This window comes from Chanodichthys erythropterus, chromosome 10 (assembly GCF_024489055.1).
Source record: "Chanodichthys erythropterus isolate Z2021 chromosome 10, ASM2448905v1, whole genome shotgun sequence".
In the NCBI taxonomy this organism is placed as follows: domain Eukaryota; kingdom Metazoa; phylum Chordata; class Actinopteri; order Cypriniformes; family Xenocyprididae; genus Chanodichthys; species Chanodichthys erythropterus.
In genome coordinates this window covers 12,080,668-12,152,756 of record NC_090230.1, presented here as the reverse complement: position 1 = coordinate 12,152,756, position 72,089 = coordinate 12,080,668, and the positions used below count along the sequence as shown (strand labels likewise).

The window sequence follows — 72,089 nt, the reverse complement described above, 5'->3', positions numbered from 1 at the left end:
AGATGTGATGAGATGACATTATTTTCCAGCCTGCTCCCATCATGCCAAATGACACAGACATGCCACTGTCGATGTGTGCGCTGGGACGCGGATCACGCATCTCCCTCGCCACCGTCTACTCCTTCCTGTGCGTTCTGGGTACCGTCCTCAACCTCCTAGTTATCTATTTGGTGGTGACGTTCAAGAAGCTCCGCACAGCCAGCAATGCGTTTATCGTGAACGGCTGCGTGGCAGATCTGCTGGTTTGTGCTTTCTGGATGCCCCACGAAGCGGTTGCCACCTCCACTGGGACTTTTCTGGTGGTGGGTTACCAGGCATTCAAAGAAGCGCTGCTGTTTCTTGGAATCACCGTGTCACTGCTCTCACATTCGCTTATTGCTGTGAACAGGTACGTTTTGATCACCAAAACGCCTGCTGTGTATCAAAGTCTGTATCAGAAGAGAAACACAGAATGGATGATCGCAGGATCGTGGCTCATCTCGTTGGGCTCTTTGTTCCCGTGGCTCACGTCCTTTCGATACCCGCCTGAGAGATGCCGAGACACAGAGGACAGATCCTTCACCACGGTGTCTGTTTTGTCCAGTCGGTTTGCCGCAAGCACTTTGGCGTTCACTATCATTGGACAAACCGTTGTCGTCATGTACTGCTACTTTAAAATTTTCCGCCGGGTGCAAATAAGTGTGAAGAGGGTCAGTATTTTGAATTTCCAAATCGTGAACAACCTCCCTTATTCATTCCCGAGAAAGGACAAGCGACTCGGCTTCTACGTTCTCGCAGTGTGCTTAATTTTTATTCTTACAACCGAACCCATTTTTTGGGTTCTCATCACCGGACTGTTCATCCCGGTGTCGGTGGCGCTTTGGACATCAACTTGGATTGTGTTCTGCACTATATTTGTATCCAATCCCTTTCTGTACACCTGGAAAAATGAGGAGTTTAGGAAGTCGTTCAGGTCTGTGATGAGAGGAGACTTCTTGCGGGGATCCACGGTCGGGGTCGAGCCCATCACCATCAACACCATTTCTCACATCTTCCCGAGACAAAACAGCCGCAGGGCATTTCTGGGCGAGATGAACTGAGATAAACCTGCGAAAACTATACGACTAGTACTGTGGCCAAATTTCGCTTGTGCCGGTGGTTTTTCAGTCACGATGAGCTGCATGTGTTTTACAGTGTTTTGTAAAGCAAAGTTTTTGTAACATTTTTGTGAATGTTGAAGTGTGAATTGTTTTTGCACAACTGTGAAGACTACACAACTTTTTTAAAATAAGAAATGTTTATGAATGTTCAAATAAATCACAAATATCTCAACTTGTGTCATTTCTCATCTTAATTTTTGTATATAAAATAAATATTAATATGATTTAATATTATTTTTATGTAAAATTGTTTATTTAATAATGTGTTGTTTTAAAATGTTTAAAAATTAATATTTTTTATTTTGAGGTAATATAATGATTTAGTGCTGTCAAATGGATTAATTGCATCTAAGTTAGTAAATATACAGTGTGTGTGATTATAATATATATTTATGTGTGTGTGTGTGTGTGTGTGTGTGTGTATACACACACACACACGTATACAAATGTTAATGCGATTAATTGAAATTAATCCATTTGACAGCACTATATAAAATGCTTAATTTAACAGTGCATTTTATTTTAATTAAGATGTCAGTTATATGAATATAATTTATTTGGAATTATTCATATGTATTAATATTATATAAAATGCTAAACTGCTTAATTTAAGAGTGCATTTTATTTAAAATGTGAATTATATTATTTTATATTGAATAAATAAGTGCATAAAATGCTTAATATTTCAAGAAGCTTTTTATTTTAACAGCTCATTTAAAAGTTCAGTTGTTAATATGTTATATATTTATACACGGTTAATATTAATATAATTTCATTAATATTAAGTTAAATGATTAATATTTTTCTATTAATAGCATATTCTGTTTGTGTTTAGTGTCAGATTTTCATCTAAATAGCTTAAACCTCGTATGTTTTGTTCATTTCTTTTCATTAAATCACATTTTTTTACATTATGATTAATGCAAGAACATCTGTTATGTAGTGAATCTCTGTGGAGAAGAATGTCTGAAGGAAACTTTGACACTATCTTAAAAAGTTCCATCCTGTCATATCTGGTCTTGAACACCCGCTTACATAATTCTCAGCAAAAACCTGAGCAAGCATCTGTGCAACGATGACACTGATTTGTTGACTTCAAACTGTAAAAAATTATTTCTTTTTCTTTTGTCATCTCAGCTTAGATAATTATTGTAGTTCAGATAACGTAGTATTTTGAGTTTCTGTTGATTAAACCAATTGCCTTTATTGTATTAACTCAAATTTTTAATTTCAATGAATTTTTTGAAGCAACCAGGTAACTTACGTTTTTAAGTTAAACCAACAATTCTTTTTTACAGTGCAGTTTGAGCTGGCACAAAAAAAAACACACGCGAGGGGAAAATGCAACCGATGCACAATGAGCAAAATATCCTTATAAAATCCTTATAAAAACGATTCATGATTTTAGTTAAGTACAAATTTTAACTGCAATTGAATAGCATTTGCAAATGAATAACTTGAAAACCTCAAAATAAATAAATTACCACAGCTTCCAAAGGGCTTCTTGTAGATTCAGCATTTCTGGGAAAAAAAATTATCTGCCATGCTTATAAAAAGCTTTGGCAATTATTTGAATCTGCCTTCCTTCAATAGTAGTTCATAATGGAATTTTTATCTTCAAGGCGTACACAAGTAATTTCCTGTATTTGAGGAGATCTCCGTTAGAACAGCAGAGGGAGCCTGTGGTGGGGCGGAAAACTTCTGATCATGTCCCCTGTGATTTCAAACAAAAAGCATCAGAGCCCTATTGGGGAATTCCTTCATGGCATATTCAGAGTCGCGAGGCAGTGGGTTAAAATCCCACCCCCTTGACTATAAATAAGAGTGCTAAATGAAAGCATCTGCACTAACTCAGGAGCACCTGAAAAGTTCTTCTTTAAGCATGGATTCAGCTTTACTTTTGACTTTGCTTCTACCAGTTGCAGGTAAGTTTATAACTTTTATCAAATGTAAGTAATTTAACTAAATATGCTAATAAGCAACCTGCAAACTGCTTTTCTTTTATGCATTGCAAAATTCATATATACCTTCCTTTTATTTTTTTAATTAATTTTTATTATAAAAGAATTATTTTTATTTAAAGAGCATGTTTAAAATGTAAATTATTTTATACTTTATTTTGAATTCAATATGAAACTTTCATGACTTTATTACATGCATATATTTTATTTATGCACTTTAACTGCATAATTTCATAAAATATGCAAATGAGTTAGTGATGCTATTAAAATGTTAACTCTTAATGTTGGAACTAAAGGAAAATGTTGTCTTAAATAGTTGTTTCCCATGTACTGGACCTGCCATCCAAAGCTCTGTTCAAAATGGGCGACAGGAGTGAGTTGGCATGCAGAATGCCATCTTGCCCAGAGAAGGTGAAGTTTGTTTGGACCTCATTAGAAGACAAACCGTTATTTGCCACTGTTAACACAAAGGACACAGAATCTGTGCTGATCTTTGAAAATGTGAGGACGATTCACGAAAACCAAATAGTGTGCAAAGCATCCTGTGGGAAGGACAAAGCAAAACAGGCGACCACGAAGATTACAGTTTATTGTGAGTTCACTGTATGTTTTCAATTTCATTAGGCTTTACAATCTCTTCCACAGAGATGTTTTTAAAATGTATATTATGTCTAAATTATAGAATATTTAAACAATTACATTTGAAACAATTATGACACAATTCATGAAAGGATAATTCATATGTAAAAAGTAACCATTTTGTCCACTGGTGCATTTGTGTAATTGGACTTTTGGTTCAAAACCTTATAGTTCACATACTCTGTGACAACTAGCCCTTATCTCTTTTATTCATAATGCTACATCTAAACTTCTTTTCTAGATTGTTTTTGCTTGTTGACCCATATTTGAAACTTTAAATCTGTTTCAGCTTTTCCAGATAACCCAGTAATATCCATGTATGATCGCTTGATGCTGGGAAAGGAAAACGTTTTGGCCTGTAAAGTGTCTTCTGTATACCCTTCGGAGTACCTTGAAGTGCAGTGGTTATTTGGAGACAAAGTTATGAAGACTAATGAGGGAGAACCTGGCAAAGATGTACTGAGTATTCCTTACATATTCACACCTTCAAGTGAGGATGATGGAAAGGCAATAACGTGCAAAGCAACACTGCATGTGGAAGGTATACCCCGGGATGAGATGACCAAGGAGACATCTGAACTCATGAAAGTTCTTTGTAAGCGCCACTTACATATATTAACGTAAACCTATTTTGAGTTAAACCCAAAACGGATATGGGAATAGTAGCTCCTCTCTGAAGAATATGACCCCCATGATCATTCGTTTTCCCATTGCTTTCACAGCTGCACCGCATAACGTTAATGTATCTGGAGCGACTGCCGTCTCACTGGGATCCAGTTTAACTTTGACCTGTGGGGCCGAGGGCAACCCAAAGCCTGTATTTACATGGACGGCTCTTAAACCAGATGGCCAGTCTGTGGAAATGGGAAAAAGTCAAGATCTCTTCATGCATAATGTGTCCTTATCAGATGCTGGTATTTATCAGTGTGATGTTAGCAATGACTTGGGAAGACAAAGCACCGCAGTTTCAGTAGTTGTTCAAGGTAAGCTGTTCATATAATTCCCTAAGTTTCTAATTTCTGAATATGCATGATCACTTTGATCCTAATTAATCGTATTTTTGAATTTCTTGGCAGCACCTCCCATGGATACCCTCATTGTAGCAAGTCCACAGTCAAGTTTGAAGGAAGGAGACACTGTGAGCATTTCTTGCAAGTCCAGCAGTGTTCCAGTAACAAAAGTAGTGCTTAGCAGGGAGGAAAACGGAGCAGACAACGAGCTCACAACCAGGGAAGGGGCTGAAACAACACTTATCATCCCCTCCGTCACGCTGGCCCAATCTGGCGTGTTTGTTTGTGAGGCTTTCAATGAGTACGGCAGTCAGAGGACCACTCTCAATCTAACCGTTGAGGGTAAGTTCATGAATGTCTGGATATTGTTGGTACAAAGTTTGGTCTGTTGAACACAGTTACAGTGTGGGGCTGATGGGTAAAAAAAGAGGAACCAATTGTAGGCCTAAATTAAATCTTGAAGATACTCTGAGAGAGATGATATTACGGTTCATCGTCTTAAATTTGAGCTTGAAGTTTAACATGATTCAAGTACAATTCACATTTCTGCAAATTTGGTTTGCAGTACCTAGTCAAAACTTCTCTTTCTGTCTCACAGCTCATTTTCTAGAAGTGGAGCTACAGCCGGATAGTGTGATCGTGTCGAACAGAGGCTCCAGTTTGGTTCTCGCCTGTCAGGCTTCAGGATGCCCTCACCCGGAGTTCTCCTGGAAGAATCCTTCAGATATGCCGATTCTTAGGCAAATTAATACTGATGGCTTCCAGTCCCAGCTGTTCCTTGATCCATTGGAGGTGGAAGATGAGGGAACTTACCTTTGTGAGGTCACATGTGGCTCAGTCAAGAAGTCCAAACAGACGGAAGTGAAGGTGTTTTGTAAGTATCTCAAAAGGTTTACAATTTAGTCTCGAGTTTACATCAAAACATTAATGTTATGAAGTTCACTGGTTTTTGACATCTCAAGGTGAAATGTGTAATTTCTATGTCACTAGCATCACCAAATTGAATTGCAAGAATAATTCGCTACATTTCCTGAACATTCTCCACATCTACCATTGGTTGACAAAACAAATAATCCCGTCCTAAACCCATTGAGCCTGTGTCTGGCTAGTCTCAAAGAGTTAATCTTGCTATGAAGGAAAAAGTTCCCTTCATTTTAACATAGTTTGTTTTTGGTTTGCAATTAATCAACTGTTAATCGTTAGTCAACAGTAATTCAGTCAAGTCTCTTTGTGGAAAGTTTTAAAAATAGCTCGCTTTGACATTGATTTGATGCAGCAATTTAAATAAAGCATTTATTATTATAAATGTTCCAGAATGAGAATGACCAAAGACTTCAGACTTAAAGTTGTCAAGATTTAAAACTCCTCTGATAGAAAACATTATTGCTTGTGAGGACTTCCCTAAAATGTTCTGTTGCTTTCAGCGGACACTAACTTTTAGAATGTGCGAGGGAGTGTCTTGCTTTGTTTACATTAGGTGTTGTACTACATATTGACTGTGTCCTCATTCAAGGTTATCCTGAATCTCGTTGCATTTATCAGTGTCTGTGTGTTTTTATACTTGAAAGTGTTTAGACATTCCATTTTCTTCTTTTATCAGCATTTCCAACAAATCCTATCATAACAAGTTCTGGACCTTTTCTGGTGGGAGAGATGATGAAATTGACCTGCACTGTTCAGGATGTTTTCCCGGCTAACCATTTCCAAATCCTGTGGCTGGATGGAGAGAGAGTAAAGCATTCGGAATCTGGGTCATTTTCAAGTGGAGCAACAAATCTGACTTCAGTGTATTCTTACCGCTTAGACAGGAAAGACCAGGGCAAACTCATTACCTGCAAAGTCTTGCTGGACATGCATGGTGTGCCAGCACAGCAAGTAGTAAAGACGGCATCTACTACGTTGTCCGTTCACTGTAAGTCAAGGTTGTTTCTTTGTTCCTTTTTTCCTTTTTTCTTGTTTGGTTTTTTGACATTATGCTTCTTTTACAGATCCCCCCACAGTGACAAGGATCACTGTCACCCCAATGACAGAGTTAAAGGAAGGAGAATCTGTGAGCATTTCTTGCATTTCTGACAGCTTTCCAGTGGGGCGTACGGTGCTGAGCAAGGTGGCAGATGGCATTCAAACGGAGCTAATGACCAGTGATGGAGTTGAAACATTGCTTACCCTCCCTTCGGTTGAGCTGGATGACTCTGGCTTATATGTTTGTCAAGCTTCTAATATGTATGGAAATCACAGTGATAGTGTGGAGATTACTGTGAATGGTACGTTTCTAATTTTGGAATTAGAATGTATTAAAATCAATCAATTTACCCTGGGCACAGTATTAATGTGTTGTAGTGTTTGAAATATCAACAGTTATTTGAAATGTATTATAATTTCTAGAGTGCCTTGCTCTCCATTTTGCCTTGTTCTCCTTTTCATCAAAATGGATACATTTTTGCTCTTATTGAGTGGTTCCTGTCTAAGCAACTGACAATTATTATTCCTCTCTTAACCCAGCACCACCTAGGAATATGACAGTGGAGATCGTCCCATCCACAGATGTTCAGGAGGGGCAGAATATCACCATCTGTTGTCGCTCTGTGAGCTTCCCTCCACCTGCGGTGATCCTCAGCAAGATGGATAGCGAGACAAACATCTACTCTTATGATGGCGTCTTCCTACTGATCAACCTCACTCCCAATGACACAGGCCTATATCAGATCAACGTCACCAACGACCTGGGCTTTGAGACGGAAATTTTCAATATCAATGTGATGGGTGAGTGAAACTTGTCAGATATTATATATATACACGACAGGACAAGTTTCGCTCAATAAGTAACTCTCACAATGCGACAAAATCCCAGGTGATCAGAACATATTTGATGCTTAATGCGTAATGTAATTCATTTTGTAAGGACTTTGGACCAATAAAATTTCACTGTGGGAACATACTTCTTGAGTAGGTACTACTTTTGACGATGAGCGATGTTCGCGAAAAAGTACATTCTATACAGTATGAATGTGTGTATATGTCATGCTGTCATTGTCATGTGACTTACATTGCATCGCTTTACTGTCATTCATAACTTATTGTACTTGTGGGATAGTAAAGCTTCAATCAAATGTGCATTTTAGAATTTCAGAGGAAGAAGTAGGTCATCTGGGTACTTTTTGTTTGCTGTTTTATGAATACTATGAATTTGGACATACTAGTAGTAGTCTTTTCACTTACTTTTCACCTGTTGTATAGTAGGAAAGCAGATATATTCAGACACAAAGATAGACTGACAAAATCGTTTTTAGCAATTGCGGCTGGTTAGGACAAGCAAATATTTCATATTTCAAGTGTTCTGATCTCTTTTGATTTTTCATTACAGAGAAAAGATTTGACCCTCCATTGGGTTGGAATGACTTCATAATCCCTGCGATTTTCCTGGGAGTCACAGCTGCGCTGTTTGGTGCTGTGGTGAACGTGTGGAGAGCCAGAAAGAAGGGATCATACGACCTTACAAAGTGCAATCCGGGCACCGTGTAGACTGTGTATAGACTCTATGAACTTTTGGAAACAGCTAAGCTTGGCTGAACTGTCTTGCCAAGACCCAGAGCCTCCCTAAAGTGCGAACTGCAGGTGACTGGATTCATCATCCGGATCGTCAGGTGACAAAACCCCAGCCGGATGGGAACCTGCATTCTCCACAGCCAGAGTCAATCAATGTTCCCGTGATTCGTCACGCATCTCCAGAGGAGGGAAATCGAACCGGTGTGGTTTCTCCATGGTCTGTTGGGAAGTGTTTTGAAACTTAAAAGCAGTTTCAAATGTGTGATTTTTATTTATTTTTTGAAAGTCAAAGCTATTTTGAAATGCAAATGATAAAACTGTGAAATATAGTTTTAAACATTTTAGCCTTAAGAGAATGTAACATAGCCACTAGTGTTTAATTGGTATATTTTAGATGAAAAACATGTTTGATGTACTAAAGTAGATGTACCCTCAGTTTCACAGACAAAGCTTAAGCTAAGTCCCAGACTAAAATGCATGTTTGAGCTGTTTGCTTGAAACTTGCACTGACATCTTAAAATATGTAAGTGCCTTTGTTTTGTCTCAAGATGCACACCAGTAATGTTTTTTTCTAAGGCACTTTATATAAAAGCTACTTTAATGCCCTAATTGAACTAATCCTGGTTAATCTAAGCCCTGTCTGTGAATCCAGACTATTGTGTCCTAAAAATTCTGTGCTTAATGTGGTTTGAAATTGCTTTCGTTTTTATATATTTATTAAACAAGCATTTGATCTTGCATTTGATCTCTGAGAATGTTTCGGGAAAATCCAGGGAAATTTGAGAGTTACAGGAATCCACTGTGTCTGTTATAGCTTCACTTTCCCTTTGACATTTCACTTTTACTTTTTGGTTTTCTTCTTGGCATAAAACAATGTTGGTAACACTTTACAATAAGGTTCATTAGTTAACATGAACTAATAATGAACTGCACTTCTACAGCATTTATTAATCTTTGTTAATGTTAATTTCAACATTTACTAATACATTATTAAAATCTTGTTAACATTAGTTAAATCACTGTGAACTAATATGAACAAACAATGAACTACTGTATTTTCATTAATTAGCGTTAACGAAGATTAGTAAATACGGTAACAAATGTATTGCTCGTGGTTAGTTCATGTTAGTTAATACATTACAATAAGGTTTATTAATTAAACATTAGTTAAAGTGTTACCACAATGTTATACTATCCATTCGGCCCAATAAAGGTGGAATGATTTGGGGGCATGTCTTGACTGCATATTTAGTTATCAGTACAAGCAATATTCTAAATTCCAACAAGACAGGAACAAGTTGATCAAAATAAGAACTAGCACACCTTCCAAAAATAAACCTCTCCACATATCTGCCTTCGTCCTTTCAAGACCAATCAGAACATACCCTCTGAAAAACCTATTTATTTTAGCCTGCAAATTAAGACCAAACAATTCAAAATCGAGATCCCTTACTCCTCTTTTAGAGTCTTATATTGATTTTTTTTGTCAGTGTTTCTATAAAAGGCTGTTGCCATGGTGACCATCCAGATGCAATGGGAAAGGGGGGTGGGTCGTGCTTTCATGTTCCACAGGGAAAAGGAGAAGAAAAGGTGTGAATGGAACTATGTTCTCTTAGAAAGATGGAAGGGAAGGCCACTGAAGGTTCACCCATTTCTTTCTTTAACCTCTTCATATTAAATATATGACAATCTTTAAGATGAACCAGCAATAAGTAATGTGGTTTTGCATAAGAAAAATGGCAGTATTTAATCTAATTTGTGCTAACATTTGTCTTTATTTGATCATTATAAAGTAATGTTTCCAAAGAGGCTGGTGTTTGCCTAAGTATGAGTAATAATAGTAATGAATGACTAGCTTAAATCCTGATTTATAAGTGTGTTTTCCAGTTAAACCCTTGCCATGTCCTTATGCGCATTGTACTTGAAGTGCTTCTGAACAATGGTGATTATGTGAGAATTGTGTGATAGTGGTAAGAGTTGTTGTGAATCTACTATCAGCATAACTGGATGATGGTCAAGAACATCTTATTCTTGTTCTCACAGTCTCTTTGCTGACATCTGATTATTTGAAATGACTCATGTTTGAAGGAACGCTTCAACAGTGACTCAAGTTTCAGTCTTGTATAAGCAGGGTTCCCGCACAAAACAAATGCCAGTGAATATTATAATAAAACACACACATATAGTAGCCATATGACTTTTTCAGTTGATAAATTACAAAATTGCATGATACAGTGGTGGTCAGAATTATTGGCACCCTTGGTAAATATGATCAAAGATGACTGTAAAAATAAATCTGCATTGTTTATCCTTTTGATCTTTAATTCATAACATTAGCAAAAATCTAACCTTTCACTGAAAGAAAAGAATTGAAAGTGGGGGGAAAAATCACATTATGAAATGTTTTTCTCCAAAACACGTTGGCCACAATTATTGGCACCCTTTTATTCAATACTATTTGCAACCTCCTTTTGCCAAGATAACAGCTCTGAGTCTTCTTCTGTAATGCCTGATGAGTTTGGAGAACACCTGACAAGAGATCAGAGACCATTCCTCCATGCAGAATCTCTCCAGATCCTTCAGATTCCCAGCTCCATGTTGGTGCTTCTTCTCTTCAGTTCACTCCACTCATTTTCTTTAGGATTCAGGTCAGGGAACTGGGACGGCCAGGGCAGAAGCTTCATTTTGTGCTCAGTGACACATTTTTGTGTTGGTTTTGGATCATTGTCCTGATGGAAGATCCAATCACGGCCCATTATTGGATTTCTAGCAGCAGTCAGGTTTTGATTTTTTAACTGTTGGTATTTGATAGAATCCATGATACCATGTATCTGAACAAGATGTCCAGGACCTACAGCAGTAAAATAGGCCCACAACATTAAAGATCCAGCAGTATATTTAACCATAGGCATTAAGGGTGCGACGGTTCAAACTGCTCACGGTTCGGTTCGTATCACGGTTTTAGGGTCACAGTTTAGTTATGGTTCAGTATGTGCTATGTTCAGGGAAAATAGGACTACTGTCAAATGAAAATAAAAAAAATAAGAACAAATAATCAAACTACAAGCAATATCACAAATAAATACAAAAGAGCAAATATTCAAATAAAATAAACGGTGCTTTTCAGTTTTTTCATGTATCAACAGTAGTTTTCAGGTACAGGAAATGGATAAAGTAATCAAATATAAAATAACACTGCATATCTTCACTGTATAAATTAAATGAAGATTAATCCTTATTGAAGTTACAAAAGCTATTCATTCAAGAGCAGTGAGTGATTTCTTTGTCATTCGTTGTTTGATTTAACATTAAAAACACAGGCAGCAGGAATAGTTTTTTTCCCCTTTCAGATGATCCAGTACATATACTGTTACAGCGTTTTCTTTCTCCACTAATATAGGCTACGTTCACTTAAGACTTAACCGACTATGTCTGCTAGGATACTCACAAAGACGGGCATGTTGACATCATTTTTGTACGAATTTGTCCACTGAAGCGCAAGACTTGAAAGAAAACTCCGTGGAGAACGGTACGGTTCGATTTTTTTTTTACCGAGAACCATTGCACCCCATGGGGTATGGGGTGGTGTAGGCATGGGGTACTTTTTATCCATGTGTGCACCAAATCCATCTGGTGGGTTTGCTGCCAAAAAGCTTTTTTGTTGTTGTTTTGTTTCATCTGACCATAGAAGCCGGTTCCTTCTGAAGTTCCAGTCTTGTCTGACAACTGAATATTCTAGAGATTGTTTCTGGATGAGCGAGGAGAATTTTACTTGAAACCCTCTTGAACATCTTGTGGTGATGTAGGTGCTGTTTGATCATTTTTTTAGGCTTTCTGAGACTCAAGACTCAACTAATCTCTGCAATTCTCCAGCTGTGATCCTTGGAGAGTCTTTGGCCACTCAAACTTTCCTTCTCACCGCGCATTAGGACGATTTAGACACACGTCCTCTTCCAGGCAGATTTGTAACATCTTAAGTTGATTGGAACTTCTTAATTATTGCCCTGATGGTGGAAATGGGGATTTTCAATGCTTTAGCTATTTTCTTACAGCCACTTTCTATTTTGTGAAGCTCAACAATCTTTTGCTGCACATCAGAACTATATTCTTTGGTTTTACTCATTGTGATGAATGATTAAGGGAATTTGGCCTTTGTGTTTCCTCATGTTCATACTCCTGTGGAACAAGAAGTCATGGCTGGACAATTTCATGTTCATGATCACCCTGGTGTGCTAAAAGAATGGGAATATACTTCAGAGATATTTTACTGGTAAAATGGTTGTTCAGACCAGCCCAAAAATTGAGTACCAAATTCAGCCCAAAAAGTATACAGAAAGTAACAATTCCCCGTTCATTTAGAATCAATTGCAGAATCCATCAAAAGTATTCAATGACTAGGTGAGTCTGATATAAAAAAACTGCTAACCCTGCTGGAGGTAGCCATCAGAAGATGGTACACTGTGGTCATAAATGGATGGACATGGTCAGCAACAATAGCCTGTGGCATTTAAATGATGCTCAACTGGCACTAAGTGTGCCAAGAAAATACCATTACACCACTACCAGTGGCCTGAACCATTCATAAAGGATGGATTTCATGGTTACGCCAAATTCTGACCCTACCATCTGAATGTTGCTGCAGAAATCGACTCATCAGTCCAAGCAACAATTTTTCCAATCCTCTAATGTCCAATTTTGGTGATCCTGTGTGAATTGTAGGCTCAGTTTCCTGTTCTTAGCTGAGAGAAGTGTCACCGATGTGATCTTCTGCTGCTGTAGCCCGTCTGCTTCAAGGTTTGATGTGTTGTGTGTTCAGAAATGCTCTTCTGGTTATTTGAGTTACTCTGGCCATTCTCCTCTGACCTCTGGCATCAACAAGGCATTTTCGCTCCCAGATCTGCCGCTCACTGGATGTTTTCTCTTATTCTGACCATTCTCTGAAGATGGTTGTGTGTGAAAATCCCAGTAGATCAGCAGTTTCTGAAATACTCAGACAAGCCCATCTGGCAACAACAACCATGCCATGTTCAAAGTCAGTTAAATCACCTTTCTTCCCCATTCTGATGCTCAGTTTGAACTTCAGCAGATCGTCTTGACCATGTCTACATGCCTAAATGCATTGAGTTGCTGCCATGTGATTGGATGTTTGCGTTAATTTGCAGTTGAACAGGTGTACCTGTTCACACACCAAGCCGACACCGATGAACTAGTGGTGACAAAAGCAGACTGCGGGGTTGGCTCACGTCAGCAGCGCCTGGGTCCAAAGTTGGCCTGACACAGCAAACCAAAGCTCAACACCCAACAGCCAAGTATCACGTCCGTTCTGCGCCTGCGTAAAAAGAAATGCCTTTCTGTACCAGCAGGTGGCAGTAGCTGAACAGCCAATCAGAATGATCAGATGGCCCGACAGACTGACGAGCTCTGACGGCGATTCAACATGTCGAATCACCGAAAAAAAGCTGACGAGGACCAACTTCAGCCAGCGGTGTGGAACACACTGAGAACTTCCCGACAAAAACTGCCTGACGGCCGACCGTCGGCTTGGTGTAGTCCTGTCTTAATGAAACCACATGCGTACTGACTAGGGAGTGTTTATACCATTTTCAACTAAAAACAGAAAACTTTGTATGAGTTTTGGTCATTCATTTACACAACAACGGCGTTTTGGGGGCCTGAAAATGCAAACATTTGAAAAGGGGTTTCAAAGTGCAAGTTTTTGAAAATGATACTGATATCATCTCTTTGTAAACTACAAAAAAGTGACGTCATGCATATTACGTGTTCAGTCTGGCGTGTAATGTTTCTTTACAAAGTGACATCGCCATCTACTAATACAGCATTTTTAATCGTCAATGCGGATTTGTGTGAACAGGGATTATTTCGACAATATTGTACATGAAAAACTTTTCCATTATACAAACCCGATTCCAAAAAAGTTGGGACACTGTACAAATTGTGAATAAAAAGGAATGCAATAATTTACAAATCTCATAAACTTATATTTTATTCACAATTGAATATAGATAACATATCAAATGTTGAAAGTGAGACATTTTGAAATGTCATGCCAAATATTGGCTCATTTTGGATTTCATGAGAGCTACACATTCCAAAAAAGTTGGGACAGGTAGCAATAAGAGGCCGGAAAAGTTAAATGTACATATAAGGAACAGCTGGAGGACCAATTTGCAACTTATTAGGTCAATTGGCAACATGATTGGGTATAAAAAGAGCCTCTCAGAGTGGCAATGTCTCTCAGTATTCAAGATGGGCAGAGGATCACCAACTCCCCCAATGCTGAGGCGAAAAATAGTGGAGCAATATCAGAAAGGAGTTCCTCAGATAAAAAATTGCAAAGAGCTATCATCATCTACAGTGCATGATATCATCCAAAGATTCAGAGAATCTGGAACAATCTCTGTGCATAAGGGTCAAGGCTGGAAAACCATACTGGATGCCCGTGATCTTCGGGCCCTTAGATGGCACTGCATCACATACAGGAATGCTACTGTAATGGAAATCACAACCTGGGCTCAGGAATACTTCCAGAAAACATTGTCGGTGAACACAATCCACCGTGCCATTCGCCGTTGCTGGCTAAAACTCTACAGGTCAAAAAAGAAGCCATATCTAAACATGATCCAGAAGCGCAGGCGTTTTCTCTGGGCCAAGGCTCATTTAAAATGGACTGTGGCAAAGTGGAAAACTGTTCTGTGGTCAGACGAATCAAAATTTGAAGTTCTTTTTGGAAAACTGGGACGCCATGTCATTCAGACTAAAGAGGACAAGGACAACCCAAGTTGTTATCAGCGCTCAGTTCAGAAGCCTGCATCTCTGATGGTATGGGGTTGCATGAGTGCATGTGGCATGAGCACCTTACACATCTGGAAAGGCCCCATCAATGCTGAAAGGTATATCCAAGTTCTAGAACAACATATGCTCCCATCCTGATGTCGTCTCTTTCAGGGAAGGCCTTGCATTTTCCAACATGACAATGCCAGACCACATTCTGCATCAATTACAACATCATGGCTGCGTAGAAGAAGGATCCTGGTACTGAAATGGCCAGCCTGCAGTCCAGATCTTTCACCCATAGAAAACATTTGGCGCATCATAAAGAGGAAGATGCGACAAAGAAGACCTAAGGCAGTTGAGCAACTAGAAGCCTGTATTAGACAAGAATGTGACAACATTCCTATTCCTAAACTTGAGCAACTTGTCTCCTCAGTCCCCAGACGTTTTCAAACTGTTATACAAAGAAGAGGGGATGCCACACAGTGGTAAACATGGCCTTGTCCCAACTTTTTTGAGATGTGTCGATGCCATGAAATTTAAAATCAACTTCTTTTTCCCTGAAATGATACATTTTCTCAGTTTAAATATTTGATATGTCATCTATGTTGTATTCTGAATAAAATATTGAAATTTGAAACTTCCACATCATTGCATTCTGTTTTTATTCCCAATTTGTACAGTGTCCCCACTTTTTTGGAATCGGGTTTTTACATCGTTGTCATATAAACGTACCCTAAATTTTAAATTAAATTTTTTCCCCTAGTTAGTCATAACCTTACCTAATGCTTATTGTTAGAGTTAGTGAACAAATCCTAACTTTGGCACACACTTTGAAATGTGTAGTTTGTTGAAAATGGGTGCTAAAAATAGAACCTCCCCAAATCCAATAGAATTTTGACAGAAAGTGGACACTTTCGTTTCAGACTAGAATCCACCCAAAAAAACCTTAGCAACTGCAAAGTAGCATGCTAAAACTATTTAAAACACCTTAGCAACTGCATAGCAATGCCATAGCAAACACTTATAGGTTTTTTTCCAGTCTAGTTTTCCTTGGAACTCTGAATCACCATTAAAGTCAATCACAAGGTCATTTATTTTGCTTGTTTTTCGGTGGCCACTGTTGTGGTCCCTGACAGTTACAGTATGTTTTCTGTTTGCTTAGTTGAGGGGAATGAACCATTGCAGTGACATTTAGCACAAAACCCCTCCAAAGATGAAAAAGATCAATAGTTTATAGTACAGCTTGCAAAACAGACATTATTTTAAAAGCTTTCTTATGAATGGTTTGTGCAAAACTGTGACACATTCTAACCTCTGGGCCCCTAAAAGCACTTTCTTATGCAACTCTCCAGTGAAAAAGAACAGCAACAATGATTTGTGCAGAGTCCTGTCTTTTTTTAATCGCTTAAAGACACTGGTATTTCCTGGTTCTCAGTGGTTGTGTGGACACAGAACATCTCTAGAGTGTATAGCCGCTCTAAACGCCTCCACTCGAGCTTGTTTGTTTGATTGCTGTTTAAAGAAAAACAGAATATTTATGGAGATGAACCCCTGGTCAGCAGATGGCGTTTGACCCAGGGTCTCGGCGTTCTTGCGGTGCATCCTTTGCCGATTTGGTGTATCAGCAGCTTTTTTACAACGTCCCCTGCACTCTTTGTCTTTTCCAAGAGACCTGTTGTTTTCATTGTTTTTACATGTTTTTTGTACATTGCAGATGCACACACAGTTGCAAATAAGCACTAAAATGCCCACTGGCATGTTTGCATGTTAAATGGATAATGATCTTTTCCAGGAAAAGTAGCCAGTAACATAAGGAATGTTTCATTTGGCTGGCATGTTTATCAGTGCAGGTCAGATGAGTGTCCTTTTCATTACTAACAGACCGTTTCATGCTGACTCCCCAAATATTGCTTTTGAACTTCAAATGGCAGTGAGTGCCATGCACCGAAACTTCCCATGTACTGTGTCTGTATTTGGCAACATCTGTTTCGATGAAACAATTTCCACTGGCCTATGACCTCGGTCACACTTTATATTAAGTGTCCTTATCTTCAATCTGTTTTGTACTCTCTGTTTGTTCATTTTCTCACATATCCTCCTTTGTTTTTCCCGCCAGTGTTTATCCACCATGTCTCATAAGAGAAGAACAGACCCAAAAGAGATGATCCTGGCTGAGTACTGCCTGTGGGACCTGAGGCAGAGTGGTCATCCTTTGGAAAGGTATGTGGAGGAGTTTCTTAAGCTTTCCCATCAGGGGAGCTGGCCTGACGCCTCTCTCAATGTGTGTTTTCAGATGGGACTGGATGAGGATACCATTCATTATAGCGAACCCGCTTGTTATTTCTATCTAGTCGAGTCAATTAATCTCATTCTTAAATGGTTCAAATTTTGAAGTAAAGTATCGTCCTCATCCAGCTCCATTGGAAACACATGTAGGCCACCAGCTCACCCCACACCACCCAGGTGAAAAAAAAGTACAATTCCATAATGTACTTAAAGTGCTCTATTTTTGTGCACTAATTTTGTACTTTAATATACTAAAAATTCTTCTTTAGTACATCTAAGTGTACTCAACTGTGCTATTTTGAGACACCATGAACTATGAACTAAAATGTGCTTTTAATATACTATCTCTGTATTTAAATATATTTAGTTACCACTTGTAGTACACTATGGGCTCAAATGTACTATAAGTAGTATCTAAATACATTTTCTAAATACAGAGATAGTATATTAAAAGCACATTTTAGTTTATATTTCATGGTGTCTCAAAATAGCACAGTTGAGATGTTCTTAAGATTATCTTTAGGGTGATAGAGAGGATTTTTTCGTTGACTGAGAATCCAAAGACTGTTACTGAGTTTTTGAAATGAGCGCATGCGTAAGAACAACCCCCCTCCTTCACAGCTCATTTCAAAGAAACGCCTCCCAAAACTCGTGCACGAGTATTGGAACACGAGTGTTTACCACCGGCATTCGCTTGCTGTGTCGTGTTCGTGGATTCATTATGTCGGACTCACCGCAGGTAACTCATAATCTGCAGTTGTTACTCCTGTCTCCTGACAAAAACATTGCATGCGGCGCCTGTGGAGTGTGGAAAGTTACTGGAGCGCGCAGCCGCGCTCGTCTCTCACAAGGAACGTCACGGCAGTGATTGACAAGCCAGAGGGCCAATCGTTTACGCGATGATCACGTAAACGATTGGCTGATGTTTTTAAGGCTCTACCTCGTGCACAGATGATGTATATTAATATTATTACTTTCAGTGCAAATAATAAATAGTCTTTTATCCGTTAGTAAAGACAGTTTCAAGTAATATTGCAAAAATGTATAAAACAAAACATCCTCTTTAGCACCTTTAAGAAGTACTAAAGAAGAATTTTTAGTATATTAAGTACAAAATTAGTGCACGAAAATAGAGCACTTTAAGTACATTATAGAAGTGTACTTTTTTTTCACCTAGGATTCCCTCCACATACAACTCCAATGGATATGTTCATTTCTGCCCTCCGGCACTTCCCTGAGTCCGAAGATGGAGTACCAACAGCGCTGACCTGGGGACCAAAGTGGCAGACCTAGCATTTACATCTGTCAGATCAGTGCTGAAGTCAGCCTGCTTCCCTCCATCTGCAGGTCATAAGACCATCCAAGTCCTCAGTTCAGTGATAAAGATGGCTGCCGTTCCTGAGCCTCAACCCAAGATGGCTGCTCCGTCTGAGCCTCAACCCAAGATGGCCGCCACGCCTAAGCCCTCAACCATAATGGCCGCCACACTTGTGCCTCAGGTAATTCAAGTGCAGTATGAAGGGACGTCGTGGGGCCCAGATATGAGTCTGTTCCAGTGTCTGCTCCAGAGCCCGCTCCAGTCCCGGAGTCTGCTCAAGAGTCCGCTCCAGCCCAGAAACCCATAGCTCTGCCCATGAAGTCCCCACTTCAAGGGCTCTGCCCTTCAAAGGGAGTAGGGCATATAGGGATACTCCCTTCCGTTTGGAAATTTCCCTTTATTAAAATGACACACGAAATGATGTTTGGCCAAACAAATTTGAGAACCTAAGAGCTATGGTTTTTGCTGTTATTATTTGAGGTATTATTCATGTCTATAACAAACAACTTTCACTCCGAATTAAAATTTCAGAGTTGGGCTTTTCTTTTTTTCAAATCCATAACCTGTAATAAAATAACAATTTTACATAGTTTTAACAATTTTTGCCTTGCTTCAATAATACAAACCCGACCATAGTGCGTGCAATGTAATACTCATGAAGACATCAGTCTAACCTATATAGATAAGCATGCATGCCTACATGCAGTGGTCTATTTTTAATTCAAAATGACCTTGAATATCCACTGCCTTCTCTGGGCTCTTCTCTGGTGCTGTTCTAAAGAAAGTTGTGTATGTTTACCACCTTAACACAATGAAAATGTCAAGTGTAAATTTTTCTGTTGGCATTGGCTTCATTTCAAATCCATGAGGATATGATGCATGATGCATTCATGACATAACATATATTATAGCATGAACCTCATGTTATTCCACAGGAAGCAGAGGTTTGCATACTCTGACAACATGTACTCCGGAATACAGTTTGACCCACAATACGGCTGTGTGACCTTCCTCTTTATACAGTGTACATCTTGAAGACAGTGATTATCTAGACATATTTGGCATGAAGCTCGAGTTGCTAATCTCAGCACAATCTCTGCCAACCACAGTACAAACTGTACTTATCCAGCCACCGTGATGCTATGACCTCAGGAGCTGCTTATCAGGAAAATGGTTTTAAGACTCTTAAAAGATTAAGATTAATTATAGTGATGTTTGAGATTATTTGTACTCATACTTTAGTCTAGTGACATGAACACCTCAAATCATATTCTTGTTGAGGAGATGCATGCAATTCCTTTTCAAAGCGATTGGACTTAAGTTTGGCAGATGATAAACCAGGTAAAAAAATCCAATAGACTTACATTGAAAGATCCATACATAGGGACCATATCATAGACATATAAAATGACAGAAATTGATGGAAAGTAATGATTTGTGAGTTTTATGATTAAATATAAGGTTTAAATACTTTTATATTAAGAAAGCTGCCTTACAGAGCCTGTTCACGTGAACTGTCCCTTTAGGATGGGAATGCTATTCAAAAACATTCCCCACTAAATTTTAGCAACCCACTGACAGACACAGAACAAACATTTGTACTTCCTCTTGTTTCATTTACAGTTAATGTAGCCAAATAGAGCCCTCTCATGTTTAATATCACATCCTGTATCATTACAAAGAGACACTTCAATCCAAACTATGAATGCTGCAAAAAATGTCTCCAATCCTTCTATACATTCACAGCATACCCATTTCGTCTGAAGCACATCTGGCATACTATATTTTTGTTTATGTTCTTAGCTTGCATTCATTCTCTAATAGAAATAAGCAGTCGTAAGATGAGATCATGATCCCTGGACTAACTCGATTTTGGTGAAACTTGGTCTGACTACAAGTTGATTACATGTTATGGTCCTTTCACACCAAGAATTTAATAATCAGAGCCACTAAAGGGACATGGTGATGGAAAAAAAAAGATTGCAAGGAATTTTTTTTTTTTTAATGCTTTTGCATTCTCTTCCAAAAGTTTTGTGTTCCCCATGTGAAACTTAGCGTTCACTTGGAAAAGCTCTGTTTTCCCAAGAAGTTTTGCAATCACTCGAAAACCTTTTTCTGAGAAACTTTGCGTTTGCTCATAAAACTCTCATGTTCCCTGAAAAACGTGCAAAGAGCTGAAACATTTTTAAGCAAATAGAACGTTTCTTGGGGGAACACAAAACATTTACAAGAGCAAAAACACAAAAGCAAATTTTTCACACCATCTGTTTTTTTCCTTTAGGGGATCTGTAGAGAATAGTGCAGTTCACACCACAACTATGGCTGCGTTTGACTCCACTTTTAAACATACACTCGCAAACTTCCCTAAGCACTTCCCCACTCGGGGGAATCCCCGCCGCCATTTTGAAGTGTGTTCAACTTCATCAAGTGGGAAAGGAAGTTTATTTGTACAGACCCTCGTCCCCTCGAGTTTGTGGGAGCGCGTATATATGTACACTTTAGGCAGGTTCATAGACCACAATGCAACATGATTGTGATATCACAGCAAGTCGTGCTTAATTTACCCCCACCCCACACAACTCTAGTGTATGATATTGGAGATATTTAACCACATAATTCTTGTAGCTACCTTAAGCTGTTATAGTTTATTGTATTATCATTTTCGTTTATGTAATTTTTTATATTTTCTCCAACAGACCAAGCATACGTATACAGGCCTAAAGAAAGATGAATAAAACAAATTCATAAGGAAAAAAACTAAATAAAAATACATAAGCTCCATTTCAGCTCAACTGAAACTGAATACTTCCCTACTATATAGTATGGGAAAAACAGTAAGCCAAAAGAATAGTACGTCCAAATACATAGTAGACTATTTGAAAAAAACAGTATGTAAAAAAAGTTCCCGGATGACCTACTACTTCCGCCGAGTTTCTAAAGTGCGCATACGATGGACCTTTTACTATCCCATGAAGCAATGGGAGGGTTTTTATGAATGACAGTGAAGCGACGCAACTGACGCTGGTAGGTTACATGACAGTAGGCTTGTTCGAGATGCATCGGCACTGCGCAGACCGATCGGTGTATGACATCAAAGTCCCGTGAGAGAAATGCAACTCTTTATGCTTTTGGTGTCATACGCCGATCGGTCTGCGTAGCGCCGATGAATCTCGAACAAGCCTAGTAATGCTGCTTTCCAGGCAAGGTTGGACGCTGGAATATCGCAAATTAAATGTCTTCAGACATTACATGAACTAAATGACTAATTTTAAAATTTGTTATGTTCATATTCATTAGAAGCAGGCGTACCGACGCGTCTCGCTGAGTTCGGGGTTGATCAGTATACCCCGAGTTCACAAGCCGAATGTCCGACTTTGAGTGGCATTCCAGACGTTATTTCCAAGAAGGAGGTGGGAAAAATCCAGACACATCTGTCTGGAACTTTACAGTCTATGGTCTGGAATGCAGCATTACAACATGGCGGATGTAGTACATCCAAATTTTCTTACTACCAACATCCATACTATATAGAGTATACTTTTTAGCCATCGAGAAGTAAATACAAATTCAAATATAAAAGGCATTCCATTTAACCACTGCAAGGGCATTTAAAAATAAAGCGAAGTGTTAACTTATATTGAATCAATATTGCCCTCGAAGAAACAAAAAGCTATTTGAATTTTACAAGCATGTTATCTCTTTAAAGTATTTTTATAATATTTGCATTTGCCTCCCCCTAATATTTGAAATGTTGTATTGTGTTTATACTGATTGTTTTTGATATTTTCTTCAAAAATAAAAATAAAAAATTCACCATTGCAAGGGTTGCGCCAGTAGTGGGCACTCTTGCAACGTAAGCAATGACGTACATAGGCTACGAGTGAACGAGATGGGGGAAGGTAGCGAGGGAAGGGCATACAAAATTGGACTTAAACGCACCCTATAATGATAATGAAACAGAGGAATGATATGGTTGGAATGGCTTTCAGAACCAGACGATGAACAATAAAAACATTGACAGCCAATCAGAACCCACCTAACATAAGCAGCGAGCAGATGAGCAGCATGTGCTTATATAATACAGGGCTGCGTTTCCATAGACTGTAACAAAACATGGACGTAGTGTCCGTGACATCACCTGTAGGTTTCTGAAGAGCATTTTTGAAACCTAAAGCCGGCTGTTGCCATCTTGGCAGCACATCATCGCGCATCATTCCTGGATAACAGAAAATGGGCAAAGAGGTGGGATGTGGGTGGAGCTGAGGCATGTGTGGCACGTGATGGCAGCAGACAAACAGTTAGTGGTGACAGCAGCGACAATCCCCCTGCCACTCAAGTGGCCGCGCCCTTAATCATGCAGAATTTTAAGGATTAACATAAATTAAATGGATGAGTTATAACACCCCCCTCACAGATATCATGAATGGAATTATTAGCTATATAGACCAAAACCAGAATTTGTACCAGGCTGTAAACACGTTTTTTTCTGCTGTAAAGTTGGGCATTTTAACATGGGGCTCAATGAGATTCTGCTCTCTTTTCCCTAGTGGCCATTCGATGAATTGCTTTCCTGGGTGGAGTAACTTTCTGTTGACGTTCGAAGTGTTGTCAAACAAAACAGAGGCTAGCTAGACCCTCCCTCCCCCTTCCCCTTCCCCTCCCCCTTCCCCTCCCCCTCCCCTCCCCCTCCCCTCCGTGCTTCCTGAAACAGTCATGAACGCGCATTTAAAATCATTCTTGTCGGTTATTGGCTGGAACGTCTTTATTATGATTCGTGGTCCAGGCTGCACCAGTTTGTTTTTATTGCCGTTTTTGGAGCTTGTGGCGACTACAGAGACCGCGTTTTTTACAGTGTGTTCAGGGGACAGGCAGCTAGCGGATAGTGAGGAGATGTTTGCTGTATGTGAAAAAAAAATGTTTTGGCCTAAAAACGCGTGACATCACTTAGAGCACCTTTAAGTCACTTATGTAATGGCTTCAAGAGAAACGGGGGGAGGTTGCCGCTTGTGCGTTTCCCAAAAGCATTGTGCGCCCAAGTTGGTCGTGAAAACCATTGCCAGTGCCACCAATGTTCTCTACGATCAGCTTAGCTCACGATAGTTTTGGGAAATGCAGTCCAGAACGTTATCATTGGTGTGCACGTTATGAACAGTCTTTTAACATCCCACAAACAATTCCCTTAACTGAGAACGACAACTTCTTGAATTCAAAACCAGAAAACGCCCACCATGTCTCACAGGGGTAATGTTTAGTTGTTTTTGGACACTGATGTCCATTTTAGGAAATGTTGTGCAAGTGTTCCTCATATTAACCAGCGAATCGTGATGTTCTGCAGTGTGACCGAAGAGGTTATTATTAGAACACACCACAAGTTTGCTGATATTTCTGGACCAACAAAAGACTAGGCGATCGGTCTTCTCATACATATTAATGAGATGTCTTTGAGAGTACAATCGCTTGGAGCCTCTCCCATGCCCTTTAAGACACTCATGCATGTCGATTCAATATAAGGATCCGATTGTTCAATCAAAACTGCTTTGGACTGTCTGAAAAATGAACTTTCATTTCAGCTGCACTGGAATCAATAGATCCGTGAGGAACTATTGAGCGGCTACCCCAAAAAGTAAATTATTCAGATTAGCTTATGATCAGCATTATATAATACAAGTGTCATTTCACATTTCTGTAAATCAGGGAAAGCACGTTGTGCACGTCTGGCTCACAGGCAACAGGCTGTGCTTGAGTTCCCATTCCTGTCTGCTGAAGCAGTTACCATGGGAACACCCTTTTTTCCCCTAGTATTGAGGGAGCATTGAAGTGTTGTTTTGGAGTGTTTGAAATGCAGGTCTTGCACAGTTTAGCATTTAGTTTCTGTTCATCTTTGGGCGTTAAAACTTGGGCTTTACTAGCTATTTATTGCCTTTAAGTCCTTTATTGTAGCCTACATATACTTGAATACTTTATTACTGGAAACTTTTTATTTTTATTAACTTATTTACAATTTTTTAACTTTTTTTTTTTTGTAATTACTCATTTAATTTTTAGGTCATTATAGGTTTATTTCTTAAATGATCAGAGTTTACAGTTTAAGAGACCATCAAAACAGATTGAAATTTTTCATTTGATATTGAGACTATAAAACTCACTTTTTTTAGTACTGTTTTAATCATGTTTTTTTTTTGTTTTTTTTGACAGTGTTTCCTGCAACAATAATCATAGATCTTTATTTTTCTTTATCTGAATTTATTTTAGATAGGCTTATAATACATTAAGATTATTTGGAAGACGCGTGTTATAATGATCTAGACAAATTCATTTGTTATAAATTAAGTTTACGATGAACAAAGTTTACTAAAATCGTGTGCCCAACTCTAGGCATAGGCTACCTATGATAAAAGAGTGACACCTGGCGGTGTTGTGCTGTAAAAATGTATTATCAACACTCTGCCTTGAACAGAAATACTAGAGCTGATGTACTAACAAACGTAATCAAAAAAATAAAATAAAATTTGATTAGTGTTACAGACTGTCTTTTTGAATATTATCTCCAATCAATACATTCACACAAAGTGTGAGCTGAAAAGCAGTAGCCTATAGGCTATTTGTTGGAAAACATTTGATAATTTTCCAATCAAATAGACATGATCTTCAGCCTTTTGTGTAGACAGGTTTCAAATGACAATATTAACAATCACAATATTAAAGGGACCAAACAGTTTCTGGTCCCCACTGACTTCCATAGTATGTTAATAATAATAATAATAATAATAATAATAATAATAATAATTAATATTATAATATAATAATAATAATACTTACAGAATACAGACTCAAAAAGATAGAAATAAATTACAGTGTTTATTGGATGTGGCAGGTAAGTAAACAGGCAGGTGAGTATAACAGACAAAGCAGCAGTGCAATGAAGAATGGTAATACTGACAGTTCGTTGTATTGCAGATGGAAGCTGTGAGCAGCCGAGCACACACTTAGGTGGAGATGGTGGAGTGTGGAAGGAGTCTGGGGAATGAAGACACTGGAGACACAAAGGATCTGGGAGACGCTGGACAAGGTAAGTGCTGACAGGTAAGTGACTGCTGTGCTGATGAGGTGATGGAGATCTGAGTGTGAGCAGGTGAGCAATGATGGAAATGGAGTCCGGGGCATGTGAGAGAGCTGGTGACAGACACACACACACACACACACACACACACACACACACACACACACACACACACATATATATATATATGTGTGTGTGTGTATATATATATATATATATATATATATATATATATATATATGTATGTATATATCCATACCAGTGGTTCAATATTAATATTATAAAGCAACAAGAATATTTTTGGTGTGCCAAAAAAAACAACAACTAAATAGTGACTTATTTAGCCGATTTCAAAACACTGCTTCAGGAAGCATCGGAGCGTTATGAATCAGCGTGAATCATGATTCAATACACTGATTCATTTGTGCTCTGATGCTTCCTGAAGCAGTGTTTTGAAATTGGCCATCACTAAATAAGTCGTTATTTTGTTTTTATTTTTTTGCGCACCAAAAATATTCTCATCACTTTATAATATTAATATTGAACCACTGTACTCACATGAACTGATTTAAATATGTTTTTAGTACCTTTATGGATCTTGAGAGAGGAAATGTCATTGCTCCCTATGAAGGCCTCACGGAGCCATCAGATTTCAACAAAAATATCTTAATTTGTGTTCCCAAGATTAATGAAGGTCTTACAGGTCTGAAACGGCATGAGGGTGAGTAATAAATGACAGAATTTTCACTTTTGGGTGAACTAACCCTTTAAATTGGTTTCAAGGTTAGTTTACTCATTTGTTTGCTTATGACAAATAGCAACACAGCGACAAGTATTTCAGTTTTATTGAGAGTAGTCCATATTTACCTGTTGAGACGTGCCTTCACAAGCACCTTAGAGCTTTTGTGATGTTTGAGTCGACGGAGGCGGGACATGCGAAAGGTGCGTTTGCAAAATATGCTGTATTCTTCTTGTAATCCGCTAGGTGCCGCTAGTATCACACAAACAACATACTGCACCTCTAAACGTATCAGTTTAGGACACAGATCTAAATCAGACACGACAAATAAGAAACACCACGTCGTCAATTTTTAATTTTATATTAATTTTAAATTTTAAATTAATAATTAAAAATAATTATAACATAAATAGTATTAGCAGCCTATTATAAATAAAAAATAAAATGTAATTATAATAAATATAAGTAGCCTATAGGCTATAATAAATAATAATATCAGTATTCTTTAAAAAATAAGTTGATATTATGCAAACTGATGACTTTAACAAACGCACAGACTATCGATTAACATCCTCTGATAGGTCTATAAGTAGGACTGTCTTAAACAATTTAGTTTTCATTAAAAAAAAACCTATGGAGAAAATTAAATACTATGAAAATAGTTTTAGTTATATAGTTCTAAATATTAATACAAAACATACACAACAATAAATTCTTCATGTGTATATGAAATAGTTAAAAATGGATGAAAATAAAAATATACTATTTAAATAAATAAATAGTTATTTATACAAATAAAAATGGCATTAAATTACTCAACTTTTCATGAAATGAAAAAATAATTTATTATATTGTTAAAAGTATAATATTTAATATATTGTTAGAATGAAAGATATTTTTTACATTAATAAATAAATAAAAAATGATCTTATTAGATATGCTCAACGTCTGTGTATGAAAATAATAATTTATAAATGTCTATAACTATATAATAATTCTTATAAAATATTCAAATGTTAATTTATTTCATCTATTTATATAGTATTAATGCAAAAATACAAAATAATTATATTCTAAAATATTTTAAATTATATTCTAAAATAATTAGGCTATATTGAATTTTATTTCTAATAATTTTATTCCTAAATTTTAAAAAAATGGCTAGATAGATTAAAAAAGTTATGCAAACAAATTAAGAAGGATATTAAATAAATTTTTGCATCTGTGTAATGACAAAATGATTTATTTTAGAAGGGCAATATTCATTATATTATTAGAATATTAGAAGGATATTTAAAAAAAAAAACAACAACTTAACTTTAGTACTTTGAGTAATGACATTTTTAAAAAATAAAATAATTTATGAATATTTCTATGGATGGATAAACTGATTGATTATTTAAATAATCAAAGATGAATGAATGAACTTAAACGACACAAACATTAAAATCAATGCACATCTATTTAAAAAAATCTGTGGGGTTTGTTCAATACTACACAGGGTCAGTGACATGACGCACGCGACGTCGACGCTAGGACTTTCCGCTCTCTTGCGTCCGTGCGCTCGTGAAGCCGCAGTGCTGCTCAAAGGCTACCGGAGACGCTTCGCTGAAAAATGCTCCCGTTATCCATCAAAGATGACGAGTACAAGCCTGCCAAATTCAACCTGTTCGTCAAGCTATCGGGCTGGTTCAGGTAACGACGCTTAAATTGATAATAATTCATTGAGTTTCACTCACAGATGTCGGTTTTGTGTGGCTAAGGTAGTTAGCATGCTAATTGGCTCAAGGGACTTTATAAAAAATTGAAAGTGTGTCTTCAAAACAATATTTAGATGAAGTCCTTCAAAAAGAGAGAATAATTATATTCTGAAAAGTTAATTTAACTGTTATGACAAAGAAGCAGACAGCTTCAGGTTATCGTTCAGCCAGACAGATGTTAGCAAGGCGAAGTAAACATTTGACAAAATGTATAATGTCTTTCACTTTATTAAATTTCTTAAAATATATTCCACAACAGAATACGTCTTTAGAGAGTGTATTTGGACCCCATGTCATTTAACGTTACCCAGAACATTTCATTTAAATAAACAAGTAACGTAACGTTATAAGTATTTGCTTAGCTGTGGGCTTCTACAGCCAGTCTGTCTGGTCAGGCCACTTTTTAAATGAATCTGTCTGAAACATTTCTCTATTTTTGTCTTTGTGTTCTTCTCCAGATCAATTCTTGCCGATAAAACCTCTCGCAATCTGTTTTTCTTCCTGTGTTTGAACCTGTCATTCGCGTTCGTGGAGCTGATGTACGGCATATGGAGTAACAGGTAACAGTAGGGGGCCAAACACAAGAATATGCCACGTAGATCTAATGTGGGATGTGCTCGTGTGCTTTTGTTTTGGGCGCTTACTTCCGTTAGGACTGTTTTGATTGAATGATCTGTTAACATAGTCATCTCTGAAGTGAGATTGATAGCTGAACAAAGTTCATAAAATACAGGATGTGGCTCAAAACCTATTGAGGTGCCTATTTAGTCAGCATATGTGAGCAAATAGGCATGTTTGAATGTTTAACAATACCTGTAATGTCCAAAAATGCTTTTTTGAGAAAAAAATTGAGAAACCGCTTTATTATTCCAAATATAGCAAATATGGGGAAAGTGGAATTAACCTTTTGTATGCCATTTGTATATTAATAACAGTTTTTTTCCCCCCATGTCCACTTTCATTGAGTTTGTAACATTGCTGGTTTAGACTTAAAGAGTTTTATATTGTTTTTATTAATTTTTCTGATGTTTATTATTAGGTTGTGCACATTGACAGCAATTTGCAATGACAAAGTTAGCAGAAGTTTTTTATTTTCGGTTGACGTGAGTAATTGTTTTATGTTTTATTGTTATAATTTATGTAATATTTTATTTTATACACTGATAATATTATGCTAAGTACACAATCCCACTAATGGGAGTGTAGACATTGAGGCTTTATTTATTATTATTATTATGATTACTTGATGAATACTAACAGCTAAAATGATAATAACCATAATATAATAATACATAAATATTGTAATAATAATAACAACAATAATAATTATTATCATTACGGTATGGATAACAATAACAACAATACTATAATAATAATTTATTTTTTATACACTGATATTATGCAAATGACATAATCCCACAAATGGGAATGCAGACAGCAAAGCTTAAATAATATTTTTTTTTTATCAATAACAATAATGAATGACACATTCCTACAAATGGAAGTGCAGATACTGAAGACATATTATTTTTTATTATATCAATAATAACAGTGATATATTTTTTAAATTCATTTTATGTAATATTATTTATTATAATAATTGATTTAATACACTACCTGTCTTTTGATAATATGCATTTTATACAATCTCACGAATGGGAGTGCTGACAGTGAAGCTTGAATTTTTATAATAATTATATTAATAATGATGATAATTATTTTTATTTTATATTGCTTATAATTTTTTATTCTCCTAATTACATTAATATTGATAACTTTTATTTAACTTTTATTGTTTATTATAATAATATTGAATTATGAGAACCTGAATTATTATTATTATTATTATTAGCTATTTAATTGTTTGTGTACATTTAAAAACAAATATAAACATTAATAAATGAGTATAAATGAGTTATATTCTTTTTTCCCCCCTTTTTTTTATTCATTGAAATTATTGGTAACACTTTACAATAAGGTTTATTTGTTAACATTGTGTTAACTAACATGAACTAACCACGAGCAATACATTTGTTTCTGTATTTATTAATCTTTGTTAATGTTAATAAAAACACAGCTGTTCATAATTTGTTCATGTTAGTTCACAGTGCATTAACTAATGTTAACAAATACAACTCTTGATTTTAATAATGTATTAGTAATTGTTGAAATTAACATTAACAAAGATTAATAAATGCTGTAGTTCATTATTAGATCATGTTAATGTTAACTAATGACCCTGCAGGTAAAGTGTTACCTGCTTATTTATTCATCTTGAGTAGTTTGACCCACTTGCAACCAACAATTCTTGACACCCAAATCTCTGTCAATATGAACATATCTTTGTCTTTAAATGAAAGAGTGAATAATGTCTAACAAAAGGCCCTACGTGGCTCTGACCTCAATATAGTGTGGGATGCAGTTCTCAGGTTTCATGATAATTGAACACTTCCCTTTCTGTGTTGGTTTGATTCTCAGTTTAGGTTTGATATCCGATTCCTTTCACATGTTCTTCGACTGCACGGCTCTCCTGGCAGGCCTTGCAGCATCAGTCATCTCACGGTGGAGGTCCAATGACTCCTTCTCATATGGGTGAGAAAACACTTCACAGCTTAAAACAACTTTTGTGCTAGAATACCGATGACACAAGTTTCCTAAGAAGGATTTATTCACTTCTGCCTGGGTAGTGCTGACAGGAAACGGCCTGTCTTTGGTAGCATGATTGCATCACTTCATTCTTATGCAAGTCCATTCGATTGTTTTGTAGGTATGTCAGAGCAGAAGTTCTCGCGGGCTTCGTGAACGGCCTTTTCCTCATCTTTACCGCCTTCTTTATCTTCTCAGAAGGAGTGGAGGTATGTACTGTTATGAGATTACAGTTGATTCACTTGTCAAGTGACATACTGATCCACTAATATCTTTTTATGAATGATGCCATCTTGTCTTATCACCAGAGGGCGCTAGAACCCCCTGATGTGCACCATGAACGCTTGCTCCCGGTGTCTATAGCAGGGCTGTTGGTGAATCTTGTAGGAATATTCGTTTTTCAACATGGAGGACATGGACATTCACATGATGGTGAAGGTATCTTATACAGAATAAGCATGCAGTCTCGTTTTTCATGCTACTAATCCTCATCCACAACCCCCCAGTCACTAGATAAAGCTAGAAGTATTTCTACGATTTTTTTGCTTGTATAATACCCAATTGCTTAGTAAAAATGTAACTATTAGTTAACTATTAGTAACTATAAGCAACCACTGACAGGAATAACACAAATTAGGTATCGTTTTAAAGATTAGATACTCAGCTTTTTAATGCATCTAACCATATTGTTCAACTGTTAATGTTTACTGAGTCATCACTCTAAAACGGAGTGTACCGCCTGCGGGCGCCACCTAGCTACAAAAGAATTAATAATCATATTTTTCAAAACTCCTAAACAAAAAAGGCTACCTTTGTTCCAAATGCTGTAATTTTTGATTTCTTTATGCGATCACCATACAATTTGAGCCAGATACAGCTCACATATAGAGGAACGTCACCAAAAACTGAATGATCCCCCTACCATATGTCCTTCCTGAGTTATTGCATCTCAAATTAGATAGATGTAAATTTTCCCTTGAAAACACCTTTTTTGTTGTTGCTGTTTATTAGCAATTTCTCAGCATGAGAATGTCCAAATTTAATTTTAAAAAGTTTCCTTTCAAATTATATCAACCTTTTGACTCTCCTTGCTATAGTTTTGGAGTTACGAGTCTTTACTTTTTTTGTATATAAAAGCTTAAAAGTTAATTCACTATATACAGCTAAAAATTAAGAGACCACTCCAAGTTCAGAAATCAATGTTAAGTGGTCTCTTAATTTTTTCCATAGCTGTATATATATATATATATATATATATATATATATATATATATATATATATATATATATATATATATATATATATATATATATATATATATATAAAATAAAAATTAGATGAGTAATTTACTTTTAAAATGAAATTAAAGCTGTAGCCCGTGTCTAGTTTTGGTTAAAAATGATCCAAAATTAACCAGCCAGTGTCCAAAAGAATCTCTGGTGAAAATTCTTATTTTGATCATACTTCCAAGACGTACAATCTGATTCTGAAGTACAGTATCCACACCAATGTGGTAACTGACAGCAAACATTGCATTCATCCACGCTAAGGTGTCATGCCGAGACACAATCCACCTAAAGATGATAATTCTGTAAATAACTGCAATTGCAGGTTTCAAACAGAGATGGTGACAAAGAGGCAAAACTTATGGACTGCAGCTTTAACTAAATATATAAGTGTGTGTGCCATATATACATATTATGGTTGCATGATGTATCGTTTTGTATCGATATCACAAAGTCACAGGAAGTGCAATGTCTAGTATAGGGATTGTTAACCCGTACAGACCAGAAACTCACATGTTTCTGGCATTATTTGCAAAGTTCAACCATCATAGAACAAAAGTTCATCATTAGCACATGTTTTAGGTCCTGTCAGTTGTGGGCACTGTTGTCTGTGTGCACACGGATTCATTTCTGTGTCTATTTGTGCTTAAACGGACACATACATGCTAAATTATGTCAAAATGTCCATATCTGCGAGTATCCTTGTAAACACAGTTGCTTATGGCTTAGGTAACACAAACAAAGAAAACAGATGTGTATCATTATATTGGATTCATGCATTTGGTCTTAAAGTGACCGCAGTTGAGAAAGCGGCAGTTTAGAAAGCATCCGATCATAGCGATGTGGATAGGTTTGAGTCAGCTCTGCAATTCATCGCCATCATGTTGACAGATGAGGCAATTAAAATTACACTGTTAGGATAGTTTAATTCTAAAGTATATTTGAGACTAAAGACTATATAGATCTGGCTACGTGAGACATTATTTTGAATTAATCCCTTTTCTTTGCATGACACATTGACATTAAAGTACAGAATAGCTCTTTCGGCGTTATTCTGAATGGGGTGTAAGAAAATATCGATTCGTGTGAATATCGCGATATTATGTTTGGTGATACTGTATCGATTCTCAAAAGCACTGTATCGATATTTATTTATTTATTTATTTACATACAATATTCATGGCTTTGTGTTCGGTTTAAACCACAGACTGTATAAAACCCAACCGCTAGATGTCAGCGTTATATCAGAATGTAAAATGACGCGTCACTGGAGAAGCGCTAGGCGAATGTGAGTACATCGTTAGTGTTAGCATTAGCAAACCCAGCTCACAAGACAATAGAATTATTCCGCTCCAGCAGTATGTAGTGCTGAAAGTGTGGACTTATTTTGGCTTCAGCTATAAAGAAGCCACTAAGGAAATTGACGAGTCATTTTATTTGCAAAATAGGCCATGTTAAAATCCAAATACTCTGTTAATGCATTGAATCTGAGAGCTTGCTTAACATCCCGATTCCATCCGTGCTGCTGAGAAGCATTTCGATAGAATGTGATGTGAATTGCACGTTTTCCTCTCACTAACAAAATAAACACACAACAAAATTGACAGCGGTGGCAGCAGAAAGAAAGCATCTGATCATAGCGATGTGGATATGGTTGCACCAGCTCTGCAGTTCAGTACTTTAAATATTAGAATAATGTTATTAAAAATTAGCACTTTATACAATAGACTACTTTAAAGCAAATAGCTTTACAGTATTAAATAAAAAACAAACAGTCATTCAGTCATGGAATGGACTATGCACTTTCTGTTGATAAATAGTTTAGAAATTAAAAACTGCTATACTGTGAACCTTTAAAACATAAACATAAATAATCCTGCAGTCACTTTATATTTTCCCTTTACTTAGATTGCACAAAATAGTGATTAGTGATATAAATGCAAATGATAATGTATCGATTAAATAAAATAAAGTTGCTTGTCAGGTTTTATGCATATGGTTGTGTGTTCTTTATGACTGTTTTTTTTTAAGAAAAAAAAAGAAAAGAAATATTGCAATATATCGCCTTTCTTACAATATCGCAATATATCGTATCGTGATACGTACTGTATCGCCAGATTCTTGGCAATACACAGCCCTCTTCTGAATATTGTAAGCATTCATTTCATGTGTCACAGAACAGAAGAGAGGTTCTCGGGAGCGCACATAACGTCACATCCTTTGGATTTGCCCAGCGAAACCGGGTCCTTCACATAAAAGTCAGTCTACAGGCTTTCATAGACAACCTAGGATATCGGGAAAGGTCTCATTTTTTAGGTTTTCATCACAAGATGTTCACACATTGGCAATACAATAAGCAATTAGTACATGACTGAAATTCGTACATATAGCCCCTTTAATAATAAGATTAATTATTGATGTACTCTGTTGCTTCTTCATTGATGTGTCCTCTTGTTTCAAATTTTAAGGTCATGGCCACAGTCATTCTCTATTTAATGGCAGTGTGGGACATGGACACAGTCATGGAGGCCACGGCCACAGCCATGAGTCCAAACACGGGCATGATCACGGACATGATCACGGGCATTCACACGGAGGACATGGCCATTCACATGACGATCCCCACTGCCACGGTAAGACCTTAAGTTACCTTGCTGATTTGTGAGTCAGTACTGTTATAATGCATCAGATGTGTTATTCGGGGTCCTCATGCTCAAAATTGCAGAAGCTGTTTTGATACATTGTAATGGTGTTTGGTATAGCATGATTCATTTCTAATCTGTCTGTGTCCTCAGATGACCACTCACACACACCGGGAAAAGGCTCCAGCAAGCAAATATTACAAGGTATGGCTTTTTTGTACGTTTAGCCACCTCCAGATGGCGCTAGAGATCTCTTGTTTAGCGATATTCAGCATGCTTTCAGCAAGGCACCAGATATAAAAATATTTACAATCACATCTATCAGGTCTAGACAGCTTTTTCCTCTTTTGTAGGATGTCAGTGTTTTGAATTCTCAATAGATGAGGTTCTGTAGTCATAACAATTCCGAAAATGAATGAATTTAAACAAGGAAAAACACTCGAAATTAGTGATTTAGATCAGATGTGACTGGATGATGGACTTTTATGTGTGACGAAGTGACACTTCTGACCATCCCAACCTCTAACCTTTGACTTGGATCTAACCGGGTTAACACTGACACCAGAGCAAGTGCGGTGCACTGTCGCTTTAAATCCTTTTGTCCGAGCTTGTGTGGGAAAGAGCAGAGCAGAGAAAGTAGTTTGTCCCCTTCACCCTGGCACACACAGAGAGAGAATGGATCCTTTGGGAGGCCTGCTCGAGGGAGAAAGAACGGGGCACAGAAGGGAGGACCATGTAGAGAAGGGGGAGGGGAGGGGAGGAGAGGAGGTGACAGTGCAAAATGTTACGCTGCCTCCATCCCAGCCGAGGGATCTCTTCTCCACTCCCCGTGATGAATTGCAAGTAGATTGTACCAACCTCCCATCCTGAAGCTCTTCATGTCTATTTTGGCTATGTTTGGAATAACATACTACTGTTTACTACTACTATTACTTTTTACAGAGCTCTATGCATAGAATACTTAGTAGATGTACTGAATTTGCCAAAATATGCAGTATGCAATATAATGCACAGACTACTGTTTACAAAATGTAAAGCACTTGACTTGATCTTCCTGTTCCAGAATTGCAGCCTAAAGCTTTTTTTGTCCTACTGTTTAATCTGAATACCAATCGTACATTTTTCTACAATTATCATCATTATTATTATTTTAATAAAATATTTGTATTTCATTATTATAACCATGATTTTTAAATAGTATAAATAAGAATTAATATTGTTATTAATTTTCAAAAATATTATTTTGCAAAAATATAATGGAATATTTTAATTCTATTAATAATAATAATAATAATAATAATAATAATAATAGTAGTAGTAGTAGTAGTAGTAGTAGTAGTATCATTATGATGAACATATTTTTTATTATTATAATACTTATTTTACAAAAGACAAATATTTTTATTAAAACAATAATTTTAAAAATGTTTATTTATTTGACATTCATATTTTCATTTAATTATTATTATTATTATTATTATTATTAAATTAAACTGTATTATTACTATTTTGCAGAAATGGATATTATTATTAAGGAAATTAATATATTGATAATAAAATATAATATTTTAACAAATATGCATTTCATGTTAAATCTATTATTATTATTATTATTTTACAAAATGTAATGGAATGCATAATGTAATTATTAATTCTATAATTATTAAATGAAAACATTTTTTTTTTAAATAAATATATACATATTTTCAGTATTGAATATTATAATTTCACAAAATAAATATTTGTATATGATAAATATTAAATATTTGTCAACTGTTCCACTTACTGTTTTCTTGTCTTAATTGTAGTCAGTATATACTGCATAGTATTTGGTAACTACTAGTAATCTAGTATTCTATCTAAACTCAGCCATTATGGCTGTTTATAAGGACGTGATGAGCTCCAGCATTCTGGTTATTTTTCTAGTATTTGCTTTGACCACATTTGGACAAGGTCTTCACTTATTAGGGAGTTTGCTCCATTACTGCGGTCATGCTTTCTGCAAAACTGAGAGTAACCGCAAATATGTCATCTCATTCTGTGGAAAGGAAAGGACTTAGTGGACCGTCTCATAGCGTGCCACAGCATCATCATACCACAGTCCACAACTATTCTCCAGTGTCGATCAGGACAGCCAGTACAGACCTTTTGAGTTCAGGAGATGTTGACTGACTCACTTCAGCTCCCACTGCATGTTGGTTTTAACGTAGTAGCAGTGTATGTTATGATGTATTCTGGAGATTTTGTCATGGAGGACAGTCTTGCAGGTTGACCATTCATTCTAGGATGTTCTCGTATGACCTGTTTGTGGAATGACATCATCAGTTTGAGGGTTACCGCTAGACATGGTGCCCAGACAGAGAGTTCTGGCCACAGTAATCATGTTTGAATATGAGTGCTAGCAAATGCTGTATCCTCATCCCAGATACAACATTTACTCAATATTAGTGCTTTTTAAGTGAAACCAGGACCTTTCATATAGACAAAAGCCCAAGTGCACTAGCTTACTGTATACTACATAGACAGTTGCCTTCCCTACTTTTTCCTATCTCATAATAAAACTCTTGGAATTAACTCATACAAATTGCATTTTTTTTTAACTCAACTCGCAACTGATTCCAGTAGACTTTAATATTAGCATGTTGCAATGCTAAAAGCACACAAATATTTGGTAAACTTCAAAATTTTTATAGATTATTTATTTTGAATATAAAATTGTATACACATTAACAATTTATTTATAATATTAAGTATATTAATTTTGAGATATAGTAAAATATATTTTATAATTTTGTATATATTTTATATATTTCCACTACCGTTCAAAAGTTTTAAGTTAATATATATTTTTGAAAGAAATGGAAAAAGAAACTTTTAGGATGTTAGGACATTTATAATATTACAAAATATTTCTTCAAAATGTTTTTTCAAAATTGTTTCAAATAAATACTGTTCTTTTGAACTTATTCATCAAAGAATCCTGAAAAAAGTCACCTTTTTTACATTGATAATAATAAGAAATGTTTAAAAAAGAAAGAACATGCAACACTGAAGACTGGAATAATAATGCTGAAAATTCAGCTGTCTCAAAGGAATATATTACATTTTATAATATTAATATTGAGATAGAAAACAGTTTTTAAATTGTAATATTTCACAATATTATTTTTTTTTTTACTGTATTTTTAATCAAATAAATGCAGACTTGGTGATCATAAGAGACTTCTTTCGAAAAACATTTGAAAAAACCTTACGATCCCCACATTTTTGAATGGTGTATTTTTTTTGTATGATACAATGTAAATGTATTGTATGGCTCTTTTATCCAACGCGACTCACAAAATTCTTATTTTCTTCATTGCAGGAGTTTTTCTTCACATTGTTGCGGACACATTGGGCAGTGTCGGAGTCATCATTTCAGCCATCCTAATGCAGAAATACGACCTGATGATCGCCGACCCTGTCTGTTCCATGCTCATCGCACTTCTTATAGGAGTGAGGTGAGTACACACACCTCGGCCCATGCTATTATGAGCACTGACCTCTCTCGACTCCACTCAAGACGTCCTCCACCCTCAACCCCACCCAGAAACCCTCAACGGCACCTAACACAGATTGTACAAAAGCCACTTCACAGTGCCCTTCACCAAGAGCCCTGTGGAGCTGTTGGCACTCCAGCCGGGTGAATTACAGGATACACGCTCGGAGGGTGGAGCCCACAGCACTTTCTCAACATGTGGCAAAGCCAGAAAACCCAGGACTGGAGTCTCTCATGTGGCATTTTTCAAACAACTCCAGTCGAGAAGGAAAAATGCATGCTTCTCTAGCATTTTTGTGCTTTTGTTCGCTTTTTAAATGTACCAAATCTACCATTTCTACTTCATAATCTTGGAAAAATCCATCTGATAGTTTTATGGTGATGAATAGGCTTCATTTTTTTGTGTGTGATGTAGGTAAAGTGTGTAAAGGCTGTGTAAATTTGAGCAGGAGCTGCGGTGTGTGTGCACCATGTTTAAATTGCAGATGGCCTGTGGTTACTGTGCTTCGGTGAAATACTGCCGTTCGGATGGAGAACGCGGCCCCTTTTTGCAAAATGCACGAGTCTTTCCCGTATATTCATCTCGTCTCTCCAACCCCCCCCCTCTTCCTCGCTCTTGTCTGTGTTTGAGGCTTTTCTTCTCCCTCTCTGGAATGTGGTGGCGATCTGTGAATGTTACTTCAACAAAGGCATCTTTTAAGATGGATTTTTCCTTCTCTTTGTTTCTCAAAGAGGGGAGGTTTATGTCATAGAGACCCCAGCTTAGACATTTTTTCCCCTCTCTTCTTGAGTTTTCCACGCAGTTGCCAAGTGGCAAATACTGAGAATTGAGAGTAAGACTATGGACGCTTTCCCACATTGCACCTGCGTGACAACGTCTCGGTCTCATTTAGGTGCAATCTGGAGGCTGATCTGGTATGGCACACTCACAAAGGTATCGCACAAAAATGGAAAGCCATTAATTTCCAAAGTAGATGATTAAAAACAGTTGCAAACCAGAACAGAGGTCAGCCTCCATCTCATGAAGCTTAAGACTTCTTGTTCCTGTAGGCCATTTTTAGATGTTGTCTTTTGATACTGACAAATTTTGAAATTACTGGTTTTCCTGGACCTCAGATAAAGCAAGATTTGTGGCTGTTTAGAACTGGATACTAGCATACACTAAATAGATTTTTTGGGTTTTTTTAAGGCCTAGTCCACACGTACATTTTATACAGTTTTTCCTCTTTCGTTAAAAAAAATCTTGTCCACACAAGCAGGGTTTAAAAAAAATCTCCTACCACATGAAAATGCAAAAACACGTTATGAAGTGCTGTCAAGAGCATGCCAAACCAACTGGTGGCGATATAACCCTAACCGTAAAGCCATGTTGGTTAATCAGAAGCCTGAAAAAAATGTTATTAGCAGCAATATTTTGGCTACATCCTCCATTGCACAGACAGCGGCGCACAATCTGACATCAAAGGAGATAACAGTGTGCACTCTGACGTTACAAGCTAAAATCTCCGGTTTCACCATCTACACGACAACACTGCAACCAGAGTTTCTGAAAATCTTCACCCTGGTAGGTGTTTTCAAAAAGGTTCAGTTTCAGTGACCTGATACTGCATTTGTGTGTGGACGAACAGGAAAACCGCATAGAAAAAGGTGCAGTTTTTTGCATACTTTTTGCTACTCTTTAAAAATATTATGTGGAACAGTATGTCAAATTGCTTCATTATGGAATGATAAACATTCCAAATAATATTCTAAATCACATGAAACAAATTCAAACTTAATTTTTTTAATTAAATTTGATGTAAAATTGGTCAAAGAAAAAGTTAAATTGAGGGTGTATTAATTTCTAATTGAAAGGCCATGTCAAACACATTGCATTGTGGGATACTGTAGTGTGTTTTTGTCCAACTGTTTTTGTCCATATAATTAAAGTAATTGGGGACCAAAACTATTTTGGACCCCTTACCCTCATGCCGTTCCACACCTGTAAAACCTTTGTTAATCTTCAGAACACAAATTAAGATATTTTTGTTGAAATCCGATGGCTCCGTGAGGCCTCCATAGGGAGGCCTCCGATTTAAATATGTTTTTAGTACTTTTATGGATCTTGAGAGAGGAAATGTCATTGCTCCCTATGGAGGCCTCACGGAGCCATCGGATTTCAACTAAAATATCTTAATTTGTGTTCCCAAGATTAATGAAGGTCTTAAGGGTGTGGAACAGCATGAGGGTAAGTAATAAATGACAGAATTTTCATTTTGGGTGAACTAACCCTTTAATGTGTTTGGGGAAACATTCCTGTTATGTATAGATTTATTAAACAAAGCCTGAGTTCATCTGCAACTCTAGACTCTCTTATGTGTTTGAACTTCATGTCTGTGTATGTCTGGCACAGCAGAATCATTTATTGTTCGAGTCTTGAAAGAGATGGACCATAATTGGCCACTTGGAATGTCTGTGGTTCTTCGTTTGATCGATAAGATGGGTTCTGCTTTGTTTGGACAGTGTTTTTCCCATGCACCCCACATTGTGAGATTGATATTCTCAGTAGAGTGCCTTATTTTGATCCAGCCATCTTACGCACATTCAGATGTTTGACCTTTCACTAGGGTGCTGGACTTCTCACTAATTAGCCGCACCTGAGGCGTAACCCATGCGCGCAGGACTCTCTACAAAAGACCCCCTGCTGTACGCGAACCGGGGCGTGTTTAGCTAAGGACGCTCTGGGTGCGGTAGCCTTGCTCTAGGGGGATATGTTGGTACGGCTGCAGCGGCTGGAGCTGTCTTGGTACCCTGTGATTAGTTGGAGGGAGTGGAGGAGTCCTGCTGCTGTGACCTACAGCAGTCCCCCACCACTAAAGTCTTCCAAAGACCGCTAATCGCTTTGGGTCGCAGCCTAAAACCCAAGGAATGGGCGCGTAAAGAACGTTAACAGTAATTAACATTTGTTCTTGGTGTGCTAAGCTGGGCCTTTGAGGATGGATTCATTTGTCAGGCCTCAGTGCAAATGTGTTTAAATGGCTCTCCAAAGCTGCTTTTGTGGCATGTTACTGTGTTATTCTTTGATGTACTGTATTTCTTAACATGATGTGCTTTAGCACTGTGCTGGCTAATTAACACTGTACTTTTTTCAGAATTTTAATTCATGGTGTTTAATTAAATGCCATGTGACAGACATGTTTCATCCAGGTTTACTTAAATTGTCTTCTATATTCAGTTTGGATCCCTTTTTACAATCAGCTATATGGCAGGAAATTATGTTTCAGTATTAGTAATCATTTGTAGTAAAGTGTTGGTGGAGCTAGTCAGAAGATGTTCAAATGTCTGTTGACACTCGTACAAAAAGTGTGCCCTTGAATCCAAGCATATGTTTTTATGTTCAAGGCCTAATAGCTATACAGTCCTGTGGTTTTGACCATAACTTGAGTACAGTACGTTCCTAGCAGTAAAGCATCTTAAGCTTTTTGTGGTAGAATCCCAAGAACTTCTTGCCCTAGAAATGGAAAAGTTTGTTAGGTCCTTGCATATAAATCTTAAGTTAAATGTACCTGCTCTAATTCCCACTGTGCTGATTCAGACAGACTTCACTAAGGTCACCTCATTCCTGCGGTGGTTCTGGTGTCATAAATGTTTCTGCGCTCCAATTAGGTACTCAGGTTGTCTGGGCGTGATAACCAATCATTTCCATGCGCTTTAGAAGTGCTTGTGTTTTTACTGTGTGACTCTAAGCTGGTTTCCTGGTTTCCAAAAAAGTCCATAGGTGATTACATTCGTCCTTGCAGAAATATTTTATTCTGATTGTCACCCTGTCCCATGTGCATATATTTCATCTATGTCACTTGCCAGTTTAACCTTGATGCTCACACGTAAATGTATTTTGGCTGGCTGAGTCACTAATGTAACTGCATTACGGGGGTTTTAGGGCAGGTTAGCGATCAAGCGCCAGTGAGCGGTGAGTAAGAGTGCCTCTGTTTCAATGAACAGGAAGGTGTGGAACAATAGTATGATGTCAGAGGTCTGAGGTACCCTCATCCAGTACTTTCCTGTTTTCATTTAATTTTTTTTTTAAGAGGGACAAACATACCAGTCACTGAGAGGAATGCACAGTGGCCAGTTTTAAGATGATGTCACAGTACATGTCGATGCAAACATATGCTTATATGTGGAATAGGTAACTGACAATTGAAAAACCTTCAGAAAGTCGGCATGTTCTGCAAGGTGACATGCTATACTCCATATAACACTATTTTAAAAGGTATTTTATTCTTAATTCTTTTTTTTAATTTATAAATGCAGCTTTTATAACCTAATGGACTACATTGAATATTAGTATATAATGTTCACTATATAATATAATAATAAAAAAATAAAAATAAGTGAGAATACTATATTTAATTTAAGTTTTAAACCGACCCTGCCTTTTCTGCATATTCAAAGCGGTCTAATCCATCAGTCTGCCAGTAGACTTAATTCATTTCACTTTCCAGGTGTACTCAAGCTGATAGATTCAAAGAGGGACGAGACCGACCACTCAGGTTCCGGTTTCATGTTCCTATATATGACTTTGGTATAGATTACAAGTTTGTTCTGTTGCTTGGTAAACAAACCACAGACATTTTTAGTGAGGTATTAACAAAAATGCTTGCATGCGCTGCATTTGAACACATGCATTTAACACATTACCTAATGTTACTTTACCACAAAGAGTGCTGAGTAGTCAGTAAAGCTATAGATTGGTCTGGAGCGTAGTGCTAATACTGATATTACTCATTGAAAATGAAAGTCTGGGGCAACTGACAGGAACATTTCAACGGTATTATCACAATATTGAAAAGTTGCAAAAAGTGTTGTTATAGTATAACAGGTTTAAGAATTTTTTTTCTTTTAACAGTAATTCTGAACATTTAAATACAATAACACAATACACAAATTATAAAGTAAAATGTTTCAAAAGAATTATGAAGAACAACAGGTAACACTTTATTTAACGTTAGTTAATGCATTAACTAAGATTAATAATAAGCAATAGCTACATTTGTTACAGTAGGTATTATTTTTTGTTAATGTTAGTTAAAAATACAACTGATCATTGTTAGTTGTAGCTAGAACTTGCACTTTCATTCAGCGCATCTCCTTCACTCGTTCCACCATGATGTTCTTGTGCATGTTGGGCTTGTTTACATCTGAGTGCGTATTCTGAAATTGTAATATAAAATTATTGACATATGGCACAAATGCGTTCACGGCGACCCAAGTTCAGTTTCTGTCTTGAAGTCCTTTGCCGATCCTGCCCCCCTCTCTCTGCCTAATGCTTTGCTGTCTGCTCTCTACTGTCCTCTCAAAAAAAAAAAGGCACAAAAAGCCCATAAATATAACTTTAAAAAAAAAGAAAATGTATTATAAAAATTTGAATAATTCTTAATAAATAATTATTCACGGTATTTTGAAGTGCCCACAATAACAATATTGTGCATATTCATTATCGTGATATATTGTATTACCAAATATCGGCACATGTCTAGATTGCAGTTTTTAATAATTTATCAAAAAAATGTTGGCAAAATATTTTGAAGGCTGAAATTGTTTTTTTTTTTTCTTTTTGCCAAGGTCAGATGTTGTAAAATGCGTCTTTGTTGATGCCACATTCGCTTTTCAGCTTTGTGAAGTTCTTTGAGACAACGATCAGCTTCTCTACTTTGGCGTGTCCCAAACTGAGGCTGGGGTTTCAGGGAGGAGTTCAGGAGAACGTGGGGGTGATAGAGTAGATTAGGGACCGGTAAAGGAGTCCAAACCAAGGAACCCTCTAATGGTTCCCAGATGGAGCAGTGGTCAGGCCTCGAAGGTTTGAAAGAGGACTGATGACTTTGTAAGATGCTGGCCTAGCCAAGACCTAGCTTTGATGGGGCAGAAACGGCTGACTGGTTAGGAGAGAAATAGTCTTAGTCCTTTCCTAACCGGTCAACCGTTTCTGCCAAGTGATTCTTCTGCAGAATGAATGGGTTTGGATGTCTATCCGAGTGTGCTCAGGGTTGCTTGCCGGCTCACGCGCACTAAAGCTGTTGGAATGACATCAGCACAGCTCTCTGCTACTCCACCCCAACTATAAGATGGGCAAGTTTATGTTGGACCATATTGAGCACGCTCTGAAATAATCCTAATGAAAAGAGTTCTTGTTTGTCATGATTATGACAGAATTTCCTCTCCCCAGCTTTATAGCAAGATGTGTCAAGCTGTAAAAATCACAAACCGAATCATACCCAATGACGTCTTTATGTGTGGCATCCCTTCCCATTGCCAGAGTTTGCCTTGTACCTGGCGCCCCATTGAGTTCATGTCTAATAAAGAATGGCGACTAATTTCTCACTTTCCTCTTTCCTACAGTGTGGTTCCTCTGCTCAGGGAGTCCATAGGGATCTTGATGCAACGGACGCCTCCTTCTCTGGACCATGCCCTTCCTGAATGCTACCAAAGGGTGAGTCGTTTCCATCTCCTGGATCCTGTTCTTCATATTTGGCTACTTGCTTGGTTAGACAGAGTTTCAGGATAACTTGGGATATCAACTGGAATTGTTGACCCAAAAACTAACTAGCTAACAAAGTACCCACATTTGAAGATTCAGAAACCTGACACCTTATTGAGGGTCAGATCTTTTAAACTTTATCCCGCTGCAAGATGGTGATTCCAGATTTTTGCCAGGTTGTCCATCTAGATAACCAACAAATGTGGCCTTGACACCTTAAAGGGTTAGTTCACCCAAAAATGAAAATGTCATTAATGACTCACCCTCATGTCGTTTCACACCCGTAAGACCTCAGTTCATCTTCAGAACAGTTTAAGATATTTTAGATTTAGTCCGAGAGCTTTCTGTCACATTTCTGTCACTACTTTGATGATGTATTTATTACCTTTCTGGACATGGACAGTCTACTGTACATACATTTTCAATGGAGGGACAGAAAGCTCTCGGACTAAATCTAAAATATCTTAAACTGTGTTCCGAAGATGAACGGAGGTCTTACGGGTTTGGAACGACATGAGGGTGAGTCATTAATGACATAATTTTCATTTTTTGGGTGAACTAACCCTTTAATGACCATCAGAACATCCTCAATTTCTCCCGTTGCAAGATTGCAACAAACTGAGGTAGCATTTGCTAACTTTTTCATGTTCTTTACAGGTCCAGCAGCTTCAGGGTGTCTATAACCTCCAAGAACCTCACTTCTGGACCCTTTGCACAGACGTCTACATCGGTACGCTCAAACTCCTTGTGGCGCCCGACGCAGATTCAAGATGGATTCTCAGCCAGACACACAACATTTTCACACAGGTGGGGACCGTTGGAAAATGCGGCTTAAACAACTTCACCTCGCTCATTAAAGGTCATTTCAAAGTTTCCATTACATGATCTTTTCTGCCCTGTGCCCAGGTTGGTGTCAGACAACTGTATGTTCAGGTTGACGTGGCTGCGATGTAGGAGTCCGCCACGCTTCTCCTGATCTGTGGGAGTCCTGGGACCAAAGGCCTTCTGTGCTGCTGTGGGGAAGTTCTCCACCTCGACCCATCTCTCTTTGGGTTTCTGTCACTTCACCTCCATCTTGGATCAAGGTGGAGCTGGTGCAGTCCAGCAGTCTGACTCCACTCTTGCCAGAAAACAACTGACCAGCTACAACAATCTGATGTTTTGGAGGGAATCAAGAACTTGCAACATTGTTGCACCTTTCGGTCATTTGAAGTTTGTTATTTGAAGTTCCCCATTGCTTTTTATTTTTATGATTCCACCAAACTGTTTCTTTTCATAATTGTCACCCTTTTCCATTATCAGAATTGGGTTTTAATTATTGGTGGTATGAATGTGGAGTTCAGTGGACGGTTGTAAAAATCGCAGTATGTGATTCATTGACTCTTTTTGTACATCATCGCCTGCTTTGTATTTCAGTTGCACAGTTGTAAAGAGGTGCAGAATTTGTTGTCCAATGCCATTATGTAAACATAAACAGATTTGCCTGCATTTCTTAAGTGCCTTTTTAAAAACGATCATGGACAATCGCTTGGACTGTGTTTGATGGTCAACATGAATGCGATGAAAACTGGATCTTTATGACTTCGAGTTCTGTCTACAATTAAAACATTCCTTTGCATTTGGCTTTGCTGTTTAATGCATGGTGTAAAATTTGTATGAAAAAGTTTCTAAAACCTCTTATCAACAGAATGACACACAAGCAGCTGTTTTCAAACATAAATCTGATTAATGACTTGAATGGAAATCGTAAAACAACTCCAACAATTTCAGTTTTTTTAACGCACAAGAAAGTACAAGCATCAGTAGCCAAGTCCAACATATTTGCAGTAGAATGTCAGAGGCTATTACTGTTTATTTCCTTTTAAGTAATAGGTGGAAACAGTTAAGACGTCTTAGTCCTGTTTGGACACACAGACCTTTTCCAGTTTAAAATGGCTTGAGATTTCCTTCAGTGATTTTCTCAATATAAATACACCTTTTACCGTATGCATTTCAGTTGTAATTATAAAACTTATATATATATATATATACAAAAATATTCATGAACCACAATAGTTTACATATGGGTTAAACCCTTTTCAGCCCTTCCGCTAATTTTTACACTGAAATTTCACTTCTTTTGTAAGAAGAAACACACAGGATATTTTTGAGAGCGTTTACACAGAACCAGTTTCAACAAGTTAATTATTAAAATAACTGAAAATATAAAACTGAATATTTAGTTGTTAGAAAACTTAATATTCTTCAAACAGTTAAGTATATCACATAAAAACAAGAACACCACTTTTTTTCCTTAAAGGTGTGCTGAAAAGTACATAACCTTCATTTAATCCAGTAAATATTTTAAGAAAGTTTGAAAAATTGGTAAATCTTGGGCTTTGTTCTTTGACGGCAGTAAAAAGCAGATGCATAGAATAATCATCTCTGAATGCAACACGTAAAGTTATATTTCTCTTGAAAACTAGTTTCTGACAACAGCATTGCTCACTTTCTACACAATTCATGCTGACAGAAATGAAATGAGAGATCACAAACAAAACCACAGATGTAGATGAAAACAGTCAAACCACATGCTGGGCGTTAATGTAATCAGTGCCAAAGAAATGAGTGTCTTTATTGTAAGAAAATCAATCTTCATCCATTATGACATTGGTGGGTACATGCTCAAAGGGATCTCAGTATTCACTTTTATCTTATTTACATTCTTACTGAGAAAGTTCCATTAAGAAAGGCTCTTGGTATGGAAACATTATGCCAATTTCGAAGAAAGCTCAATTTCAGAGGCACTAATGCAACCCAGATGCAGTTGGTCCACAATAACCTTTTCCATTTCCTCTATTATAATTCCATCATTTATTTTTTTGACAGCATGAACATGACTACCACACATCAAAATAACCATCCCACTCCCAATCTAAATCTTGTGATGAAATGCACCTCTGGCCTGACCGGTGCTTTAAGGCTAAAGTGGTCATATTTGATCTGGAACAACTATTATCTGATTTGTGTGTTCCCCTAACCCTCCGGCAACTCTGGCCTCTCGTGTGTACTGACTTCTGTCCACTTGTCTTGGGAAGGGAACCTTTTTATTCATAATCACAAGCTTCCTGGATATCAGGAAACGTACGTGGAACTATCGGTCATCTTCAAGCTCTTCAATCCCTCGGGACCACTGAAGAGTTTCAACATGTCCACCTCCAGAGGGTGAAGGTGTCCGCTGATGATCATTGAGTGAAGTGGTCCTCCCAGGTCACAGGAGGCCAACTCATGCAGTGTCCCAGAACGGATGGTCTGGTCCTCGGCTCCGACTCGAGCCAAACCAACACACACTGTGTCTTTAGTCATTGCTGCATTGAAATAAAGAACATAGGATAAACTGTGAAACCAGAAAGCTTTCGATCAAATCTAATTCAATTTTCCGTCAATGCTTGCCAGTGTCAAGTCAAGTTGGCCAGACGTCCAGATGGTTCAACCACAGAGTTCATTTAGGTTTTCATGCAATTCAGAAAGGTTTCTTACCCAATTCCTCTCCCCGATCCTGTCTGTTCTGTAGTATCTCCAGGAGTTGCTCAGCTGCCTGAGCGACAGTCATGTACCTGGGAGGCTCATAAATCTTTCGACCCCTGAAAACAAAGTGGACTTGTAAACGTTCTCTACAAGAGCATTAGGCCTGGTGCGTGCTGTACGTGCTCCCAGACGAGAAATAAGGGTCTTAATCTAGTGAAACGATTGGTCACTTTCTAAAAAAATTAAAATGTATATACTTTTTAACCAAAAATGCTCATCTTGCACTGCTCTGCATGACGTAGGCGTAAGTACCACGGTAGGGCAAAAAACTCCATATCATTTTCTCCTCCAACTTCAAAATCATCCTACATAGTTGTTTTACCTTTTTTGTAAAGGGCGTTTGACTTAGTCTTTGCACGTTTGCTTTGTAGACACTGGATCGGTACTTACGCCTACGTCATTGTGTGACCTTTCCAATCGTTTCGCTAGATAAGACCCTTATACCTCATCTGGGATCGTGTAGAGCCCTTTGAAGCTGCACTGAAACTGCAATATGGACCTTCAACCCATTGTACTCTGGTGAAGTCCACTATATGGAGAAAAATCCTGCAATGTTTTCCTCAAAATTTATTTTCGGCTGAAGAAAGAAAGACGTAAACACCTTGGATGACAGAGTAAATTATCAGGAAATTTTAATTCTGAAGTGAACTAATCCTTTAATGTACAAGTAAGATGAAGTTGCAGGTGGTCCCAGAACATTGAGCAAGTGGTACCCATTAATGCAATTTACATCTGAGCTTTGAAGTAAAATACTTTGCATGCTTTACTTAAGGTGCATTAGCCATTAACGGGCATCAGTCCGTCCTTGATGAAATCAGTCAACTTAAGGAAGCTTGAGACATGCTTTGAATTTCTTTTTGGGGCCGTTTCCCCCTCCCTGCAGTGAAGGGCATCAACCTCACTGGACAAGCATCTGACTGTGACCAAAATCATGCAGCATATGGTTATTCCATTTCCGAGTAATGGTACAACAGTGCCAATAAATCTGGGAGACATTAGCACACTTTCCACCCTTGAACAGAGAGCACGTACCAGGCCTAATGCTCGTCTCCTTATAGCATACATAGTGGAACACTAAAACCCATTTGGGGTTTATGCGGATTGGATATAAAATTACACAAAGTGCGCAACCATGGAGGGGAGATAATTACAGGACACCAAGGAGAGAGCAAGGAGTTAACAGCCATCTTCTATGAGGAGAAATAATTCAAGTTCAACACCAGTGAAGGTGTTTCGGAAAGACTTAAGAGTTCAAGTTTGAAAACAGACGATGAAGTTCCCTATTGTCGATAAAACATATTTCTGAAGGCTTCAGATGGGGAAATTATATTGTGGCAGTTCTGGAGGCGGCCCAGGGAAGGTCCATGATAACATATCATGCGTCCAAGTCAAACAAGCTGCCACGGTTTTTACTGTTGTTATTTTTTTCCAGCTCAACCAGTCTGCCCCCCAGCAACTTGCATGAATGTTAACTCAATGTCTGCTGTAAACCACAAATTGACCCTCCCGGAAAAGCACCATAGACTTGATATAAATCAGCAGAACCCCCTAAACCCAACAGAAAATCAGAAAGTGAGAGAGTCTTACCTCATTAAATTCTCCATGGACTGCTCTTTGACTTTGATATCTGTGAAATAGGGGAGTTGTAAGTGTTGTACGATACAATAAGCTTGGGTTTTATAAACTAGGCCTCTCTGGACGTTACTGTCACATCATAAATAGTAGGTCGCCCTCCATCTGGGGCTGTTAACCTCACGCAGTCTTGAATTAAGTACATTTTCAGACTGCACCTGAGAGAGGGGCCCTTATTGAGAACAAAGCAAAGACAAATGTACAAATCATGACCAGTCATGTTCTCACACAATGTCTACACTGAAAGCAAAGATGTTCACTTCAAAATATTCATAAATAACAGACCAATCAGCTTAAAGTTCAAGGCTAGACTTTGGTTATGGTAAAATAGGGTTATTTTTTTTTGTTTTCTACTTTTGAAATGGAAATATAATACATAAATCGATTTTGTATGCATTTTAGAATACCAAAAAGTTTTTACATCTACGTTTTTGCCTTACAACTGTGCAAAAACATTTAAATTAGTAGGCTAGATACCAGAAAATGTACATAAAAATCATAATTAATAATATTTTAAAAAATAATTACAAAACCAGAAAATGAATGATTAAAAAAAAAAAAAAAAAAAAAAAAAAAACCTTGACAAAAATCATAATTAATTAATGGTATTTGTAAAAAAAAAACAAAAAAACAAAAAAAACAATCACTTTATTTCAGCTTGGCAAAAAAATAAAGTGGCTGTAGTTACTGTGTAGTGTGTCAAAATTCGAAACAGAATGATCTGACTATATTGGGAGTGGACACTTTTTGTCTAGACTTTTTTAGATTTCCGCATCTATTCTTATTTTAGATTTAATTTAGAAACATCAGCAAATAAATTGACCAATATTTGCCAGCTTGATTAATAGCCCATGTCTTGTTAGCAACGTTATGATGAATAGATGCAGCGTATAGTCCTTGTATTTTGTCTATGTGTGTGTGTGTTTGCTTTTGTTGTGTCTGCGGGTTATTGTGTTAGATAAGCGCACTTGCGGCCAAGGGTGGATGGGGAGGTGTCCGATCCCCGCCTCCCTCTGTTTGCTTTTGAATAATGAGGTTAATAACACTGATCCCTCTCTTGCTCATTTTTGTCCTCGCTCTTGCTCTCCGACTCCTCAGCTGGGAAGCACCTGGGGACTCCCGCCCCTCCCCCTCTGGCCCCACCAGCCAATGAGACACAACCATCAATTCGTAGACTATGATTTTACCAACATTCATTACCAAAGACACCTTCCACTGGGAAATCCCACTGGTACTTTGGGGGTTTATTGAGAGTTGGCTGGAAATCTCCACGGCACACAGATTTAAACGTAAATTATTTGCGACCATCTGCCTTGGGGGTACCAAAGCATCTGCAACGGGTCCAAGTTTAACGTGCGCCCCAGGGGCGACACAAAGGGAAATGCCTATCTGACGGGACGTCAAAATTCGGGGTCGTCGCATCTGGTTTTGACACATTCATTGCTACAGTGACTATTAGAGATGCAACAAACATGCATGCTTGGATAATTGCTTGGGGACATGTGAGCTAAGAGCCAGACCAGAGAGTAACTTTCTGTCTAAATATAACAACTCGTTCACAAAGACTCAAAGGAAGTGCTTACCCAGCAGGCACAGCGTGTGCAGGCCCATATCCCTGTTCTTCTTGATCTTATCATAGAAGCTCTCTGGTCTCCACGTGTCCGTCCAAAACACAATGGACACTGTCTCCCCGAAGTTGTACAGCTAAGGATGAAAACCCAATCACATTCATATTTAATTTATTTGCACTACATGTATGTTTACGTGGGTCAGTTTGTTCATGTAGACCATTTTCAGCTCTGTTTCAGCGACAAGGTGCTTCCTGTTATTCAGTAAGCATGACATCATTTTAAACACTAGAGTGCCGCACAGCTGACACAACAAAGTGTCATCACAGCACACAGACTCATTATTGGTTACTTTATGTCCTACAACCGTTTATAAAATGGTTAGTTCCTGTCCTTGATTCTGATTGGTCAATAACTGCGTTTTATTCACGATAAAACACGGCTATGACCGCTTCACTCAACAGTTCTGTGTATCACTACACAACACTCTTAGCAACGTAAACTATCTGTTCTTAAAGGTGCTAAAGAGGATGTTTTGTTTTATACATTTTTGCAATATTACTTGAAACTGTCTTTACTAACTGATAAAAGACTATTTATTAGGTGCACTGAAAGTAATAATATTACTATACATCATCTGTGCACGAGGTAGGGCCTTAAAAACATCAGCCAATCATTTACGCGATTGGCCCTCTGGCTTGTCAATCACTGCCGTGACGTTCCTTGTGAGAGACGAGTGCGGCTGCGCGCTCCAGTAACTTTCCACACTCCACAGGCGCCGCATGCAATGTTTTTGTCAGGAGACAGGAGTAACAACTGCAGATTATGAGTTACCTGCGGTGAGTCCGACATAATGAATCCACGAACACGACACAGCAAGCGAATGCCGGTGGTAAACACTCGTGTTCCAATACTCGTGCACGAGTTTTGGGAGTTGTTCCTTCGAAGGAGGGGGGTTGTTCTTACACATGCGCTCATTTCAAAAACTCAGTAACAGTCTTTGGTTTCTCAGTCGACGAAAAGATCCTCTTTAGCACCTTTAATTGATGTTGTTAATTGTAGCTTACTGGCTATTTAAACAGTAAGCTACAATATTGCATTTAAACAGGTATTTGAAGCTTTTGGTGCCTCTGGAGTCTCAAGAAGCTCTCTATGCAGGCTGGCAGTTGTGCGTAAAGATGCATTTTAGACACCACCTACCAAACCTCACAAAGAGAAACATTAGGTTTGGTTAGTTGTGTCTAAAATGCATCTTTACACACAACTGCCAGCCTGCATGGAGAGCTTCTTGAGACTCCAGAGACACCAGCAGCTTCAAATACCTGTTTGTTGCTCAACACTGGCTTTTTTATAGCTGCCCTTTTAATACAATTAATTTTTTTGACAGGAACTTTCATTAATAAGCCTTTATCTGACCGAGTTCTGTTGTGCTCCAAATCACTCACAAATCTTATGATAATTTGATAATCTCCATTCAGTTTTCACACAATATTAGTTGTTTTCATGCCTTTTGCACAACATTGCACCATTTCATGCTTTTCATCTTCAGAAAGATCTTTCTTCCTCCCCATATTATTGCATGAGAACTGTGTCTTGCTTAATAATGTGGAACAACCTCTAAGTAGGGTTTCCACAGACCTGGCAAATTATTTTGTCTGAGATTGATACCAGTTATCAAAAAAGACATGGATAAATAAACAAACAAACATTTTCTTAGAAAAACTAAAATCTGAATGTTTATTCTACTGAAATCTTACTGATATGTCAATTGCATAATAATTTGGAACGCAGTGTAGAAGAGAATTGTGAGAAAGAGATGAGCGAGTTTATTACCTGCATTCAGATTTAGCATTTTCCTTCAGGTCAGTCCTATGTTCATAATAAAAAATCAGTTTAAATGTCCGATGTATTATCTTGTCCTTTTAACAGTTAAGGGGTTTTCCCGTGACTGACAGCGCTAGTCAAAAAATTTGTCAGTTGCATCTTGTTCTGTGTTCACAACAATTCAGTCTTTTCAATATAAAAGTCTTCTCTACTGACTGACACACTCATAAAGACAGTCTTTGACGCCATCTAATGGCGTAATAATGTAACTTCTGTTGCTGTTCACGGTCAGGGACAATTTTTTGCGGCGGAAGGAAGGCTTTTAGTTAAAGTTTACATCATAATTAATACATATTTCTGGCTTTAATATTATGTATTGTGTGGTAACCATTTTATAAAAGCAATAAAGTACTCAAGGCTAGTGCTGTATCGTGAACAAGTCACAGCTGAAGTAGAACAAAACAAAACTGAATTACAATCAGAAACAAAATCAGATGTGTTTTGGGTAACAGATGGTTGCAAAAAACAATACACACAATGGGGGAGGAATGCCATGCTTTTTTCTGGCATCCCTATTTGTTTATCGCATCCAATTAACACATCTTGATCTGCACCCAAACAGTAATTGCAAAGGGTGAGTTAACCGACCAAAATCCCTCTGTAGCTGAGAGCGGCAGCTGCGGTAGATGATTTTGGACCTGCTTTTCCTACCTAAATAATATCCTTTAGAAATGGCACCAATGATCTCAGATCAACTGAAAACACCTATCGTGAGCTTAGGGAGGCATCTGGGGCCTCTTGGTACACAAAGCTGCCCTGACAGGTCAATACAGGGGGCTGTTATTGATGGCCACTAGGCTTCGTTGATAGACTCCGCTGGGACGCCTACAGCACAAAGGCCGAAATGCCGTTTGATCATTTTCACGAGAGAATGGGCACGAATGAAGCGCGATAGCAAAGTACGTTCTCTGGAAAGCACACGTTGACAATTACACCATGGGGAAGCTTTGCATTAAGGTGCGGTCACATTAGCGACATTTTGGCAAACTTTTATATAACGATGTATGAAACACAAGTGACAAAGGCATCACTTTCAAACCAAGCATGGCTTATTTGCATGACTAAATTGAACTAGTTGCCAAACCTGCGTGGGGAAATATTTCACCCTAACACAAAATTTCAAATTGCGTAGATTCCTATTGATATGCCTATGAAAATTTGCCAAAGAGCGGTAAATGTGACTACAGCTTTAGCCTTACCTGCAATCCACAGCAGCCCACTGCATTCATAATGGAGGCGTTGTGGATAACGCGATACTGTATCCCAACATTCATTGCTCGCAGAACCAGGTCACTGTGGGTTGTGGCCCTGGAGAGAAGCAAAAATGCAGTGCTTGAAGTGGGCAGGTATGCATATATTTTAATCAGTAGCATAGCCTCACTTTTTCTTGTGTACCAGCACTTCTCACATTGCCGGTAATCTGACTAACCCGGAACACGATTTCAATCAAGGGGGACGCCGTTTCACTAGGACCCCCAACACCTTACCAGCACCCCCCCACCACCACCACTTTAAGCAATGCGTACACAAATTCAAAACATGCGCCAACTGCAGATTGGCTACTTCTCAACATCGTTTCTCACTACTGTATTGTGCTGTTTACAATGTGGAAGTAATCCAAATTGCGCCACAAACGCTTATCCTTTTCGGTCTTGAATATATCATTAAACTTTATTAAACCCACACTTTCTTAAACGCAGGAAAATGAGGAGTCAGACCCCCGTCCCTCCTCCCGCTATGTGGGTTTTGGTTTGGTTTTGGATGGAAAAATGCTGGAGCCAAACACTTTGCAACCGTGACTAGAAACGACAGAGACGGGAAAGTGCGGCATAATTAGCTCATCTCTTCTGGAGCATTCCCAAAGTACCCAGACCTCAGGCGTCCACATCCCACTTCTCGAAAGACCGATATCGTTGCACCCCAGAGCATTGGTGCTCAACCACTCTGTGGTTCAAATATTCTGAATAATAGGAAACATTTCTATTATTTATCTACTATTAGGCTGTAGGAAATGTATTCTGATGTTTTTTTGTTGTTGTTGTTTCATTATACTTATGGTTGAAACGGAAATTTATTTTAAGGCGTGCATGCTTTCAAGTGCACTTATTTGTACTTAAGGGCATCATCAGAATCGTAATTAACCAAATAAGTTTGAACATTTCCTCCAATTTCTCATATAATTTTTTTAGAATGAAATACGAATTGAATAAGTCTGATAAAGCCTTCCAATAAAAGCCTGTGCAACATCTGAATTTAAATTTCCTGATGAGTCATTGCACTTGTGGGATTGTGGTATAAGTGATGGCAATGTAAGAGTGACTCAAAACAAGGGCAACATCACATGACAAATATGCACAGAAACCTCAAATGAAAGTTGACGAACTATATTGTTGAGCGTAAATGCACATCAACGGTCTGATCGGATGTTTTAGTTCAGGTCAAGTTTGCGGTTGTACAGATGCATCAGATGCATTAAATACAACTTTAACAGAAGAGACTGGCTACTGTCGATTTTGAAGTAGTTAGTCTTACCCAAAAGGATCACCAACCACCAGGAACGCCACATCACTGACATCTGCTCCCTTCAGGATCTCATCCGCCTGTTGTTCCACCATATCTCTGTCTGCCAGCAGCAACTCGCGCCCATAATACTCCTCCTGAGTCAGAAAACAATGGCAGCATGAATATATCTATATTTCAGATGATCATGTATTTAAATTTTATATTTAGGTTCAGTTTGTACCAAATGTTGAACATTTCAATTGTTGCAGTTTTTTGATCTAAATCATTATACGTAAATGCTTGATATTAGTTTTGCAAACAAATAATTTAATAATATTAGTTTTGCATAAAAATATTATATTTTAATAATATTTGTAAATATAATAAATATTTTAATAAAAATAAATATGTATTACATTTATATAATTTAATTTATATAAATATATTTCATAATATATAAATAAATTTCATAATGGATGAGTTGAAACAGACCATGAAAGAAGAAAAGAAGAAAGAAAAAAATCTGATTGGTAGAGTAGATTTAATTTAATAACCCCCAGTAAGTTTTGGAAGATCATTTAGTCCATCTCTGCAAGATGGACATTTCAGGATAAGAGATGGACTAAAAGTGAACTCCCACACCTTACTGCCAGATTCTGGAAGATAAATTCTTCAAACAGTGGTACAAGAGGATGTGGTGCTGGTCCTTCAGGAGTCACTCTCAAGCTGTCTGTCTATAAGGCCTATAAAAACCCAGTCTTCATGTATTTTATAACACTTCAGCTTGTGATTCTTATTAAGAGCGTGTAATTTTTTAGGATTCTTCACCTAACCTAAGTCTCTGAGATCCTGACACCTCACACTTCTGAAGACTCCAGGTAGGTTTCTGTACTGGGAAATGGTGGCACTGGAGACTAAAGGGTTCCTGATGGTTTCACACTTAATTCTTCACCTTAATTCTTAATTATTTTGCAGTTAACATGTCTTTTCTTCTCCAGCTGTTTTTGTATGACCCCGCTGACCCAATGAGCATTTCACTGTCCAATGGTCATGCTTTAACTTTGCAATTTCTAGTATTACATTAGTATTGCGTCCTTCTCATGAGTATTTAATAATTTTTGACTTTTCAGTCTGAGTTAAATCTCTTTTTTGGCTCATTTTATCTGTAAAAGAAAACCTGCCTAATAATTCTGAACACCTGAATATAGGGCATTCTTCATTTCCAGCCTTGATGAACAATTATATATCACTTATAAATGATTAAAAACAATATTAATAGTAGTTATTAAGATTGATGTGGATTGGAATTGGTAAAATGTGCTTGGAAAAAAAATATGATCAGAAAATCAACTTGCCTAATAATTCTGCACTCCCTGTGTATATATATATATATATATATATATATATATATATATATATATATATATATATATATATATATATATATATATATATATATATATATATATATATATATACACACACACATACATATACACATATATATGTATGTGTGTGTATATATATATATACACACACACACACACACACACAATCTTATATTATTGTTACAAAATACTTAATATCATTCTAGTGACAAGAAATCTATTAAACAGGAAATTACATAATAGAAAGGACACATGTAGACATTCATGATTTCGTGATAAGGTTAAAAATATCACGTTTTTACTATTTTTTGAAAAGACACCGTTAACTCTAGTCAAATTGAGACAAAAATAATATTCTTACCCCCGATTTCACAGACAAGGCTTAAAGGGATAGTTCACCCAAAAATGAAAATTCTGTCATCATTTACTCACCCTCAAGTTGTTTCAAACCTGTATACATTTCTTTGTTCTGTTGAACACAAAAGAAAATATTTTGAAGAAAGTTTGTAACCATTGACTTCCATAGTAGAAAAAAAAAAAAAAAAATACTATGGAAGTCAATGGTTCGAAATATCTTCTTTTGAGTTCAACAGAACAAAGAAATTTATACAGGTTTGGAACAATCTGAGGGTGAGTATTTTTGGGTGAACTATCCCTTTAAGCTAGTCCTAGACTAAACTGCATGTTTGAGGTTTTTTAACTGAAAGCAACTTGCACTGACATATCTTAAAATATGTCACTGCCATTGTTTTGTCTAAAGATGCACACCAGTAATGTTTTTTTTCTGATCCAAATCATGATTCGATACGCTGATTCATTATGCTCCAAAGCTTCATGAAGCAGTATTTTGAAATCGGCCATCACTAAATAAGTCATTATTTAGTTTTTTTGCCGCACCAAAAATATTCTCATCACTTTATAATATTGATATTGAACCACTGAACTCACATGAACTGATTTAGATATGTTTTTAGTACATTAATGGATCTTGAGAGAGGAAATGTCATTGCTCCCTATTGAGGCCTCACTGAGTCATCGTATTTCAGCTAAAATATCTTAATTTGTGTTCCGAAGATCAATGAAGGTCTTATGGGTGTGGAACGGCATGAGGGTAAGTAATAAATGACAGAATTTTAATTTTTGGGTGAACTAACCCTTTAATCCTGGTTTAGCCTAAGCCCTGTCTGTGAAACCAGCCCTTTATGTTCGTTATTCAAACATTTCTAAAACATTATTTTTATTTTTTTTGCCCTGAAAAATATGTTTGAAAACGTTTTGTATATGAATATGGAATAAACCTTTTCAACAGTCATGAACATAAATATTACATTTCTTGACGTGTGTTTGATCATTTCAGGCATCATAATTTGTCATCGACCAGCATAATGCAGAATAAGTGAGTGCTATCTCTCCATCTTCGGTCTCAAATTACAGCAATATTTCAAAATGCAATCATATAGTTTTCATCGAGATATATATGTCGAGCTGTCAAGATTCGGACCTAATATGTTTAATGATCCACATACCAAAGCTTCCTTCCCGACGGTCAGTATGGACGTGTAAGCCTCCAAATAAACGCGACTACACTGTCGGATGATCTCTAAACCTTTGACTGTGATGTCTTTAGCATCGCCCAGACCAAGACCGATGAAATATAACATCTCTAGATCAGAGAACACAGCAGATTTCACCGTTACACGTCGCTAAAAGGCTAAATCACAAAATAATAAATTTAGGAGCGCTCTAAAGAATGCAAAAGAGTTGTCTGTCGATATAATGTTTTGCGATTTTTTATCAGACTGAATAGCTTGCAGAATACATTAGTTCTTCAAAGTCCACTGTTGTTTAGCACTCACATGCTGCCACATGGAGCAACTGACAACCGCTGCCGTAAAGCGTAGAGTAGTTCACGACAATGTCGCGAGCTGTAACTATAGAAACAAAATAAGCAGCAGACAGTGGTGTCTGCAAACTGGACTGAACGAGGCTAGGTAGGATGTTGTGAACAAATATTAAATTCTATTAATATTATAATATTTGTTCATATACACCCTTTTAATATTGTATTATAACATATTTTATTATAGCCTTTATCGAAAATATGTATTTGTGTGTGTATACACAAATAAATATTTTAATGATCAAAATATAATACAATATTTAAAAGGTCTAACGTTATATGAACAAATATTAATGTTAATATTAGTGTTGTTTATACTGAGTAGACATCTGTATAACCTTACTAACTGGAATTTATGTTTTTACTTGCATTTTTTTTGTTATTTTAGCACATATGTGTCTTGCGTGACATATAATTGCCACACAGCTCACAAAACAGTGATTTAGAATAAATTCTAGGTGTTTTATGGTCGAACTCTCATTAACCTTAAAACCACACATTCAGACCTTGTGCAATTATAACCATATTGTGTAATTTATTGCAAAAGTATGAATAATTGGCAATTTCAGGGCTATTTACTGTGCTTTTTGCGGTTTGTTTACTCTGTAAAACCATCAGTTTCACCCTCAAATTGCAGAGAAACATTATGAAGATAAACGTGCACACAATCTTTCCCAAATACCATAGAATGCAACTTTTTATTACTTTCTTTGTTGGTGATTTATGTTTTGTGCAGCACTTTTATGTGTTGTAGATTCCAGGGTGTTTTTCATGACTGTTTATGGATTTATGATTGTTTGGATTGCTGGAAAAATTTGCATAAATCTTTATAATAATAATAATAATAATAATGATGCCAAATAACATGAAAATAATTCCCTTGTTATCTATGGGTTGTATGTGACTGCATTAATCTGTTGAAAATTCAAAGGCCTCTACTATGACTCAATGTGGGTCGGGATAAATCCATGGTACTTAATAACCATGGTTTAGCGGACCTTGAGCTTGACCTGTTTTATTTGTAGGTTAATAAGCTGTGAATTAGGTTGAAGCCCTTTTGTTACAGACAGCCGATATCTGTAATGAATGAGCACAGAGTGCAGTCAAAGGTCCTTAATCTAAATATAAGGCTTACAAGCCCTAAAGGCTCGTGGGCCATCTGGTCTCCACCCCCATTGAAATTGTAACATGAAGTCAAACAAAGTCATGTCAGATTTTTCAGGCTGTTACTTGTTGGGCTGATTGACATAATTATTTAGGTCTTTCTGTTTTATTTAGGAAAGTACAGTAAAGTGGAAAAGGTCCCTTAAAGGGTTAGTTCATCCAAAAATGAAAATTCTGTCATTAATTACTCACCCTCATGTCATTCCAAACTAGTATGTCTTTCATCCTTGAAACACAAATTATATTTTTGATGAAATCGGAGAGATTTCTGTCCCTCCATTGACAGCTACCAACACTTTGATGCTTCAAAAAATTCATAAAGAGATCGTAAAACTAATCCATATGAATCGAGCGGTTTAGTCCAAATTTTCTAAGGGGACTCGATCGCTTTATATAATGAAAAGTGATTAATCAACTCGCACATCATTTTTGTGGTAAATGGAAGCTCAAATATGTTTACTTGATGCGTGTGAGAACCAATGAGTCTCATTCTCGTTTGTTACGCAGCACATTTGAGCTTCCACAAGAGATTTGTTCTTGTGCGTCATTCAGGTTCGGTTGAGCTTCTGTCATTGTTCGCTGAACAATGTTAATATGTTAAATAAAAGCCTAAAATCTGTTCATCATATAAGGCGACCAAATCTCTTGAGAAAATTTGGACTAAACCACTCAATTCATATTAGTTTTACAATCTCTTTGGAACTTTTTGAAACTTCAAAGTGTCAGTTGTGTAGACTGTCAATGGAGGGACAGAAATCTCTCCGATTTAATTGAAAAGATCTTCATTTGTGTTCTGAAGATAACCGAAAGTCTTACAGGTTTAGAATGACATGAAGAACATCAATAATTAATGAATAATTTCATTTCTGGGTGAACTAACCCTTTCAGTCACTTGGCGGCCATCTTGGCCACGCCTCCAGGCAACCTGCAGTGGACACTCTGTTTTTTTGTGAGCAAACGCAAAGTTTATTGGGGGAACGCAAACATGATGCCAGCGAATGCAAAGTTTATTACAGGAACACAAACATGATACCAGCGAATGCAAAGTTTATTAGAGGAACACAAACATGATACCAGCGAATGCAAAGTTTCTTGGAGGAGCGCAAAAGGTTTTCGAGAAAACGCAAAGGTTATGTGAGTGTACACAAAGATTCTCAGGGGAATGCAAACATTATACCAGCGAATGCAAAGTTTCTTGTAGCTATGCAAAACTTTTTTGAGAGAACGCAAAAGTATTGAAATATATTTTTCATATTTTTTCCATCACCATGTACCTTTAGGGTCTCTGTACTGTTTTATTTTAATACAGTTTTTTTTTTTAATTATAGTGCAAGTAAAATAAAACAGTTAATGAAAATAGAGTAGAATATACTTTAAAATGCAGATAATATGTAGTAAATATATTTCTAAAGTATAGTAGAGTAAAATAAAGTAGAAAGTACTTTTAGTAGAGTAAGGTATAGAGTGCTTCATGTACAAGTACATTGTCGTTGTTAAGCATATTGATCTCTCATTGTATTTACTAAGAGGCATCGTTGTTTGCCACAACTCAAACTGACGTGTTAAGCACATCTCAGACTGAGGTATGTGTGAAAACATATGACTCGTCTCGAGGCCTCTCCAGTGGAGCTTCCTCACCATTTGTAAAGAGCAGAATGGACTCCGTCAGTCTGCATTGTGCCAGGCAGAATGGGCTTAGTGGAGCCTGGCAAAGAGAGGGGTTTTTTTTTGCGCTGTGGTCTTTGGATCCGGTGCTGTCCATTCCACTGCCAGCGCTGCTCGCTGCCTCCCAGCTCGTTGCTACAGCAACCGGACCAGGCCAGCATCTGAAAACAATTTGGTTCTTAATGAGAATTTACTTTGCGCAAATGGTGGGAAAATTGGGGGTGGGAGCGGGAGAGGAGAAGGGGGAAAAAAAGGAAGGAAGGAAGGAATGAGGCGCCTGGATCTTGCATACTTGTCATGTACTTCTAAGGCATACTGGAGGAACATCCAGAGATTTTTTTTTTCTCCGTTGTATATTTCTTTAAAATTTTGCTTAATTTGTTCAGTACGAGCCCATATAAAATGTCGATACATTTTTTACAAAAATCCCAAGTTAGTTCCCAATCCCGAGTGATAAACAGCTCTCATTTTTCATAATTTACATTAATTAATGGCATCATTATGCAACATTATGTAATGTTTCTGTTGATGTCCTGTGTGTGCATGAGGGGCATTGAGCTCTTTGCTGGATGGGGAACGATGCCAGCTTCCACTGGGATCCCCCCTTTGTACCCGTCTCCCTTTTCCCTGGTTTTGTTTGGACCCAGTCAGCCAGTAGCAAATTGTCCCATTAGAAAGAGCCAATCTGGTTGGACTGTGGCAAGAGAGAGGTTCCCTACAGCAAAAATTAACTGTTTGTCACTGCCAGGGTCTGGTTGTACCACCTTAACATCAGCTCAGAGGACCTGGCGCCACTAGAGGACCAGAAGAGAGGTTGAGATAGGCGTGAAGGGGTGGGAATTTGGGGTTTCTTTAGACCAATAATTCAGAGCACTGCTGTGACTTCGAAATATATCTTGGTGGGAACTAATTGGGTGAATGTCACGAAAACATGTCCGGGTCACATTTAACCGCCAAAATAAATTTTTGTTCGAAATGCTAAAATTATATTGTTTGTTTTACAAAAAAATGTAATATTTTTCTTTTAATTTTTGACATTTTTGTCATGACACAAGCACATTTATTTATTTAAAATTGCATGCATGTATAAGATGTATAATTTGTTATTAATATATAATTTCCCCCTCATTTTTATATATGTAATAAGAGTTATGTACTGTATATTTAGTATTATTTTTTTTATTAAATACATTTTCTAATTATATGTATATTATTGTTAAAAAAGAGATTTTTGAGACAATTGTTTATTTGAGACTTAAATTACCAAGTTTATTTAAATCATTAATATACATGACATCATAGTCCGTCATCTGTCACTATCGTTATGACAGGATTGTCCAGTTTATGATATATAAACCAATACAAAGCCCCCTTTTACTCAGTCCTCTCTGCATCCATACAAACAAACAAACCCACATCTGATAATGCCTAGATTTGTTTAAATAAACCAATAACAGGAAGAACACCCCCTGTTTCCTATTCCTGTGCTCCGGGCATGAATATTCTCCCAGTGGTCACTGCCTTCTCCCACGATTCTCAGTGGGAAGTCTCTGGCTCCTTGCGTACGTCGTCACTGTGAGGCAGACGTGTCAGGGGAATACTGAAGAATGTCTTTTTTGGGGTCTGTTGTGTTTTCACTCCTCACCTTTTCTCTGTAATCCTCCCACTAGGTTATACATAGCTGACAGCATGGAGCTCTGAATAGACATTAATAACCAGTGGGACCGAAATGCAGAGGAAAAGAAAACATGTGCTTTCCACTGATCCAGAGTAGGACAGTTCACAGTTATCAATTTGTAAGTCACGTGACCAAGTAAAACAACTCTTGGAACAATAAAATCCAAAATGTTCCAACTTACAAGTTTGGACGTCATAATAATGATTTGCATTCAAGTGATGTGTTTAGAAAAATTGGCCGGATTTGGAAATTTCAGCTAGCTTTTTTAAACAAAATTAAGAGCAAAGAATGTGCATTAGGTATATAATGAATGCTTTAGCCACGTATTTTACCATTCTTGTGTTGCTACAGTGAATTCTGGAAAATATTGCTTTGTTTCACAAGCCACTCACCCCAAAAATATGTTCTTTGGAAAAATGTGGCTAAATGAGGCAACCTTCATTGCTAAGACAAGCTTCATCGCTATGTTGTTGTCATCAACAGCAATTCACAAAGATGAACAAATTAAATTGTTTCATTGACATTCACAATTATAACACGTTATGACCAAAATGAATTAGCTCCCGCCATGTTTCTTTAACTGACATGCCTCCACCTCGGAAAGTTTTGTTGCTCAAGCAACTCGCCTGAAAATATGGCTAAATAATTCATGCTTTAAGTCTATTTTTCATCATCGTCAATACATGAAAAAGACGAAAGATAAACAGTTTCATTAACCATCATATTATAACAAATTATGACCAAAACTGGTTGGATTCTACCATGATTCTTTAACTGACATGTCCCAAACTCGGAAAGCTTTGTTGCGCTAGCCTTTTGCCTTAAAAATATGGCTAAATAAGGCAAGTTTCAATGCTACATTAGTACATTTCATCAATATCAGTACACGAAAAAGACATACAAACTAAATAGTTCCACTGATATTAACAATTAAACAAATTATGACCAAAACTGATTGGATTCAACCATAATTCTTTAACTGACATGTCCCAAACTTGGATAGCTTTGTTGCGCAAGCCTTTTGCCTTAAAAAATATGGCTAAATGAGGCAAGCTTCAATGCTAGATTTCATCAATATCAGTATACGAAAAAGACGTACAAACTAAATATTTCCACTGACATTCACAATTAAACAAATTATGACCAAACCTGATTGGATTCTACCATGATTCTTTAACTGACATGTCCCAAACTTGGAATGCTTTGTCACACAAGCCACCTGCCTCAAAAACATGGCCAAATGAGGCAAGCATCGTTGCTGTTTTTCGAAAAATGAGAAAGACGTACAAACTAAATAGTTCCATTGACAGTCACATTATTATGATCAAAACTGATTAGCTTTCACCATTATTTTTTTATCTGACACGCTTCTAACTTGGAAAGTTGGGGCTTAATAAAATCTCGAGTTTCCCATTGATACATAATCTCATAAGTATTATTTTGGGAACATATGGCAGTTGAGTCATTAGAATTTGATTACGATAACATTCAATGTGTGAATGGACAAGTCCTGCTTTAATCGTACCTTGGGGAATTAGGAGTAATTTGAGACATCAAAACTGCTGGATGCTTCAGGAATGTAATGAGCATCCATTATTAAGGATATGCACCATGTGTAAACAATGTAAGGTCATGAACACAGTGCAATTACACTACAGATTTTTTTGTGCGTTGACCTGGAAAAGTCTAGAGTGACCAGGAAAGGCCTGCGGAATGCCATCCACTTCCAGTCAAGGGATGCGCTAGCCAGAGTGAGTCATTTCCTCAGCAGCTGACCTTTGTCCTGTTGAGCGTGCCCTACAATTGCCAAAGACGTCAACACATCCTTCCACTGAAAACCCCAAAGTAAAAGTGAGATTCAAGAGTTCGCCCATGTTTCGGATATATCGACTCAAACGACAAAGAGATCGTCAATGCCAAGTGCATACTTAGGTAATCAGGTGCAGGAAGCTGCCTCAGCAACTGTTAGAAAGTCCCATGATAGTGTCCGAGCACTACTTGAAATATATTCAGACATATGGTGAGACTCCTGAGGAAATAGTGCGCACTGATTTTGGTGACAGACATAAAGAAATCAATATACACTACTGCAAAAAAACGGACTTAGTGGCACCACATAGCAAAGCAACTGAGGGAATGTGTGTGTGAGTGAGTGTTGCACGGAGAGCTCCTCTTAGCATTCCGTGTAGTCTTCATTTCCCATGCAAAGCCCTAGTGTTCAGTCCGTGCCTCCTGAATGAGCTCCTTTTGTGCGGTAATTGGAGATCGTTCTGTGCGGCTAACAAAGAGTTGCAGGGCCTCTCTCGTCTCTCCTCTGTCCCACTCTCTATTTTCCTGCCATCTTTCTTTTTTCCCTGTCCTCCTCATTACGCCCTGGTCTCTTATCTCTTGTGTAATGTATTGTGTAAAGATAGTTCAAAGCATCTGTTTTCTATCTTTGAAAGAGGCAGTGTGGTAGCGAGTGGCTTTCGTTGCAGTCTTAGCATTTATTGGAATCGTGTTCCATTTTTGTGGTGCGCCATTTCCCCGTTTGCCTCAATCGACAAGCTTCTGCAATTTCAGTTGGCTGAAGCACAATTCCACAATCCCAGCTGACCAAACATGGGGAAAAGCGGAAGAATCCGGTTCGAGTTATGTTCAAATCCGTATCCGTACCTAACTTAATGTTTGTTTTGCAGATCTTGCGCGGACGTGAATCAGAGTCCCAGACGTTGAGGTTTTCTCTGTTGAAAATACATCATCTTTTTGGTACTGATTGGAACGCCGACCATGGAAAATCCACAAAGTGCTCTCTGAAGTATGTTAAAAATAAATTAATATGCTCTTGACAGTCATTAGAACCATACTAAACAAAGAGTTTACTGGGTTTATAATTGTTATCCCTCAAGACTCTTGACTAATGACGTTCATGCTACTATTGTTTTTCTGTAGTGACCTATTCTGAGCTGAATTCAGATTAATCTCTGAATGGCTTCTCTCCAGAAGTTATGACCAATAAAAATGTTTAATGCTTAGTACTCTTTCAAACTAGAGTTGGGTGCATCTCTTAACCCCTCATTTTTCAATGCGGGTGTCTTGTTGTTGATATCTTTGGTATTTTGATGTTTTGTTGTCTTCTCTTCCATTTGTTTTCCGACTGTGAATTAATAGTGTGGGCCATCTGCACATACAGAGAAAAATCAGGCTGTGTCCGAACAGTATGTGTGTACTGAAGAACCTGATTTCACCAAGGGCGAAATGTTCCTGGATCAACATCTTTGTTGACCCTGGAACAACATTCCAATCAACCAATCATATTTGATGGACAAAGTTTAGGCTTACAACCGGGGTTAGGTGCTTCTACATCAGTGTTATTCACCTATCATTTCCCTCTGAATTTATGTGGTTAGGATTAAATTTTTGGACAGAATTGTTTTTCCAGGAGGATCAACAAAATATGTTGACCCAGAAACCAAAAATCAGGGCATGTGCTTACTAGTCTAATGACGAAATTTACGTCATGTTTACTGTATGTGTACCCTAGCATATGCGTAAAAACTGAAGTATACTTTCCGCTTTATATCAGTGCAATGTGAACAGAGCCAAACTGGATTAATAGATTATAGACTACATGCACAGTGCAAGTTTTTTTGCGGGAGTAAATCTTGCAAAGCTCAAAAAATGTCCCTGTCTGGCAGCTATGCTAACAATTATTTGACCAATGGCAACTATTATCATCCAGCAATGTTTAATTTTTTTTTGCTGGTGGGATCAGCTAACAATTGCTAGATGCTAATGCTAACTTTGGTCAACAAATATCTATTACCCACTGTTAGTATCCATATTTCTAGCTTCTAGCCATGAGACTCCAAAATGTTTCTATGTTGTGTGTTTGGGAGTTTCAGTATGTATGTGGCAATTGTCTCACCGGCTAGTTTCGATATTATTCCCTCCATCCAGATCCTAAATCATTAACCCACACCAGACATCTCTCAGTCCCGTTTCACAGTGACTCATTACAGTGAGTCATTTCAGAATGATACCGAAAAAAGCCACGGATGAGGAGACTGTTACACAGTACGGACCACTCGAGTTCAGTTTTTGATCAACCTCCATAAACTGTATCCATATGGATGTTGATAGTATCACAGTGTAATTTAGGGAGATCTCAGCTGGTAGTAGCACAACAGATTAGAGTGTCTGATACTGTCAGACGTTATCATCAAACCATCCCAGGAATGTCACTTCCACTTACGTAACGCATCATTTAAATGCAATTGTTCACCAACAGCTGCCAAATAATCATAGGCCATTGTGTTTAAAATATATATTTTTTTATTTCACAGTGTTTTGTTCTTGTTTAGGTCCATTCTCTGCTTGTTGCATGTTTTTGTTTGTTTGTATTGGATGGTAAGAGAATGAGAAGTCCTAAATGACAGAGTTTCCTGAATTTTAGGACAATCTGTTCAAAGGAAATTGAGGAAAAGTACATAGTAAATAAACATTGCAGCATGTCTCACTGACATTGTATGCTGTGTCAAGCAAAGCAAAGTTTCCTGTTACTTAGAGATTCAAAGTGTTCCTGCAGACATTTACATAAGCTATTGTTTTTCCTGATGAAAATGTGAGAGGCGTTTGCAAAGTGCAGTATACTTAGTTACAATGCTAAAGTGTTTTGGGTGGTTGCTAAGGTGTTCTGAGTGGTTACTAGGTGGTTGCTATGGTGTTTTGAGTGGTTGCTAAGATGTTCTAAAGGGGTTGCTATGGCATTGCTAAGATATTGCCAAGATATTCTAGGGGGTTGCGATGTTGTTTCTTATGTTTCTAAGTGATTGCTATGGATTTCTTGGTGGTTGCTATGGCATAGCTAGGTGGTTGGTAAGGTGTTCTGAGTGGTTGCTATGGCATAGCTAGGTGGTTGGTAAGGTGTTCTGAGTGGTTGCTATGGCATTGCTAGGTGGTTGCCAAGATATTCTAAAGGTTTGCAATGTTGTTGCTTAGGTTTCTGAGTAGTGGCTATGGCATTGCTAAGGTGTTCTATTAGGGTTGCAGTGTGGTTGCTGTGGAGTTGTTAAGTGGTTGCTAAGCTGTTCTGAATGGTTGCTGTGATATTGCTATGTGGATGCTAAGATGTTCTAAGGGGGTTGCAATGTTGTTTCTTAGGCTTCTAAATGATTGCTATGGATTGCTAGGTGGATGCTATGGCGTAGCTAGGTGGTTGCTGAAGTGTTCTGAGTGGTTGCTATGGCATAGCTAGGTGGTTGATAAGGTGTTCTGAGTGGTTGCTATGGTGTTGATAGGTAGTTGCCGAGATATTCTAAAGGTTTGCATTGTTGTTACTTAGGTTTTTGAATAGTGGCTCTGGCATTGTTCTGTTAGGGTTGCAGTGTGGTTGCTGTGGTGTTGCTAGGTGGTTGCTAAGCTGTTCTGAGTGGTTGCTATGATATTGCTATGTGGATGCTAAGATGTTCTAAAGGGGTTTCAATGTTGTTGCTTAGGTTTCTGAGTGGTTGCTATTGCATTGAGATGTGATTGCTAAGGTGTAGTGTAGTTTTTTTTACCTGCAAAAAAACCCACCCCAAAGTCCTGCCTTCAATATTATGGATTTTTTCTCCTGTTTTTTTTTGTCTTCTTCTTTTCTTTCTTCTTTTTTTTGTGGCAGTAGTTGTTAAGTAATAATGAAACATGACTTATCATAGTCAACTAATGAAACAAAGGAAGAAAGTCATAAATGGAGAAGGAAACAGTGTGCTATCAATCAAGCTCATTTTAAACAACAACCTCTTCTTTGCGGTCTGAACAGGAAAGTCAAAAGCCAAATGAAAACAATACATAAACCTCAACAACACACACTCTCTTTCTCTTTCTCTCTGTATAGTGGTGTTTGTGTATAATGCCTCATGTATGTCTTTATGTTCTAATGACAGATTGGCCCACTTGTATGTATAAAAACTCAGAGTGACCTTTGACCCTGTCTCTCGGGCTGTGTCTGGAAACGGCTGCAGTGTTACTGTAATAGGAGCGCACATTGTGGTCTGGGATCCTGACCACTAACTCCTGCCTTTCCCAAACATAAACACACGCATCACTGATGTGCTGATGTCTGCAGCCGACAATGGATAAGAGGCAATGAAAATGACTCACACAAACAATTACAAATTACATAGAGAACCTACTATATAAATTCAGATTTTTTTTCCATGTGATAGCTTATTATGCACTTGTTCACCCCAAAATGGAAATTCATTTATTCACCCTCATGTCGCTCCAAACCTCTACGACTTAGACCTGCTCGTCTCCAGAGATTAAACTCCTCTGTTTGTTATGAACACTTTCAGATGCATCTCAGCTAGACAGTGTACACCTCAACCTGATGACCGATAGCACACAGACACAGAGTTTAATATTTCATAAAACCCATTTCAATTCAAAAAAGTTCATACATTTTCTATCACTTTATGGTTGATGTCATCTTTAGAGATGCTGCTGACTAAGAAACCGTGAAATAGATCTTCTATGTAATGTATATTTGATAGTTTGTGTGCGTGTATTGTTTGTATTGTTTTAATCTCTCATTGGATAATGTTTAAGTCTCTGACTTAAATAGCAATGGATGTACTGATTTAGCCACAACAATGGATTATGCCATTAGTTTGTTGAATCAACAGCATCTAGGGATACCATGCAGAAAAGCGAACTAAACTGAATTTATGATATCTTTTATGGACAACTAATCAAATTCAAGTGAAACTTTTACTTTAAATGGGTTTACCATTACAGATATTACATTTTAATGTAAAGGAAAGTCAGCCCAAAATGGCTTAGAGAAGTAATTCAATCATGTCTGCTACAGGAAGCAGTATGCACTGAACTATGCCTTGATCTTTGTTATCTGATGAAAAATCTGAAAAATCTGTCTGCCCTCATAGTACCAACATTTTGCAGTCTTCTCAACTGAGGACTTTGGCCCAGTAAATGTATTATATTATATTATATTATATTATATTATATTATATTATATTATATTATATTATATTATATTATATTATATTATATTATATTATATTATATAAAACGTATTTCATATATATATATATATATATATATATATATATATATATATATATATATATATATATATATATATATATATATATATATATATATATATATATATTAAAAAAGGAATTTTAGCACATATTTTTAGTATGATTTTTAGTATTTTTAGTATATTTTTAGTATATTTTAATTCTCTTTTTATTCTCTGTTTTTCTGCCCCCAACATCTGGTCATTAGTGCTTTCCGTTGTCGTAAGACAGAATTGAATTTTAATGACCAATGAGATGCTTTAATTATCGCCTGTTTACATATCTGCTTCACTGACCACGCCCCCCCTCGCTCGTTATTGTTTGTTTGTCTGAAAGATTTCCTCTGTTGATATGCTTGATTATACCGCCACATTCACACGCAAACTCCAGACTAACACAAGGACACATACACACACAAAGCATAATTCTGTTCACTTTCTATCTGAAGTCACTAGTAGCGCAGAAGCTTCCGTATTTCTGGTTTGTTTTAGTGGAATTATCACAACTTCCCTTTTCTTCTCACTTCAGTTGCTCTTATCCCAGAATCAGAAGAGCCGCAGCTGCATAAACGGGGGAATTCCGTCTTGGATTCAAACTTTCTGCTCCTGAGTTTTCCATTACATTCTTCCAAAGAATTCCCATGTACCTGATGCTCTTTTGCTTCTGTCTGTTTTCACCTCTTTCTTTGATTAACGGTGTTATGTATCCTGTGGAATTCAGCTGCGTGGCTATTTTCAATTGTTTGCTTATGCAGAACCTTTTTAATGTGGTATGCAGTAAAAAAAGACAAATAAATGATAAAATCGCTTCCGCAAACATTAATGACCAGACTTACATCCCTTGATTGTTTCCCTTTTCACTATTTCATAGTTCGGGGGGAAAACAACTTTTTATCAGCACTCTCTAATTACATATAAGATGGTCTATTTGTACAACTTAACTTATAAAAATAACAGTTGCCTTTATATTTTTCAGTAAATATTATATTAACAATATTTGCACAACTAAGTTTGAAAGGAAAACATTTGCATCCACTGCCTAGGGGAAAAGTTGTATTATTTTAAATGTGCCCTAGAATTAAATATTGAATTTATATTGGCATAGTTAAATAACAAGAGTTCAGTACATGAAAATGACATACAGTGAGTCTCCAACTCCATTGTTTCCTCCTTCTTAAATAAATCTCATTTG

At 37.3% G+C, this 72,089-nt stretch overlaps 4 protein-coding genes across 5 annotated transcripts in view; 3 read left to right on the top strand and 1 right to left on the bottom strand.

Moving 5' to 3' along the window:
- gpr88 (G protein-coupled receptor 88) overlaps nt 1–1,694 on the top strand; it is a 1,945-nt gene extending 251 nt beyond the window's left edge. The window contains exon 1 of the mRNA XM_067398620.1: nt 1–1,694. This exon is cut by the window's left edge and continues 251 nt beyond it. Within this exon, the coding sequence (XP_067254721.1) occupies nt 42–1,079 (1,038 nt within the window). The 5' untranslated portion in view covers nt 1–41 and the 3' untranslated portion in view covers nt 1,080–1,694.
- Nucleotides 1,695–2,913: 1,219 nt separating this feature from the next.
- vcam1b (vascular cell adhesion molecule 1b) lies at nt 2,914–9,229 on the top strand. The gene is made up of 10 exons (XM_067396033.1): nt 2,914–3,064; nt 3,417–3,692; nt 4,029–4,334; nt 4,462–4,722; nt 4,816–5,091; nt 5,348–5,623; nt 6,350–6,661; nt 6,738–7,013; nt 7,252–7,512; nt 8,114–9,229. The coding sequence occupies exons 1-10, from the start codon at nt 2,971–2,973 to the stop codon at nt 8,269–8,271; spliced, it is 2,496 nt and encodes an 831-aa protein (XP_067252134.1). The 5' UTR covers nt 2,914–2,970; the 3' UTR covers nt 8,272–9,229.
- An 18,466-nt stretch (nt 9,230–27,695) lies between these two features.
- On the top strand, nt 27,696–46,479 carry slc30a7 (solute carrier family 30 member 7). Its single transcript, XM_067396034.1, has 11 exons — nt 27,696–28,188; nt 28,712–28,813; nt 30,732–30,845; nt 31,021–31,108; nt 31,208–31,337; nt 34,655–34,819; nt 34,982–35,032; nt 38,193–38,328; nt 44,745–44,835; nt 45,541–45,690; nt 45,790–46,479. Exons 1-11 carry the CDS (start codon nt 28,109–28,111, stop codon nt 45,835–45,837), a joined length of 1,155 nt encoding a protein of 384 aa, XP_067252135.1. The 5' UTR covers nt 27,696–28,108; the 3' UTR covers nt 45,838–46,479.
- A 214-nt stretch (nt 46,480–46,693) lies between these two features.
- dph5 (diphthamide biosynthesis 5) lies at nt 46,694–59,324 on the bottom strand. Of its 2 annotated transcripts, none has more exons than XM_067396036.1 (7): nt 59,281–59,324; nt 56,067–56,191; nt 54,734–54,842; nt 51,666–51,786; nt 50,038–50,077; nt 48,403–48,506; nt 46,694–48,230 (listed from the first exon to the last, which is right to left on the bottom strand). In XM_067396036.1, the coding sequence occupies exons 1-7, from the start codon at nt 59,290–59,292 to the stop codon at nt 47,998–48,000; spliced, it is 744 nt and encodes a 247-aa protein (XP_067252137.1). In that variant the 5' UTR covers nt 59,293–59,324; the 3' UTR covers nt 46,694–47,997. The 2 variants fall into 2 exon arrangements, with proteins under 2 accessions (XP_067252137.1, XP_067252136.1); XM_067396035.1 differs by having other exon boundaries at nt 58,951–59,316.
- Nucleotides 59,325–72,089: the final 12,765 nt, after the last annotated feature.

What these genes read in the sequence shown, in the direction of transcription:
- slc30a7 (XM_067396034.1), top strand. Translation starts at nt 28,109, where the DNA reads ATGCTCCCGTTATCCATCAAAGATGACGAGTACAAGCCTGCCAAATTC. An exon ending in AAGCTATCGGGCTGGTTCAG is followed by an intron (nt 28,189 to 28,711) that starts GTAACGACGCTT and finishes GTTCTTCTCCAG; the next exon opens with ATCAATTCTTGCCGATAAAA. An exon ending in TTCCTGAATGCTACCAAAGG is followed by an intron (nt 44,836 to 45,540) that starts GTGAGTCGTTTC and finishes TGTTCTTTACAG; the next exon opens with GTCCAGCAGCTTCAGGGTGT.
- dph5 (XM_067396035.1), bottom strand. Translation starts at nt 59,085, where the DNA reads ATGTTATATTTCATCGGTCTTGGTCTGGGCGATGCTAAAGACATCACA. An exon ending in GTGGTTGGTGATCCTTTTGG is followed by an intron (nt 54,843 to 56,066) that starts GTAAGACTAACT and finishes GCTTCTCTCCAG; the next exon opens with GGCCACAACCCACAGTGACC. An exon ending in GGATCGGGGAGAGGAATTGG is followed by an intron (nt 48,231 to 48,402) that starts GTAAGAAACCTT and finishes ATTTCAATGCAG; the next exon opens with CAATGACTAAAGACACAGTG.
- vcam1b (XM_067396033.1), top strand. Translation starts at nt 2,971, where the DNA reads ATGAAAGCATCTGCACTAACTCAGGAGCACCTGAAAAGTTCTTCTTTA. An exon ending in CACGAAGATTACAGTTTATT is followed by an intron (nt 3,693 to 4,028) that starts GTGAGTTCACTG and finishes AATCTGTTTCAG; the next exon opens with CTTTTCCAGATAACCCAGTA. An exon ending in TTTCAATATCAATGTGATGG is followed by an intron (nt 7,513 to 8,113) that starts GTGAGTGAAACT and finishes TTTTCATTACAG; the next exon opens with AGAAAAGATTTGACCCTCCA.